Raw genomic sequence first — 71,932 nt, 5'->3', positions numbered from 1 at the left:
TAATGAAACCGACAAGACCAAGTCCAGATCGTTTCTTAAGAGAGAAACACATTTAAAGAAGATGACTATCAAACAGACAGAGGAGGTAGGTCCTGTAGTTGAAGAAAAAAAAGAAGAAGAGGAGAAGGACTGAGAGGAAGAGGACGACGTAATGCAAAAAAGACCCTCTAATGGATATCAGAGTCATATCGCACCCATCAGGTGGTTGGTGGGTGTTTGGGTGGATGCAGCGTAGTGTGAAATGCCCAATCTTTGGCACGCCACACGCCGGAACATGTGGCACTAATGTGAGGTGACCTCTCTGACCCCTTCACATTAGGATCTGTGACTCGCTGATAAATAATGCAGGCTGGCCCGGGTCAGCGCATCCGGGAACAAGATGGCCTCTCCCTGTGCTAAGTTCTCCCCCCTCTATCTCTCCCATCGGCCCCCTGGAAAAACACAGCGGTGGCGGGCAGAAAGGGCCCCAGAAGCCGCAATCAATTATTGATGCCTGATCAGATGGAGACCGAGACAATCTGTGGCCTCAAACCCGGGTTTGGATGGCACTGCTGGAACGCACCCCAAAGATGTATGTTCCATCAGATCAGCCTCGCTTAGAGCTCTTTTGTATGCAAACAGCATGGGAGGGTGGGGGGGGGGGGGGTTGGTTAGTGGGTGGGAGTTGGTCCAAAGGGTTGGTTGTGCCTGTGAGCAACAGGGCCGACTGCATAACACGGCGCCTTAGCCATACTTCTAGGGTTGTCTGCTATCGCAATGCTACTGTGATTCAAGATTAAGATTACATGAGTTTTTAAGTTATGGGAATTTATGGTTTTTGGGAATATTTTTTTTTTTTTGTGCGTGTGTGTAGATTGCTTGCATGTCTGTGTCTCTCTCTGTGTGTGTGTCTCTGAGTATGCAACAAAAGTTCACGTATTTGTGTGTGTGTGTGTGTGTGTGTGTGTGTCTGAATACACATGTGCATGTGTGTATGTGGGTGCACAGTATGTGTTGGTGTTTGTGTCAGTGTGCGCATATCAGTGTTCTGAATGTGCTAGAGAACATTTTTTTTGTTGCTTCTGGAGATGGAATCAAGGGCTGATAGAGCTGCTGATCAAACGTGTCTAGACCTAAAATGTATACTATGGTGTCCTGTTTCTCTCCTGAGAAACCTCTGCTACTCCAAACAGAGGTTATCTTGGGAACTCATCGCGATCGTCTTCCCCTCTACGCACCCCGAAGGCGAGCAGGGCTGGGAGGCAGCAGGGCTGGCATGTTCGCACAGGAAGCTATTGCTCGAGTCAGGTGGGAATCCACAGCGCTAAATACCTGCGGAGACGCAATAGAAACAAAATGAGGCGACTGGCTGAATATGAAAGTATGAGGTCGGCCTTTAAAAGAGTAGCTAAGGGACCGGCCAGTTGGGATTTAAGGCAGTACTAAATGGACCAAATATATTAGTGAGAGGCTGGAACAGACTCAATGTTAAGTATCTTCACTAGCTAAGGAACATTATGACCAGTACAGAATTTTAGGGGGTTATAACACCTTTTCACATTTGCATTTTTCCTGTGATTTATAAAAAATAAAAATCACTTCAACTTCAAAAAAAAATCTGTATGCCTTTAAATACAATATCCTTATTCTGCAAATATGTCCAAAGAATTGCCTTTTAATAACATCTGGTAGTGCTACCTAACACTGAGTATTCATTGAGTATGTTTGGGAGTGACTGGGTCCCCCACTGCGTCTCGGAGGGTTGTTTTGGATGTAGTAGCAGCTGCAGGTTTGTGCCTCGTTGAGCGCCTGACAAACTGTTATTGATGCCCCTGGGCCTGACAACAGAGTTGTGTGCTAAGGATGCGCTGCTTCCACTGATGCGGAGAGCACTGGGGAGCGAGGCAGACAGCTCGGCTTGCTGCCACGACGGGGGGAGTGACGCGGCATGGTCTCTTGAATGTTCCACAACAATCAACTTTTCTTAAAGAACACTGCGATAGAACAGAGACATCGTCCCCCCTCACACACACACACACACACACACTCACTCTGCCCCCCTGAAGCACTCCACAGACCCCACCACAGGTCTAGCCTGGATGCTTTCACCACAGTCTCATTAGTGAAGAGATGTGGTCAAGTTAGAGTTCACCAGCGGGGAAGGTGATTGGGCTTGAAGCCCAATAGTTTCAACTGATGTGAAGGTATGTCTCCAAGTATCTGTGATGTGATTTTGAAGACACAAAGACAAAAAAATGCATCTGCCATTCACTGTCTGAAAACTCCCATCATATCCAGTAAATTCATATAAAATGTATAAATACATCTGTACATTTTCAGGTCAGGCTGCACTTTTTGCTGTTCATGCTTGGGAACATGAGCAATCAAACAGGGTCCTTGTGTCCGTGCTGTCCATGTAGTGCTGGGATGTGGCCTTTACCCCTTCTGGTTCGATGGGGCTCACATGAGAGCCATCCATGTAGCATGCATACTGAAGGGCACTGGGCATCGCTCCTCAATCAAACAGGGTCCTTGTGTCCGTGCTGTCCATGTAGTGCTGGGATGTGAGAGCCATCCATGTAGTCATGCATACTGCCATCCATGTAGCATGCATACTGCCATCCATGTAGTCATGCATACTGCCATCCATGTAGCATGCATACTGCCATCCATGTAGCATGCATACTGCCATCCATGTAGCATGCATACTGCCATCCATGTAGCATGCATACTGAAGGGCACCGGGCATCGCTCCTCTTGCAGAGACGCTGAGTGCGTAGAGATGATAGTGGAGACGCTGAGTGCGTAGAGATGATAGTGGAGACGCTGAGATGATAGTGGAGACGCTGAGTGCGTAGAGATGATAGTGGAGACGCTGAGTGCGTAGAGATGATAGTGGAGACGCTGAGTGCGTAGAGATGATAGTGGAGACCTGCATGAGCTGAGGAGAAGGGACTGGTGATGGGAGGTCTATGCACTGGACGCTCCCCCAATGTAAAAGCAATTGAACAGAAACAGAGCCATCCATCCCCTAAAAAAGCCCAGCTGACTGGTGATTTTCTTTTTATCATAATGGCAATGGAAACACCACCATGTATACCTGTGGGATTTGTGAGAATATTTCAAGACTATGTGCCTTTGTCTCGTGTTACTGTTTTTAAGATCTCCCTCTGACTTAGATTTTTTTTTTTTTTTGGAGATCGTTCCTGTTTTTTTTGTATTTTCCTGCCCTTGCACCATTAAGCATGGCATACAACCATTCAATTGAAATGAATCAAGCACATAATTGCACTATCTGCAGTGAGTCATGTAGGCAGCAGGGTCTCTGTAGTGGTTGGGGGGGGGGGACTTGCTCATCCGATTGTGACTGCCAGCGCACAGGTCTATGGGGACATAGTCACAAATACAAACCATCAAAAAAAGAGGAATTCAAACTCATCTCTCTATTCAACATCATTGTTGTACAAGCAGTCGAGCCTATTTTCTCTCTTTCCTACACATTATTGCGTTGCATGTCCTTATTTTTCTTTGTAGTGCTATAGAATTTGTGCTGCTGTAGAATTGTGAACACTGCCTCATTTCTCTTGAGGTAGAAGGAGGCAAAGAAAATCCTCCAAAATGAAAGATGTCAATTAAAAAAAAAACGTTATGTTCCATTAATTCCATTTTCCTCTACTTCCTCCTCATCTCTTCCCAGTCTTTCCTTTTCCAACTCCGCCTCGTTTAGAAACAGAAAGTTAAGAACTAAACACAAGGACACATAGCAGATGGGGGAAAGGCAATAGGTTGTCCATACCCGTGGGAGCATTTGCCAGTGAAAATATTTGGGCAATCAGGAATGAATCGGAAAAACAGATAATAAAATGTTTTGGAATCTGTGCACCCTATGGAGTGCGAGCGTTCCCCCTCCCCAGCTGCGTTATCTGACCCCAGCATCGGCGGGCTTGGCTTTATCTGCGCCGGGCGGCCTGGGAGCCGCGTGCCTGTGGCCACGGCCGCAAATGCTTGGCTGCAGTGCCCTCTTGTGGTGAAGAGAGGAAGCTTTTCATGGGAGATAAGAGGTCAGTAGATTGAGTACCAAGACTAGTGTGTGTGTGTGTGTGTGTGTGTGTGTCAGAGAGAGAGAGAGAGAGAGAGAGAGAAAGAAAATGTGTGTGTGTGTGTGTGTGTGTGTTATCTAATGCCCAAATTATGCAGTATTGGGAATCTGCATAAATGGGAAACTGGAATAAATAAGTGTGATCCACTGCGGGGTGACTGGTTTGGCCTGCCTTAATCATCTGACCTGATGCCAACATGCCTGCATTGCCCGTGGTTTTCACAATCTACCAGACTGACAAAATAAACTGTGAGTGTTTGAGTGAGTGAGAGTGTGAGTAAGAGAAACCATGTGAGTGAAGAACTGAGATAAACAAATGTGTAAGTGAGCAGTGAACAAGTGAATCAGCTCCTGTGTGTGTGTGTGTGTGCGTGTGTGTGTGTGGTCAGGAGCACACGCTCTCAAAAGCTAATGAGCTTGTCAGCTGGGTGCCCGCTGATTGTATGTGACTGAGCGATTGAGCCAGTTTGCCTGAGTGATTGGGTGAGCAAGCAAGTGTGACCCACCGCCTGGGTGGACGCGTAGTGGGTATTCGTTGGGGTGATGGAGTGTGAGGCTCTGGTGCCGGAAGCAAGTCAGGACAGCAAGCGAGAGCAATCACTGACGCCCCCTCACACACACACACTCACACACACTCACACACACACACACACACACACACACACACACACACACACACACACACACACACACACACACACACACACACACACACACACACACACTTCTTTCGCCCTCCAGCAGACTGGACAGGATGGATACAGCAAGCCCGAGAGCTAATGTGGGATCAGCGCTTAAAAACCGCCCGTGAAAAAAAAAAAAAAAGGCCGGCGGTCTCTCTGGGTCCTGTTTGGATCCTCTGCCTTTGTCCGGCGGCGGCTTCTTCCTGCCTGCTGTCTCCCAGCTGGGGGAGTGAGAGCAGAGGCGATAGGATTATGCGATGACTTGTGTTCGCCCATGATGAACAAGCTCTCGTTAGTGGGCGCTTTAATGCCAGCCGCAGATAGTGCGGTCATTAGCCGTAGTAATGATCACTTTAGACTAAGGGTTGCCTCTGTAATGGCGTGTTTTGTTCTCAGTCTCTCTCTCCCTCTCTCTCTCTCTCGCTTCCTCTCTCACACTTAAACAGGGAGTCCATGAGTAGACAAGCTTATCCAGTTCTACACTCCAAAAAGTTGTTAACACTCCCCCTTCCACACTCTCTCTCTCTCTCTCTCTCTCTCTCTCTCTCTCACTAAGTGTTGGACACTGGTGTGCCAGCTAAATGGCCGTCTCATTGATGTCTACAGGACTTGGACAGTGCTCTGTCTGCTCTTAATTGAATCCATTGGAGTCCTTGGGTGCGGCACAATACCCATCAAAGGCCGGCATGGCCGGGCTCAGACACTGTCCACTCAAAAGCTCCAGTGTGGACAAATTACAGGGCCATTAACAGCCACTGAGTGGCTATGGCATACGAGCAACATGCCCTCCTTTATGCCACTGTGCAACTGAGGATGACTTTGTCGTGAAGCAGTCAGACTTTCCCAGTTCCACTGCATCTTTCACATACACATGGAACTCTGAGCGTGGGCACTCTTTGAACGTGTCAAGACCTCAAAATGCTTTATCTACACCTTTTTTTTCCCCTATAGATCTATTTCCCTTTCCGAGCCTTAAAGATCAAGCCACGGCCATTGTCAGCTGTAAAGGCAGCCTCCTCCTGCCATGACGTTCTCGGCGCGTTTAATGACGGATCGGGTGAATGGCAGCGCGCGTCCTCCCCTCGGCGCCCCCGTTTTTGGTGCCGTATTTGGATTCGGTGGGAAATTTGACGTGGCCTTCACCGCGCCTGTACCGATGCCCTTCCCTTTTCTACCTCGATTTCTCTACCAGTGGGGCGCTCCTTTTTCTCCGCACATTCTTTCATGTCTTCTCTGAAACCAACTTGTTTATTCTCTGCCTGATGGCTATCTCTGTCAGTTTTTTTTTTTTTTTTGCAGAAATATATATATTTATCATATGAAAGGAGGGATTCATAGCACATCTACCCAGGCCAAGTCCCTTTTTTCTGACAAAAAAATCTGAGGCTTGGGCAGATGCTTACAATAGCTTTAAGTTATTTTTTTTACACACAAACACACACACACACACATGTATACTGTTATTTTTTTGCCTTTTCTTCTCAATCTCTCTCTCTACACTCTCTTCTTCCCTTGCCAGTCATTGGTGTGATATTTGCAAAACACTCAGCTTTATGTGAGGAAGGCTAACTTAATCAATTTAAAACAGCTTTTGAAATTCCTTTCGCCATGCCATTGTACACATGTGAAAAAGAACGAAAAGAAAATCGAAATCATAAAAATTTTTTGAAGCCCCACCCCTCTCGTTCTTTCCACCCCCTCCCCCACTACTTTCATCACCCTCACAATGAGGAATTGATCGATTCAAGGCCATTTAACGTTTTGAAATAAATCTACAAAAAAAAAAAAAAAAAACTAGAAATCATCCCACTCTTGGAAGAAAAAAAAAAAACACAAACAGAGAGGGGAGAAAGAAAGCCGCGAGAGAAAGAATCGTGGCGGGCCCTACGGGCAGACGCGCACTAAAGACAGTAAAAAGAATGGAGAGGCAGCCAAGCTCCAAGTGAGCCAGTGGAGTGATTCAGTTGAAGCACCCTCTCTTGTCTCCTGAGAGCCGGGCTCATTGTGAGCCTCTCCTCCTTTCTCTCCTTCGGGGTGTCAGACACAGGGCTGACAGCCTCCAGGGCTCCACGCTCAGGCTGGCTAGCGCTGGAGGAGGAGACGCTAGCCGTTAGCCAAGTGTCGTAGCATCATCGTGGCTGTCCGCTCCTCACCAAGTGTCCTCTCAGCGGTGTTGTGTGTGTGTGTGTGTGTGTCTTGAGACGGGGTTAGAAATGGGGTTAGGTGGGTGGGAAGCAGAAGCAGTGGTAAAAGCACAGTCAGCTAAGAACCCATCTAATAGCTATCTTGTAAAAATACACACACACACACACACACACCACACACACACACATTTCACACACACTCACAGTCACACTCAGACACTCAGACCCATACTCCAACACACATTCCAGAGAACAAGAAAACCTCTAAACCTCTAAAAGCTCTTCCTTAACCCCCTTTCCTCTTACCTCAGGTACAAGCAAATCCTCCTAATCCAGTAAACTGTATTTAAGGAGTGACTATACAGTCGTGTAAGTGGGCATTAGAATCTAACATTGGAGTCCCCACCCCACCCCACCCTGCTCTCGCTCTCCTCCTCAACCTCCCGCTCCGGATGTGTGAGTTCTCCTGACATTGCCTCCAGGGTTGTCAGGGAGTATGTGTGTGTATGGGTGTGTGTGTGTGTGTGAGGGGTGGAGGTGGGTGAGGAGGAGGAGAGCAGAGGAGAGCAGAGGAGTTGAGAGGGATAAGTGATCACCCCTGATCTTTACCACTCCTAAACCCAGGCTGGAAAATGGAGGGAGGCAGAGGATTATGGCCCGCTGTAATTGTGGAGAGGCGGCGGAGTCGGGATGCAGCGATTCGGCGGGATTAAGACAAGGAGGGGGGCTAATCTGGGATTGGGCGCCGGGCGACTTAATAGGTTGGAGTTGTTGCTGAAGGCCTCTGGGACCCCTCGGACAAGCTGAAATGACAAACAGGAGGAGAAGATGACGCCGAAGGAGGAGAGCGAGATGAGAAAGGGGAAAAGGAAAAAAGAAAGGAAGTCATCTTCACTTGTGCGTCACGGGAGAGAGCAAGAGAGAGAGGGGGAGAGAGGCAGAAAGAGAAAAAAAGAGTGAAAGAGATAGAGAGAGAGAGAAAGAGAGAGAGAGAGAAAGTAAGTATACCAGGGCAGATTGGCTCAACACTGGATCATTTTTCACAGATTGGCCACATGAAATGAGAGGGGGAGAGGAGTCACAGTCCACTCATGAGTGGGTAACTGGACTCTGTTCGGTCTTATGCTGCCTTTGATTTGGACCTCAGTTTCTCACTCAAACAGCACAAACAAACAATGCAACTTCATCTTTATCACAAACAATACTGATGATTGCTATATTCTTCGATACTCTCAGAAGTGTGACACACAGGTCATTCACCTACAGCATGGTGTCTGTGTCTGGTGTACTGAAGGTTCCTGTGTGCATCTGTTACACAGAGTTTAGTTCCTCAGTGTGTGTGTGTGTGTGTGTGTGTGCGTGTGCGTGTGTGTGTGTGTGCGTGTGCCGGCCCCTGGATGGGGCAGGTTGCCGTGGCAGCATTGTCTCCCGCAGGGGAGGTGACCTCATGTCTAAGTGGTGTATCAGCTGCCCTGCATTGTGCTGCAGGGAAGATTTAGCCTCTGAGCTGCATCTCGCAGCCTCTGCATCCCCCCTTTTACACACACACACACTTTACCGAGTGCCACCGCGCCTTTTCTTTCACGCAGACATTAATCTTGCTCGCCCCTGCTGCATCAAGAAACGCTTGTATTGTCAGAGCACCGCTAATGTTTTGCCTTCCCTATTCACTGTGTATATATATACACATATATGTATTTTTGTGTCTCGGAGAATCAGTCGAAGGCATTGTTCCCGAATCATTGTAATATCTATTTAGAGTGGCAACAGCGCAGCCTGGCAGTGCTCAGCATTCAGCCAGCATAAACCAGCCTTAAGACTTAGAAAATCTGAAAGGGCTTATCCCTATATTCTTAAACTCTGTTCTTTTATGTGGGTCTTAGGCATTAAGGATAGGATTGTGAATAGCAATTGTTCGACGGCGGCACAGAGAGAGAGAGCGAGAGTGTATACGTGGGTGGGGGTGTTTTATGCCATGGTAAAATCCTCTTCTTTTTCATCCTGTCTTTTTTTCTCTTCTTCCCCTCTCTCTCTCTCTCTCTTTCCCTCTTCTGTCTCTCTCTCTCTTTCTCTTCTCTCTTCTTCGTCTCTTTGCGGCTGTAAATATTAACCGCGTTCTTAACTCTCAACGTGTATGGGACAGAGTAATGTGCTTTTAAGGATACATTATGAGGGAGATTTTCCACTGCATACAGTGGCGCTGCGAAATAAGAAAAGGCTATTTTATGGGGCCTGAAAACAAATTCGCCTCGGTGAAAGGAAAGAAGGAAAAAAATATGATTTGGAGGGGAAGGAAAATAAAAACTGTTACAACTTTGTGGTATCAAGTCGTCAGCAAACAATAAAGGAACGCTCCCAAGAGGGATGGGAGGATCGCCTCTCCCTCTTCTCTCTCTCTCTCTCGCTCAAAAGAAGAGAGAGAAAAAAATTGCCAGTGTCCCATTTTTCGTGCCTTATTGCTATGTCTCAAATCCGTGCTTGGTCTTTCTTCAGAGACTGTGTAGTTCTAATGCATTTCAAAGGGCTCCCTTTCAAAGCACAATGGAATACCACCATAGAAGTTGAGCGGCTCTGCTGAAGCAAGCGCTTGAGCCGGAGATGGACCCCGTCCCCTCCTCCCTTCCTCCCCCTCCCTCCCTCCCTCCCTCCCTCTCTCTCTCTCTGAAACTCTGCAGTATTACAGACAGAGCGTTATCATATGTATGTATGAAGAGCCACTGTATGTAGATAATGGTAATACATATTCATAGTTTCATGTTGTCTGTGCAGCTGACTACACACGCTTTGGGCTTCTTTTGACTTAACCATTTAATTGGCTTAGATGTAACATGTCTTACATTGAATACATACTGTATGTGCTTTGTTTCTGTGCCATCTATTAACTCTCAGTAGATACAGTCCATTAGGCACATTAGAATAAATATCAGCTGACTATGTCAGGTGGCGCCTTAGCTTCCCTATCATTGTTTAATACATGTGTATGACAAACAAAATGTTGTATTTATCGCATTCCATATCTGTTAATATCAGTATCTGCAAGAGGAAGAACAAAGCTATGCAGAAGTCTCATGTTTGTGGACTTCTGTAAATAAACTTCTTTAAACCATTAAAAGGGAAGGTCAACATAATAGCTCAATAGAAAAGGTTGATACTGATTAACCCAGCATTACACGATGAAAGACTATTATTAGGAAAGGTAAGAGACTGTATATTTGTAAATAGTGACTTCCCTGCACTTGGCCTGGGTCATTGCTACAAGAAATGTCTTTATTATTCAGTCATATTTTCCTGACACATTAGCTGTAAACCATGATCAAGACAAAGCTCAGGTAACCCCTCATGTCTAATTAACTAACTTTCATTCTGCAGTATCCTCTTTTCAGAAAGTGTAAGTGTGAAAGTCCAGTATTAGTAGAAACAGTCATACATTGTTGTGTTATTACTCTTCACTGTATGGCGTGCCCAAATGCCAAACTCATCCCTCAGAAACACTGTCACACACACCTCTGTGCCATCCTGCCTAAAGCCAGACCTGTGTGTCTCTCCACAAACATGCAGCCTCCATTACATAACAGAAGGTAGCCGCTACATTGAGTTACAACTTACAGCTCCAGCCAAAAATAACAAATAAACAAACCACGACAGAGGGCCTAAGGGGGCCATGTTGGACTCTGTTGATATACAGCCTTTGCTGGGATCGAATTGGGGGGGACCGGCATGGGCCGGTGAACACGAAACAAATTGCTCCCTAATTGTCAGGAGAATAAATTGTGACCGGGAGCGTTTTGTAATTCTGTCGGTTGCCATTCTCCAATCTCCACAGATGCGGGCCAGGGCTCTTTAATTGAGAGTGGGTCTAGCAGTGGGAGTGTGGGGGAGAAAAAGAGGGAGAGTGAGAAGGGGGGACAGGGAACGAGGGCTGGTGCAACTACTGTGAGGATATTTTAGAGAGAAGGAGGGTAAAATAAAACGGAAGGAGGTGTGAATCACAGACAGAGACAGAAGTGGGGGGAGAGACAGGCAGAGGAGAGGGTAAGACACGAGCAAGTCAGAGAGAGGGAGAGCTAAGGGGAGAGGGAGGGAGGGAGGGAGGGAGCAGGCCAACATCAGCCGATGAGAGAGCTGCTGTCCATCTTGAGTGGCTGCTGGCAGGAAATGACAGTGACTGCGCTGAGGACTCGGGCTCGCTGCACATCACAAGCACTTTAGTCACGTCTGAAGGGCAGCCACGGAGGAGGCCCGTCTGATGAGCCCCACACACACCAAACGCACACCAAAACACACACCAAAACACACATCAAACACACACCATTGATGGCCTCTCCTCAAACGCTGTGCCCAATCCTATTATCCACAGGCCCAAATTAAACACAAGTTTATTTTTCTGTGTATCTCTCTGTTGTTTCTGTGTATCTGTATTTGTTGCTAATCTGTGTGTGTGTTAACGCACTACCCTGGTGGTACATACAGTGAAAGGTTATTACCTACAAATCCTTACAGGTGATCCCATAGGGAGAAAGGAAAAAAAGCTTACTATACCCAGACACTGGCTGAGAACAATAACATCTGAATCTATACAACTCCTGCGTATAGACTATCAGCACAAAAACAAAAGGAATGATTGCCAGGTGGGGAGTGCAGCAGGGTTGAAGAATAGCCTCTGTGCTCGTCAAACAGAGGGCCAGTTCTGATGCATTCACTAGTGAGGTCAGCGGAGGACACGGAAGAACGCCGGCCTTTTGTTTTGCCCGGGCTCCTGGATATTCGCCACGGCGACTGCGTTTCATATGCAAAACTTTCCGCGATATCAGGCGGACGTTCTCATTTGTCCTTGCCACATTTGTCATTAATCTTTGGCCCTGGCTCTTTCATGAGAGACGAGGTGATTTGTATGAGGGTCTCAAGGGGGAAGAGACTCTAGCAGAGTATGGGGGAGCCTTGGTGATGGTGGTGGCGGGGGGGGGGGGGGGGGGGGGGAGGGGGGGCATACATGCTGAAATAATATAATGGCATTATGACCACCTCAGAGAAAAAAAAGCTTGTCATATAAATTATACATTAGCTATGGGTCTGAAAGGCCCACTGATTGACATGACAGTTTTCAGTCTGCTGTGCAAATGCTCACTGGGGTAAAATAAATAAATAAATAGAGGAATAAAATGATACACAATACAAAAGCCCCCCTCCTCTCCTCTCCTCTCCTCTCTTCTCCCCATCCCTTGAGACCTGTGGGCCCTAGGCTCATCATAAGACCTTTTATTAACGCTCAAGTGGTAAGTTTCATTAGTGCACTTCGCGCGCACACATACAGTACACACACGTACACGTACACGTACACACACACACACACACACACACACACACACACACACACACACACACACACACACAGATTTGCAAACAAACACATACAAATGAAGGCAATGACTCAGCACACACTAAGGACTAATGCCCTCCTACAGTGCGGGACACAAAAGGAATTATCGTGAGATTAGGCCTTATTACGCCTCCCTGCATTGTCCTGCATTAGAGCCTCACTTCCTTACCACTACTTCTGACCTCAGCCTATTGTCTAATGAAGTGGGTGAGCTTGTGTTTTGATGGCAGGAAGGTGTAGTCAGAAAAGGTGGTTGTGTGTGTGTGTGTGTGTGTGAGAGAGAGAGAGACAGAGAGAGAGAAGGAGAGAGTATCTACACTGTGACATGATGAGAGAATGCCGCATGACTGGCAATAATAAATACTAAATATATAATAGATATTGTTTTTGCATTTTACGGTTTATAGTTACTGCAAACCTCTGTTTAATTTAGGGTATGCTGTTTAATATTATTACTGTTGCATATTTTCACTTCATTTAAGTCATGATTTCTATCTTTATTTTCATTCTTATGACCATTATGGGTACTTTGGCAACATTGTACTTACAGTCATGTCAATAAAGGTTACTGGGGGAAAGAGTAATGCATCAGAAGAAAAACAAGTTTGTCGTGATGTCATGTCATTTGTCATTCCTCGGACGTGCTCATGAATCATTTAAGAGGTGGTGTAAACATTACTCATGAGGTGCGATGGACAGTATCTGTGGCATGCTGGAGTACTGCATCATAGAAAACTGGCATTTTATTAAAGCTACACAGTGTCTGACATTGGACACACATACTGTATATGGTGCAAGGCCAATAGTTTATGTGCATATGATTTGTTTTTGTCTCTTTTAAAATATTGTACTGGGAGATTACTGTCCAAAACCTTTAAATTGTCTCTCAATATAGAGTTTTTCCTGAGGGAGCTGTTTTTTTTGTTATCAAAGGGGGTCTGCCATATAAACTTGTGTAGACTGGGCAAAGACAGTGTGTTGTAACTAGTCCTTGGTTTGTTCTTATCACAAATCTTATCACTGTGTCTCTTCATAACCATGCTCCATGCCCTGTACCAAAAAACTACTTGTACATTTGCATATGTTAAAAAAAAGGTATTGTAGAATGACCCTGAACTAATGGACCCATTCCTCTATAGTACACGAGTGCCTGTTGGGCTGAAAAGGCTTTTTCACATGAACAACACTTTTGACTTTGTCCCCCAACTTCACCACAAGTGAACACCTTTTATGGTTTTATTGATGAACCTCTGCGATTCCCCTGATGTTACAGCACTGCGTATCCTGGAGGTGTTGTGCTGTGTTTGCCTCTCCATTCGCATAGTATAAGCAGGTTTGTTATGTAGTGTAGTCCATCAAGGTGCGCAGTATATTCTCCTGACATTGATACTAATGTGCGTTTCTTCTCGGCATCAATAGACCTCACAATATGCAGTGTGCACATAAAAGTGTACTTTTTGAGGAGGGATGAAAACAACTCCAACAGCCCCTGGGTGTGAGAACAAGGTGAATACGGTACAACAAGTCCAGAGACACATCTTAGGTGAGGCAAGGTGCCGAGGAAAAAGCCAGAAGGCGGGAGACTTTGTTGGCATAGATGAATTAGAGGACTGGAAATAGCCTTTCTTCTGATATATCCAGTTAGTGCTTATTTCTCCCCTCCTCTCTTCTCCTTCTCTCCAATTTTTGTCCACTTTTTTCTTTCACCCCCCCCCCCCATTCTCAGCTTTCAAAAAAGAGAAAGAACTGCAAGAAGCACAAAAAAAATAAAGGAAAGCATGGAGTAGAGGACAGAGAGGGACAGAGAGAGAGAGAGAGAGGGAGAGAGAGAGAGAGAGAGAGAAAGAGAGAGAGAGAGAGAGAGAGGGAGATACTGTACCATGTTCAAAGCAAGCCTAAGATTTCAGAACTCCATCCAGCGAGCCATTTAGATTATCCAGACGAGTGACGCAAGCGAAAAATAATATACTTGACCCTTTTGTCTGTGTACTTTGAGAAGTTTGTTAGAAAGGCCTGGCCAGTAATAATTCACTGTACCTCATGTATATTAAGTAGAAATTCCCTGGCTTTTATGATGAATGGCCTGGGCAATGGCAGGACACCTCTTTTGCATTTCAATGCGAGTGAGTGTCAGATTCTTATTTCATTACCAGTCGACACATTAGCTGATGGATTCTAATTTGCTTTTTTTTTCACTTTCACGTTCACTCTCTCCTTTTCTCCCTCCCTCTCTTGCCCTCCTTCTCTTTTTCTCTAACTCCCTCCCTCTCTCTCTCTTGCAGACTACCATCCACAGAGACTCGGTCTGGACAGACAGACAGGCAGGGAGAAAAGTAGTGAACAGTAGTGAAATAAATAAATAAATAAATAAAGCCAAATCAAATCAATGTCAAGCACTTTCTGTTGCAATTTTTAGGCCATCAGATGAAGGGAGGGGGAGAAACGACTTCTATGCATGTACATTTACATAGTTCTGCATTTAGAGGCAGTTGATGAAATAATGTGAAATGTGGATTGCGAGGCTTCTCATTGCTGAGTGGACAGAAAGTCAGGGCTTTAATTCATCCCCCGATAAAGATCAGTCACTCACACGAACCAGGACATTCCTGAGGGAGCCAGCAGCCCAGAACACACAGTAGCCCAGAACCAGCCACACTACTCTCTCTCTCCTTTCTTTCTTTCTCTCTTTCTCTCGCACGCTGTCTCTGCATTCTTTCTTTCTTTTTCTATTTTTTAGTTTTGTCCTTTTTTTTTTCTTTCTATCAGCATTTTATGTTATTGCTTTTGGTCTTAAATTCTGCTTTATTCCTCTGTTATACTTTAAGTATGCCCGTCTTGTGCTTCCTATATTTCTTTCACACACTCTTTCTTCCAGGTGATACCCCTTTTCACTGTCCTGTTTCTCAATCCTTTTCTTCTTTGTCCCCCTATTTCATGCTCTCTCTCTCTCTCCTTCTTTTTCTGCTCTCTCTCTCTCTGCCAGCTGCTCTCATTCTCCCACTCCATATCTTCCCCCCCTTTGACTTACACATTTTTTTCACTCTTTCAGTCTTTTCTTCTGTATATTCTGTTCTTCCTCTCACCCTCCTTTCAACGTCCTCTCTCACGCTCGCTCGCTCTCTCTCTCTCTCTCTCGTTCTCATCTTCTGCACCTCAGTCTGTGTAATAGCATGGCGCACTAATCTACACACTAAGCACTGGAATTCTATACGCTCGGCTAACTTTGAGAGGGTGAGGGGGACCAAATAAAAGGTGCCTGCGCAATTAACAAATGACTTCTGCCATTCGTGGCCCCCTGTTTAATCTGTTTGTAGCAAATCCAACTAATAACACGTTAATGGAGAAAAAAGATTACGCAGGATGAAATGAGCCACTCCACGGAGGTAGTAATTATAGCCTTTGTAGTGCTCAATAGGCACAGTCTGAATCAAAAACGAGGCCAATGTGATACCTGAGTGAAGAGGAGAGAGAGAGAGACAGGCAGGGCGAGAGAAAGAGAGAGAGTGTTTGAGAGGGAGACTCGCAATTTTCTCAGTAGAGAAGCGGCCGTATTGAATCATTTCAGAAGGACATACCATTTTTGTCTGGTGCTTTGACTGAGCCTCAATAACGTAGCAAGGGACATTCATCGGTTAAAATAGCACAAACACAATCAACGCTATAAGTGTTAATCCCTGTTCAATCCTGCCATTTTAATCAGCCAGCACCTCACTACATTAAAGGCACAATTCAGGATAGGGGGGGGATCAGGTGCACTTGTCGTATTTAGAAGTCTTGCTAACCAACAGCAATGCCATTTGCAATCTACCATGGTCTTTACAATGCTACCATCAAATACTGCTTTTTTAAGCCCAGTGAGAATCAGCTTGGCATTGCCTGCCACTTAGCCATAGCGTAGCTCTAACCACCTAATACATTGTGTTTTTACATAAATATATCATTAAAGTATTTACATTGATTACTTAATAGTGATGCCATTATGTTCACTAGCCTTTTGAACGGCTATTAAAAGGAGAAAATCAATATAGTGAATTCTTTTGAGAGAGCAGTCAAGGGTTAAAGCTACTTTGCGCTCTCTGTCGATGTCAGACGTCTGGCTGCCGTAAGTTGATTTTATGCATATAGGCCAGAGAGAGAGAGAGAGAGCGCAATTTAAAAAAAAAAAAAAACGTCCCCACTGAAAAACAATGGCAAAGTGGGGTTCCCTCACCCACCACCTGTGTGTTTGAATTGGCTGGCATGGGCCACCTCGCTATCCGTCATCCCCTAAGACACTAATTTATAGCCGGACGGATGAGCGGGCGAGATACGAAAGGGCCGCATGCTCGAGTGCATCGTGGAAGCTCATAATTCAATATTAATGGCTACTTAAGCTGCGGTGAAAAAGCCAGCCTCGGCTCTTAACCGCTAAGTGAACTAATAGTCAGTGAAGGATGACTGAGCACAATGACAGATGGAGCTGGGCTTGGACCGTGGCAGCGAGTGTAAGGCGATTTGGATGTATGGGGAATAGGTAAGAGGGTAGAGGTAGAGAGAGAGAGAGAGAGAAAGAGAGAGAATGGGTGAGAGTGATAAAGAGAGAGGGTGTTGTTAGAAAAACGACACTCTCTGCTGCTGGCTCCCATGTCATCCACCTAATTAGGGGCTTAATTGGACATGCTCTGCCATTTTGCTGTGTTGGTCAGGAATAGAGATTTATGGCGGAGATAATCGACAGTGAAAGGCACAGGAGGCTGTGGAGAGTAGGGGCCACTGGCAAGCCTATCCGCTGCAGGGATTTCAGCCACTCACAGGTCACTTGTCTCGGGAGGGCTAAGGCTTAGACAGCACGGTGTGTGTCCATTACAGTTACTAAATTTGTTTAATTCGTCAGTGTGTTTGGACTCGAAGGAATTAAAATAAGTTATTGTTAGTTTATATTGATCTCAGCTATTAAGTACAGTAAAAGGTACAGCTGTTGATGAGCCCAATACTATGTATGTCAGAGATATGCCAACATGGTTTGATTTTGCCATCATGTAAGCACATAAAGTCACAAAGTCTAAAAACGTACTGTATGTGTTAAGATGTGAGAAGACCAACCCTACAACATATCCCAGCCTGAAGACAAATTAGCATACAAAACACTGAAAGACAAGGCCATCATCATTTCATCCTCTCACATCAGTGATACGCCCCCCCCCCCCCCTCTCTTCCACTCTCTCACCCAGCCAAATGTCATCCCTGGCTCTATTATCAAAGCGCTAACCGTAGGCTAGCATAAAAGTAATTGGAAAAACCAACGCCGGCCAAAGTCTCAATTAACACACAGCCACTGCACCACTCCGCTCTGTGCAATCCGCAATAACGTCCTCACACATACAGGAGGTGGTGTAGGGGTAGACTGTGTTCACAGTTCACCCCTTGACAGAGAGACACTCTCAGCCTGGCACATATCCCTCCCACACCCCCACAAAGAAAGAATCCTGTCCCTTCTCTGCAATCTCCATTTCTGTTCTGTCTCCACTCTCACTCCGACGGCAGCCCTCGACGCACCGTGCAGTCACAGCGTCCGCCTTGCAGAGCGCAAGGTGTAATTGACTGCTGACGACTGGGCGACAGGATTCTTAATTATTACCCTGGGGTACGGTGAGCGACAGACGAGAGTTCACCGCGGCCTGAGTTCACACACACACACACACACACACACACACACACACACACGTGCGCCCACACACACTGCAGTAGCTGCTGTGTCTCAGGCTGCTACTCTGTGTTTAAGTGTGTTCTGTTCACCTCAGTTCAGAGTCAAATTCAGAACAGGCTATTTAAAAGAATGGTGAAGATATAGCTTAGTAGCAGTGGGAGGTCTTTCATGCTGTGGGATACAGACTAGAGGTCTGTACTCCCGCAGGAGTCCCGCTGGACCCACGGGGCGCGACGCAAAAGAGTCCGGCATGGGGCATGTTTTGAAAGCTCTATGCGAAGCAGGCTGGATGAGAGAGTTGCGGGTGCGGGAGAAACCGATGATTCACTGCCGCAAATGAAATATATGCGTAAAATAACATATAGAAATGATTAAAGTAGTGTATAGAATTATAGTTGAGCTGGATATTGTGTTAGGCAGCATTAAAAAACAGGGTTTAAGCCGTCGTTTGGGGTTCAATTCTTTCCTGCTGCTTCGTTGTTGAAACTCGAAATCGAAACCATGATAGAGGAAGAAGACACCACTAGGCTACTTCAGATGTTAGTGCAGTTCTAAAGTACAGAGTCCAGCTAGCATAGCTGGGTTACAGTATCCTACATTCAGAATCCAGAAACTTTAAATCAGACATCTGGCAGTCTTTTTCAGTTGTGTGTCAAGTGCTCCTTATGTGAGACAGAAGGCAAAACTGAATATCCCTCCTGCATATCCTGCGGGCTTTTGCTAGTGGGAGCGGGACCTCATGTTACAGATGCGGGTGGGAGCGGGACTAAAAATGTCACATTATTGCGGGAGCGGGACAGAATGTTGTGGGAGTGGGAGAAGAATCTGTCCCACGCAGACCTCTAATACAGACCCTTCACTGTCATAAGAGAGCTACGATGCCGTTCATTTAAGCTTTATTTTATTGTCATTGTTTATTCTATTTACATATGTTATTTACCTATGTTATTACTACTTTATAAGTAACTTTCCTATTCCACAACTAGCATTTTGTCATTGAAGTACTGTATTGGTTACACCAGTAGCTTTTTGTTGATCTCTGAACCTATGGCTCCTAGTGTGACTGGGTCCGGTCCTGTACTACAGCCTCTGTAATAGTACTGGATACAGTACACTACCCCTCTGACAAGCACTAACAGTACTGTGTACATCAAACTGCACCAACAACTCGAGGAGCAGCTGCTCTTAATTGATGCAGTGCAACTACCAGCATACCAGCTGAACTGCTGATCCTCTAGCTAAGGACACTACACAGTTTGGTGTTGCTGGGTTTGGTGTTGGTCTGGCAGTGGCGGCCTGGTGAGATAGCTGGAGAGAAGCGGAGGGGCTAGAGAGGAGAGAGGGAGAGAGGGAGAGAGAGAGAGAGAGAGAGAGCCGGCGGTGCTTTGTGCTGGTGTCTATATTCATCCCTCTCCGGGGGAGGACACGGACGGGGGCGTGAAACAATCGGACAGAATGGCCCTAACGCGCTTAGAGCCTCCTTTTTCTTTAATCGAAGCACACACACATGCAGCACAAAGAGGGACAGAGCAAACGCGATTGCTCGCCGCTGACGCCCAGCCTTCTGTTCGCGGCGCCGGTCCGCGTCGGCCAGCCCCCATGCTGCAAATCGGCCGACACACAGGATTTAGACGGCCTCTTTCACTCTTGCCACTCTCGTACCCACGGCTGGGCTTTCTTCTTTATTTCTTCTTCTTCTTTTTTTTCTCTCTCTCTCTCTCTTTCTTTCTTTTTTCCCCCCCTCCATTTCTCTGCATACAGTCGGTTGCCCAGTAAGGCACAAAGGTTCATACACCATCACCACCACCCCCCTCCCCTTCAACTGTAGAAAAAAGGAGAACTGAGAATATGGTGTTCCTTTTTATAGTGGCAGTCATTTCATTTGATCCTTTGTTGTTGTTGTTTGTTGATGTTGTTTATTCTGCTTGGTATTCCTTTTTTCCTTCCTCACTTTGAATACATTCTTCATCCTACTTCAAGGTTTCCTCTATTCTGGCACAGCAAGGCTCAAAAGGTGTCTTTAGATTATTTGAATAAATAAAAAGTAAACTGTAAAAGCTACCCTACAGCTCTCCCATTGAATCTAAGTTTCTGTAAGACACCTCAGCTGCCCAATACTGTGTATGCCCCATAGCTATCTATAGTCCAGACACCATCCATCTGTTGTCATCGTTTCATTCAGATACAATATTAGACAGACGCAAAAAAATAATGGGCCAGAAATTGGATTCAGTGACCTAGATGACTTCTAACTCCTACAGTAAAGACATCTGTGGATACGTTGTGGGGCACTTGCATAATTGAGTGATTCCGACTACACCTCCGTAGGCAACAAGCCAACCCATCACCTCAATCCCGGTTTGTACTTAAGTGTATACATCTGCGGCGGCGGTGTGTCATTCATCTAATCTCATCATAATTTTTCCCCTAACTATCCTTCTTTCTGTCCTCTTCTTTTCCTACAGATAAAAGATCGACAGAACCAAAAGGGCTGGAATTCTCATGCAAAAAGCATCCCCCCCCCTTCCAAATCGCATTCTTCATACGCTCCCATCTCCGGGGATATGAAAACCGTGCGGGAGCGTTACCTGGAAGGGCAAGTTGGGGTTTTTAAAGATGGCCGCCTCTGGCCCTGGCGCCCCTCGTCCTTAGTCTAACATTCAAGGGAAGAGGAGTCCGCCTTTGTTATCATCCCCCCTCCTCCTCTCCGCTCTCTGGCAATTATCACCAACTCCGCTTTCCCTTGCCCTCCGGAGCCTGGAGAAGCGAGCTGCCCAGTGCGGAGAATAGCTACATTTATAATTTCTTTCTCTCCCTCGCTCTCTTCTCTCGCTCACTTCACTTTCCATAGATTAATTTTCCAGGAAGCCCTGTCAATGGCCATACAGGAAAGCTAAAAAGAGGAATGGTTAGAGAAAGAGAGAGAGAGAGAGAGAGAGAGAGAGGGAGGGGAGGAAGAGAATAAGATTGGGAGAGAGGAAGGGAGGGAATAAGAGAGAAAGAGAGAGAAAGAGAGAGAGAGAGAGGGAGTACAAAGAGAGGGGAGGGGAGAGATTGGGGCTATGGTGCACAAGCCTTTTTGGTTTCTTTTCTACCCCCTCTTTTTTTTCCTTGACAGATCATTTTCCGTGTGGCGGTATCAGGGGGTCTGGCCGATAATTGGCATGCAGATTGCTGCTGATGGCGTGGCGCGGCTGAAGAAAAGAGGCGGCTAGTTAGAATAATGAGGCAGGCCTACTGATGGATGGCCAAGAGAGGAGGTCATACAAAATGTTTCAGACACAAGTCTAACCCCCCTCGCCTCCATCACATAGTGATCATACACCCATACATGCTCACACACACACATGCTTATACACACACACACACACACACACACACACACGCTTATATACACACACACACACACACACACACACACATGCTTATACACACACACTCACTCACTCACACACACTCTCACACACACACACACACACACACACACACACACACTCCAGTGTTATAAAGCCCTGCTTCAGAGCTCCCTCCCTCTCACTCCAGAAAGCCACTATGTTCCATTATTTTTCTCATTCTTTCTTATCTTTTAAGAGGACATTGTTTCCCTTTTCACTGTTCTCTCATCCTTCTCTTTCCTTTCTTTTAATTTCCCCCCTCCCCTAAATCCTTTCTTCCTTTCTTTCGCTGCCTCTTGTACTCTTTTTTCCCCTTCACAATCTTCTCTCTCTCTGACTTTAATCTTTCACTCTTACTGACTCTCCCACTCATTTCATTTCAAACTACTCTATTTCTCTCCATTGGGTTGGGTTGAGTATACACACCAGTGCCAGAGGGGGTGTGAGTCCCCACGTACAGATAAAACGGGACCCGCAACTTGCACTCTGACTAAAAACGAGCTGAGGTTTTATACATGAACCACTTCGTCAAAAAAAAAAACAGCCGTTAATTGTCACAGCAAAATTAATTCCAGTCTAAGCATACACATTTACATAAACACACACACACACACACTCACACACTCACACACACACAGGTGTGTATGGTGTGTACATATTACATGAAATATATAAATTCACATTGAGGTAGAAGTGTCAATACACCCATCAAGACACGTATAAAACTAGCACACATACACAAAAGCACACAAGGATAAATACAGACATAGACACACAAGTGAAAAAATACACGTGACGCACGCGCACACACACACACACACACACACACACACGCACACACACGCACACACACACAGCGCCCTTGACAAACGACAGCCCTTTAATTACATAAACAGAAAGGAATTAATGCCTGTGTGTGCCTCTCTGTCCATCACTCAGCCCTAATCCTGCCCTGTCAGACGGTGTCAGAGGAGAAAAGGAACGAGCCGCACTGCGAATCAGCTCACCCACATTGTATGGGCCGGATTACAACTGGTAATTGTTAGCTGCTCAACACTGCGAGCCCTTTCAAGCAGAAACCTATATGGCACTTTCTGGAAACTTAGAACAGAAGGCACCCCCAAATGCAACGTCACTTTGAGAAAAAAACATTTTCAAAAAAATGTTGACATCATTAATCGGGGGGGGGAAATTACTGCGTACATCGGCAACACATAGAGTGACTAGTTATGAGCAGAATGGGCATTGTGCAACTGGCAAGCTAGACCCCATCAACAGGCTTTTAAATCCTCCTCTTTTCATTTCTCTAGCTTTAGCTCTCCTAATAGTCCTGTATGACCCGCTGGGCCCCTACAGAAATGAGAATCATCACCTGGGTCGCCAGGTGCCTGAGGGATTAACTTCAAATGCAACGTGATTAGATTTACATGTAAAGATACTCTCTACTCTTTGTGTCAATGGCAAACTGTTTAAGGGGATTTAAGCAGGTAGTTCATCATCACAAAGGCAGCCAAGTCCTCAACCCCACGCACCGCATGACCCTCACGTTCACCACACACACGTAACCTGCGCTGTGTAGGCAAGCTGAGGCCCTTAGGCATGGGAGGCGAGTGGTGAACTAGCAAGGAGGCTAACACCCATGGGTGCTAGCATCTGTAGCATACAATTTTAAGAACACTGAAACTATAGAACATTCGCGTAGAATTCTAGAAGGAGCCAGGAAAATAATTCACTCTCTGGGGAACGCCATTGTCTTACAGAATTCACTCCTCAACAGGTTAAAAGTGTCGAGGAGGGAGGTTTACTCACTATACAGCTTTGTACCCTCTGGCTACCATCACACACACACACACACACACACACACACACACACACACACACACACACACACACACACACAGAATTGTTCCCTGAGTGGTTGGGTAGATGCCCTGCACACTTGTCTGGCTCTAACGCCATGAGATTTACCCAGGGCTGCTCTTGCCCAGCCATCTTTATTCAAAGGGCCACCATTGTAGGGGTCCACGCTCAGTCCTACTCCTCTCCCCTCAAGGCTTCCTCCCACCCTCCCTCAGAGTCTATTAATAATCCCCAGCTGTCAGTCAAAGCCCTGGACCTGGCCACATACACGTCCTTCACGGGTCCACAAGGCTTCAGCCCTGGCTTCCCTCAGGTCTGTGTCACCTGTCCCAACTGTGGGTCATCGCTGTGTACAGTGTGTATCAATATATGTGCATGTGTGGTCTATAGGGCTAATGTGTCAGCAAGTGAGAATGTGTGTGCGTGTGTGTGTGTGTGTGTGTGTGTGTGAGAGAGAGAGAGAGATTGTATGAAAGAGAGAGCATGTGTCCGTATGCATGTACGTGTGTGTGTGTGTGTGTGTGTGTGTGTGTGTGTGTGTGTGTGTGTGTGTGCGTGTGAATGTGTGGACCAGTGACTCAATGTGCGTGCATGTGTGTGTGTGTGTGTGTGTGTGTGTGTGTGTGTGGTATGATGATGTGGCCCTTGAGGGAACACTGAGGCCTAGTAGTCAATCCTCTCACACAGACGATGGTAGATGTCAGTTGGCGGCCACCCGGTGACTGCTGCCTTTCCCCGCTGATTGCCCCTAATCCCTGCAGCTAGAGAGATAATTGGGCCTCGGCCCCGTCATCCCCATTGACATGCCAGCCCTGCCTTTGATCAACCTCAAGGCCCAGGTAACATCACGTCAACAGGGGAATTAAAGCCACAGAGTGAAAGCCTCAGAGCGCCAATGGATCTGGCACGTTCCCAGTCAGCCTAGGGAGGTAGCTTGCAGTTGAGGATGGCCCTCTGTGTGTGTGTGTGTGTGTGTGTGTGTGTGTGTGTGTGTGTGTGTGGGTGTGCGTGTGTGTGCGTGTGTGTCACGGTTGTTGTGACATAAACAAACCTTTGTGTTTTGAGGGTTTCCGGCATTCTGGAATCCATACACTGCGTCATTCAGAGTTAATCCGACAGAGGCCAACCTGGATGAACCACTGAAGATGTCAACATGACATATCTGGAGAAAATATTAAAGAAATGTTTTAACAAATGTGCCAGCCTAAAACAATCTACTAACAATGTTGTAATAAAGGCTGATTTAAAGGATGGTCTTTCAGACAGCTTTCGTCACTCTCAATCAGAACTGACTTAAAGGTACACTTTGCAAGTTTAGGTATTTTTGGCGACTGTAGTGCTCCCTTGAGTCACAATATATTTATATTTTACTCTGCTGTTGTAAATAGCAAACTTCTCGTGCTGTACACAATGAAAATTGCTTTTGTTGTGGAGGTGAAGGATTAACAACAGGCAAAAACTATCTCCAAAGAGCTATATCTACTGACAAGGTAATGTTTCAGGATTCTCGCGAGATTTGTCAGGCCGCCGTTCTTGAAGTTGCACGGCTGGTTTTCTCGGAAGCGACTTGCTACATCTATACTCTATAGCTATGCTAGGTGAACGATTCGCCTATTATAAGTTTGTTTACCATCAAATTGGCTTCGCAAAGGTGAAAATCTTGCATAGTGTACCTTTAAGTTGCAGCTCTGTTAATACTTGCCATTTGCAATGAGGTGCGGCAACCTGGTCCATGCAACAATCTCTTGCACCAGTCTAGATTAGAAGGATAATCTTCAGCACCAACAGAGGGCAAAAATAAAGATTGATTCATCTGAAAATATCAACTTTGATTTTAGGGCTACTTCCTGATGGTCAATCCTGAAAGAGTGGACGCTGGGGAAACCACCAACCAAGCTGTTCCTGTGGAACACTGACCCCTCAAATGATCCTGCCTTTGACTCACATTCACTCATTACTCACTCCAGCACGAGGATCAAAAGCCACTCATCTGAAGCTAATGAATAAGATAAGGCCTGTATTATGCTATACAAGCATCCTGACCTGATTCACACATCATGTGAATGCTGCCCCGGACTGAGGTCAGTGTGTCATGCGATCAGACTGCAGTCGAGAATCAAAGTCTTCCAGCTCCACAGCCCAAAGACATTTCTGAAAATCGCAAGAAAGTTAAACTGTTTCCCCCAAAAAAAGAAGAAAACTCTGCTTCCTCCCAAGTTGAGTGTGTGGGTGGGTGGGTGGGTGAATGGTGGTGGTGGTGGTGGTGGTGGCAGGGGGTGTGTGTGACTGTGTACTGGTGGGTGTGTTGCATCTGGGCCATCCCAGGGGTCCCCCTGCAAACTTAATCTCGTCCGCACCCCCAGCATCGCCAAACAGAAGGGAACAAATTCGCTGTCTCATCCTCATTCTTCCCAGCCGCACCAAGGAGCTGTACACAGCACCCAGCAGATCAAAGCCTTAATTGAAAAATAATTATGGGCACTTAATCATGGCGAGCGCGGGCTAATTGAAGTGAAAACAACGGAGGCGAGTGGAGGCCCCCTTCCGAATCGCGGCAGAAAGAGGATATTGTGCGAGCCAGAGTCTTTAATAAAGCGTTGTCTTCAATCCCCCATTGTCTCCCAGATTAAATTGGAGAGGGCTATTAGCGGAGTTAATTGGCTCTCTAATTTAGATCTGGCCACGCTGAATGCATAACGGATGCGCGGCTCCGTGGCCGCTGAAGTACGCACTCTGTCACGCTGTCCTGCCCAACGCTGATTGGTTAATTGCTCCGGGATTGTTCGAGTTTGCGCCCATCCTTCAAAACACGGAGGTGAAGCCCAACAGAGATAGGGCCTACAGACAGAGGGGGGGGTGAGAGAGGGAGTGCATGTTTCCTCCACACTCTACTTATCATCTGTGTGGGTGTTGTCCTATAACACTCTGTCAGGGAGGCAAGGCCAGCTGGACACAGTGTGATAATGAGAGCCTACTCTTACTCACTCTCAAACGGGAAGTTAAAACTAAGGCGGCTGAGTAAGGGATTGTGAATTTGTGTGGTCACTATCTGCAAAACATGCAATAACCTCTCACACAGCATGACCATCTCGGATGTACAGCAATGATACTTTCGGGTCATTTTCACTCTTTCAGCTAAACAAGTTAGCATTTGATAAGGGAGCAGATGTATGCAGATCATAGTTTGCAGTTTGTAAAAGTAGTCCAGCTTGTTTACAAAAATACAGACCAGCTCACATTTGACCTGCTCACCCAGATCCACTAGCACAGAGACACCTACACTGCAGTCAGTGTGAGCCTTGTCAAACTGTTAAAGCTATTAAGAAGACCTGTCTATCACAGGGAGACGAGCTGACCAAATCTTTGCGCATCCTGAGACTCTTTCAGGAACAATCCTAAGAGGTCAAACCTTCAATGTCATAGATTCCCCCTCTTCCCCATCCCCAAAGGGGTTTCATAAGCTGAATGAGCAGTGTGAGTATGTCATAGATGGATCAACTCTGCCATTCCTGTGTTGGGGCTGCCATAGCCATCTGCAAGCAGAGCAGCAAACACATTACCAAATGTTTTGTTTGTGTCTTTCTAATGGAAAATGTGAAAGGATTCATGTTAAATACAATACTATTGTATTTCCAGTGTTAGAAATTGTAGCCTACCCATGTGAGGTGGTGTTTTTCTCGCATGTTAATCTAATGAAATTAATTATTCAGATACATGGCATGACATGGACAAAATTACCAAGGCGACTGCTCAGATATATAGCCTATTCGACGTACGTGTATTTAAATCCATTTTTACAGCCAACTTCAAGGCTACCACTATCATATAGGCGTAGTTAGTCTGTAGCCTAGGCCTATTTGTTTGTTGTGTTTTAGGCTAAGCCGTGCATTTGTTTGGGAAGTTAAAATGTGTGCAGACATTCTGATTGTCCTCCCACTGACCTGTTCACATTTCGAGAGAGCCCCCATGGCCCGTGGAGAAATACAAACAGTCGGTTTTAGCTTTGGGCCTCGACGTTTTGAAAAGATGGCTCTTATCAAGCTTTCTGCAAATTTGCTCCCTGCTGCGATTCTCAACTGCTCCATCGTGTGCGCTGTGCCCTCTAGTGGAAAAATACGGAAGTGCAGGAGGAGCACCTGCTTGCAGTTTATTGAAGGACAAGAGCATGGCAGGTATCCATATGTGGGAGATGGTAAATGCCCCAATTTGTCCCCATTACCGCAAGGCTGCCTTTCATCTTGTCTGCAGCAGGCTCTTTTGTGCCCTTTCTCCTTAGGACACATGATGGAGGCTTCTAAAATGATTGCAAAAGAGCTCCAAAAATTACCAACAAAAGGTATCTCTGTTGCTAGGGGGCCAAGAAGTCTCATTAGCTTTTCTGGGAAAAGTCATTTGAGGCCATGGATGAAAAATGTGGCAAACAATGCTAATGCCCTCGCTCGGATGAACTAGGCGCGATTTCATGTTGCTGGGTACAAAACAGGGAGAGGCATTATTCATCGTTGATTCATTCCAGCTATGAACGCCCCCTGATAAGAGTGTCAAGGTAACCTATTTTATTGACAAAATGATAAGGGCCAGTAGCCCAGCCATTATAGGCCCACGGCCAGATCCTGTTAGGCTGAGGACAGCAATGGCTTCTCTATGAGGTCCTGTGCTCAGATTGTAAACACAACCACCTGCGATTCAGGGGAATTATATACATTTGCCTATACATTATATTCACACACTATGATGTGTGCACACACAAGGACAAGGGGACAGACAGACAGACACACACACACACACACACACACACACACACACACACAGACACCTGTTAACAGTCCTGCAGGAAGTTATATCATATTCCCCATGGTGCATCAAATTAAATATTTGACTTGTCTGAATGGGTACAAACAGGAAAGCATTGCATTTTTATGTGATATAAGTTTCATCAGCAAGGCTAGGCATATGAAATTGTTGCAGCTGGGCTAACTGATAGATTCACATTAAAGTGCATTACACACAGTCATACCGATGATGACTGTGGAAATGTCCCCAGACTTTTGTTTGCCCGACCTGTCTGGTCATAGGTTTCAGTTTCAGCTTGCCATCTCCACGATATCTTTCAGTGGCAAGTCAATTTCCTTGTGGTTGGACTAAAACCAATAGGAAAGGGATTTTTAGGTTAACAAAAATGAAAAACCCTTTTCAGACTTTCAAATGAATCAGAAACCTCAGACTCACATACACTTTGTATTTTCTTTGTATGTTTTTGATGGAGGGAGATTTGGGAGCTGGCAGTGGCAACAATTATGAACTCAGGCAAGCATGGGTACACCTCAGTGTATACCTAGCGCAAAGCAGAGCACAGCTCTCACACAAGTAGCTGGTTGGTTGATTATTAGTGATTGTCTGTGTTTAGTGCTTGAGTCCTATGAGAATGAGAAACCTTACGTTTTGTGCTGAGATGGCATGAGCAGTCCATGCAGTAACTTCCAGGGAATCCCAGACTGCCAAGCCTTGTACTGTACCTTTGTAAATTTGACATTTTCCTCCCACTAATTTGTGATTATGTTCTTGTTGTCCAATTTTGGATTGCTTTGTATCCTGTGTCATATTGTATTATGCTAGTTTGTCTTGGTTGTTAATCAGCTACCAAGGGAGAAGTCCCTAGCCAATTGCACAGAGAAATATAACATCTTCCCTCTGTGTAACTGAAATGACCCCTTTAATTTCTGTTCAGAAGCAGCACCTCATTCTGGTGTCCAATGTTGACAGCCCATGTTACAAAAGCTTCCAACTCCCAGAGTTAAAATTTCATGAAAGTTTTATTTCACAACCTTGAGCTTACCATCAGCAACTACTATATTTCCAAAGAAGAAAATGGTGAAATGAAAATTGTAAGGATCTTGTATCAAACAACAACAGGATCTTGTAGGCTATATTATTGAGAACCAACTGCAGTTGGTTGAAATCCTTAAGGTTCTGACAGTAACACATCTTCCATAAAATGTAGGCCCTACTGCAATAGTTAAATTAATAAGGGTGCACCTAGAATTATTTATCAAATGTATTGTAGTGAACTGAGCCTAGCTGGTTCATGACTGAACTCCCATAGTGCTGTGCAGTGTATGTGTGTGTGTGTAATGTTGATGTTGGTTTTAGTGAGAGTAATTGCGTTTACCTTGTCATGTATGTGTTAACTGGTATAGTCTTTCTTTATGTTGTACCTCATGTGTTTACCCCGTGTATTGTATGTGACTACCCTGTGTATCGTGCTTGTTTAATTGACCTCCCTTGTGTTGCCTGTGTAATGACGTTTTGGTGCGTAACCAATAAAACCACTACTACACTTGAATCTATAGTCATTCCTTACATCTCCATCGAACCTAACTGGTCCAAAAGCATATAGTCATGTTTATTTGCACATTACAGGTTACAATGTTACTCATTTCGCGGATAGTCAAGTTTTAAAAGACGGCTCGACAGCGTAGGCTCCTTATGATGATGCAGCCAGATCAAAACAATGCGAGTCACACCGATGCTACACAAATTGGCAGTCTCGGCGGACAAGGCGGACATAAGTGATCCGTTAATCGATACATATCGGCGAAATGTATAGCAGCCTAAGCTGGGAGAGGTTATTAGAATAATACATTCGTTGTATTAAATCTATATGTTTTGTTACAAAGAAAACGTAGGCCTACCCAGAGTTAGAGGTAGTGCCAAAGATCCTTGATTACTAGCTCCGCTTGAACCCTCTCTGGTAGTGCTCTGGCTGGGCCTACCTACTGCAATATGTAGACGCAACAATACATCCACAATTCTACATTTTCTACGTAGCCTACTTCGATATAATTGCGTCACAATGGCGATGGGCTATAAATAGAGCTGTCCAACTTGTTGTTTGTCACTTCTTGTTAAGCTACTTTGCTATACGGACATTTTATTGGAGAAACATGATGGAACACATCGACAACGACAGCAGTGCTGGTGACAAATCACCACTTCCCGCGGGCAAATCGCCCAGCCCCCGACTTTGTTGGGCCGAGACCCAGGAGCCCACCTCCCAGGTCCCCACTCCCCGCCCTGAACCCAGGTCTGGTGAGGTGACCCCCGTTCTCCTCTTTATCAATGAGGACAACCTGATGCCAGAGGAGGTTGCCCAACAGGAGGCAGAACAGGTGGAGGATAAGCCCCCTGCCAAAAGCGCTAATGAGGCAACATCCCAGGAAGTCCTGCTGGATGAAGACGACGACGACATCTTGGTGGATGATGTCCATCTCGCTGAGGATCAGACATCAGACCACGCTGTGGAGCAGCGAGCATCTCCCCAGCAGTCATCCTCTGAGGCCTCTCTGATGTCTCTGAAGCAGGCTGTTGAGACCGCTGCCCTTACTCAAGCCACCCAGGGTCTCCTGACCCCGGCAACTGATGTGGAGGACCCTGTCTGTGGCCTCACTGTGCAGACGGATGTTACAACAGATGATCAGTCCCTGTTGTTAACCATAAGCTTTAAAAACAGCATCCAGATGGTGCATGAGGAGACACTGTCCTCCAAGCCATTCTGGAGAAGGGTCTGGAGCAGGTTCAGATGTACAAAGCGGACGGCCCCCACCACCACCCAGGACTGCCCAGTTGCTCAGAAGGAGTCCACCACCTGCATTCCCCTCAGACAGATGCTAAGGAGATTTCTTAAAAGAAACAAATAAAACTCAGCTCTTGCTGAAAACACCTTTAATGGTCAGAGTCAGTGTCTTTAAGATAGTCAGATCTGAAAAGTATATAAAAATAAAAATAATATGAAAATGTGTTAATAATCAACTTATTGTGAGGTTGCATTTACAGTACATAGTGCTTGGGGTGCTTTGCACTATATGTAAATGCAAGTTGTTGTTTCTGATGTGCAGATGATTTTCTAGAGAAGTGTTCTCATTACACAGATGGGAATAAGTGTCACTCAGTCTTTTTCAGTTGTGTCATATCCTGGCAAACCATGTTAGTAAGTGATGACAGATAACTGATATGCCAACACAATTAAGAAATGAGAAATGTTACCTTGAAAGATACCGCTCCACACCAGCTAGTAAAAACACAACATGAGATGAAGGGATTTTAAATAAAGTAATTTATTGTAAAAGCACTTACAGTCTAGGGGTAATGGATGGATGTGTGTTGGCAGCATGTTGGTGAGTAGGAGTGTTGGTGAGTAGGGGTGAGTAGGAGTGTGTGTGTGTGTGTGTGTGTGTGTGTGTGTGTGTGTTTATGTACTGTATGTGTGTGTGTGTGTATGGCAAAAATGAGAAGAATGGAAGCTGGAGCAGGGAGATCCACAGGTGTTTTTATACCCACAGGTGTGCCAGGTGTGGATAATCAATCAATTAGCCTGCAGCCTCTGCATGACCACTTCATAGGTGGGGTGTCCAAACAACTGCCATGATATAATGATGGAGATATATGAGTGAGAGTATGAAACAACTTTTACCTCAGCAGACTGAAGAAGGCAATATGCCAAAACGTGTCTGTTCACAAGATTCCAATGAAAGAATTACTTTAGGCAAGGCATGAGTGTGTATTTGTGTGTAGCATGCAACAGACCTCAAATGCTTACGAATGCTATTTTGTTGGTGATGTTTCCTGCTGCTTAGATTCTTTGGTTGGGTTGTGTTTAACAGTTGTTGGATACTCAACACATGTTGTGCCATGCAGAAGGGCCTTTATGGATCCCAGGTGCAATATGCAGCACATGTTGTGGCTGCCGCCAGCCAGTTGTTGATGGTTGTATCCTGCGTACTGTTTTGAGAAATGTATTAAGCTAGGTTGTTGATTGGCTGCAGACAGTGTACTGTAGGTCTTTATGGATCCTGGGTACAGTCTGCTTTGTGTGTTACAGCTGTCTAGAGACATTCATCTAAAAAAGGAATCTTAGGAATGTGTTCTCTTGTGATATACAGTATATGGTTTAACATTTTGAAAAAATTCTTCTTCCCTGTGATCCTGACTTTAGCCAATGCTAAAAACCAAAACATTTTTAATATACAGCAAACATCTTAATTTGTTTGTAGAAGCAAGTCTTGAATCATCTGCTGATTAGGCACACTCTGACCTAACTCCTGAAAGTCTACATCACTGGCCCTGGTTTGCTCTTTTTGTCGACCTGCAGCGACAACTGAAATACGTGTACACAGTAAGTGTGTAAACACTTGTTTTTGTGACAGGCATCTCGCTTGCATTTTAGCACAGTAACCTACATTCTCTCACAGGATCTCTTGCATTTAGTCATAAGGTTAAACCATTGTAAAATGTCAGTTAATAAAAAACCTAAGACATATTTAGTTGTAAGGACATATATTCAAAATACGTTCATTAATACTGTGAGAAGTGACGTCATCATGATACATCATAAGCTGGCAAGTCATTTTGATGATCAAGAGAAAGTGAATAAGTGCAGCAGGGCAGACATCTCTGGCACTGTTTAATATATGGATGCCACTTTTTAATTTAAAACAAAAAAACAACTGCAATGCCATACATATCACCACCATCAACCTTCCTTAGAGGGTAATGTCACATAATGCCCAAATCAACATGGCATAAAGCCTTTGTCTCCTGTCCTGACCTAATCCCAGACCACTTTCCTATTGAAAAAAGAAACTCAGGTTTTATGCTTCTATTAGGCAAAGTTACAAAGGACATTACTTTAAAATTATTTTGTATCTTTCCACAATAACTAATGCAAACAAATTGGACACTTTAACTGGCATGACATGTTGATGCTTTCTCCTCCCCAGTTTGAACATTCTCTACCTTGTGTTACACCCCACCTTTACGTGGCCCTTTAGGGGTGAACAAAGACCCACCACTGACCCCAAATCCTACTAAATAACAGGAACACCTTTTAAAATGTACCCAACCAGTGGGATTTATTAAATGAAAATAAACCATAACAAAACACTACATAGACATGACACAAAGTCCAAATCAAAAGACAAGACAAAATCCTAGGCTGAGAGGCAGCGAGGCAGCAAGACAGCCAGCAGTCCCCCACACCAAAAGCCACTCCTCAGGAACTGGATCCTGGAGCCTTTAACTCCCAATCAATCAGGGCCAGGTGCTCCCAATGAAGGCAATTATCTGTGGCACACCTGAGCAGAGGTAGAGAGGGGAGAGAACAGGGACAAACAGCACTGGGAACACATGCAGCCGTAACACCCCCACCCTTAAAACAATGAATAAATAATTTGTTATACACAATTACAAACATTCATCTAATAGCTATTCAGATTAATACAAAAATCACTGACAAATGTACAATCTTAATATTTATTCATTGTAATACATTTTTTTCCACAATTTCAATTGCAAAATGGGTACTATTAAGGCTGTATGTTCACATACTGTAGGTGAACAGATTGGTCAATTAACAGAGTATGGCAGTTATGACAGATCAGAAAAACAAAAACAAAGGACTCACGCTTCCTTACTCAGGTTTAGCACAGCTTCCCTGACTCCCGAGTAAAGAAAAAGTAGTGAGTCTTCCGGACCACTTCTTAAACCTGCACTAACTAAGCCTGAGCTACAAAAGTGCAGAAAACATGTAACCACCACCAGTATGAAAGACATAGACAAACATACATTAGTCCCACCTTGGAACTTCACAAATTGCAAAAACAAATGTACTGAAGGCTATATGCTTATAACTAAGGTCAATGCTCAGACCAAAATCCCAGTCCATCAAAGAAAGCGTACCACCCAGCTTGTAGTGGACTAATGCCAATTAAACACTTGTCTGGCATTCAGCATTACTAAGGCATACTGTAATGGCCATATGAAGGAGACAAGCCTCCAGTAAACTTTTTGCAATAAAACTTATACAATCTGGGACTGCTGCTGACAAAAAAGGTGTTAACTAGGGCCAAGGTGGTTCAAACAAGATCTTACAAAAGATGGGCCAATTACGGTGCTGCCACTGGATTTAAATTGAGCAGCCAAATAAGTAGCCATACAAGTGGTTGCCACTCCCACTAGACAAAATGGCTACCTACCATGAGGTGAACAGGACAAAATCAAACAAAACAAACATTACTGCATTCCTGTAACACATACAGCAACAAAGGTGACCAACACAAAAGTGGAGTGCAACAGTCACAGCCAAAAGGGTCAACACAAGTAGACCAACTACAATTGCTGCCACAGCAACACACAAAGACCCAACCAAAGTGATCTGCCACTACCACAACAAAATGGACACAATGTGGCCTTCAACCACATCTACAAGTTACTAAGCGCTTTCAGACATACATGTAAGACCGGAGGTTCTGCCGATGTTAAACGGTGGGGCCGTATATCTGAACGACATAACCGGTCATATTATCTGCGGCACACCTGAGCAGAGGTAGAGAGGGGAGAGAACAGGGACAAACAGCACTGGGAACACATGCAGCCGTAACACTTGTCTTTTGCTTTAAGACTTAATTACTTCTTTCAATTGAAGACATAATCTCTTCTAACAATATCTGCAGCAACTACATAAAGCTCTGTTCCACTCAAGACATTTGGAAATCGTTCATGTGACAATGATGAATAGCAAGTCACTGGGTGTTAGCCCATGCTTTAATTGTCAGATTTTCATAAGCTTTCAAGATGAGATCAGACATAAAGCATGCGGACTGACCTATTATACGTCATGCATATTCCACTCAGATGAACTGGGAGAGCTGGCCCACAGAGTCAGTCATAGGCAAATAAGTTTCGATGCAGCATAATGTTATCAGTGTTTGGGTTTTTGATGTGCTGGTGGTGATACAGTTCTATTCACGCTTCGTCAATATGAGCCTTTCAACAGAACAGGAATCAAAGGCTTTGGGTAAACATTAAAACACTACTGAAGAGCAATAGTAGAAACCGTGCACCCGTAACCCTCTACTGCATGGTCCCTAACCGTTTACAGACAGGTCAAACTATTCCATCAGACTGGATCTCACATGCTGCAGAAAGCATTTAAGGAGCACTTAAGTGTCACAGTTGTGTTCTAGTCAATTTCTTATTAGCAAAACAATCTATGTATTCAATATCTCAAACTTCACAGAATTCACAATTCACAGAATGTTTAAGTGGTAGTTTGTGATGACCATTTTGAATACTGGTTGACATTTCCATGCCATGACAACTGAATTCTGGAAGAATTTATGTCCCAGAGTCTTGAGTTGGATTCTTTCTGATAATTTTCTACAATGCACCTGCGATAACAGAATTTTTGTACACAACACCCTGGTGTGCAGATTGAATAGGAAGCAGATACTTTATCCAACAGATAACAGACAGGATCCAGTAGAAATGAAAGTTGTAATATTCCTTGAGTTACATTTGTGTAAATACCTGTTATGGAAAACAAGACAAATACACATGGCAATTTTATAAGGGAAACATCATTATCCATGAAACATATTTTGAAATATTGCTTTTTTTATCCTCCCCTGCCGCTAAAAGATTACTTATCATTGATGAGATATTTTCCTCTTACCTCAAAATGTGTTATGTCTGATAAGGCACACACTAAATGACAATGCCATGTTTTCAGCTGTGTGGGCCAAACCAATGTCTACTCATCGACTAGCAGAGGTGGGAGTAAGCCACAAGCAAGTCTCAAGTCTTAACCTTCAAGTCTCAAGCAAGTCCAAGTCATTTTTTGTGACAGTCAAGCAAGTCAAGTCAAGTCATAGCTTGGGTCAAGCAAGTCAAGTCATAGCCAAATCATTGAAATTCATGATGATTTACCCATGTTTTCATTTTATTCATTCAAGCCACATAGCCTACATCTGAATGTATTTCAAGTAGACCTATTATAAAATAGCAAACTTTGACAAGCGCGACAGCGCAATGGGTTTTAGGAGAGTTTAGGACCGTCAATGCTATATCATATTATACATAAGCCTAACATGTGAAATAAGCTACTTTTCTATGCTGATTGCTGGCAGTTAGCTAGGCCTACTTACTGTTGTTAGCCTACTACTAGGCTGTAACATATGGAACAGGGACGTGTTTAAGAGGGAGGGAGAAAGAGAGGCGCAACTGCAGAAAAATGTACAAATGTTATACTCATAACATGAGCTTTTTTCTTGGACTTGAGATCTCTAAATGTCTAAATACCCTATGCTGCTATTCGTAATTTCATTATTCAACCTAAGAGACATGTTTCCGCCATATTTACAAAAAAGCTGTTGAGAAACATTGGCAGTGGAACAAATGTATATACTATATATATACACTTATACTTGTTATCTACATTTCTAAATACCCTATGCTGCTATTTGTAGTTTCATTATTCAACCTAAGAGACATGTTTCCGCCATATTTACAAAAAAGCTGTTGAGAAACATTGGTAGTGGAACAAATGGAGCCTCCTGTTTCATATTCCGACTGAGCGGAGGCCTTATCAAAGTTTCGGTAAACACCTCAGTAGCACTTATGAGTTTCACATGTTTGTGTGGAACCCCAGCCACTGTAACAGTCAGTTAGGGCCCTAGGTCCCACCCCGCTACTCGATGACATGGACATGAGCAAACAGTGGGATGCAGAGGTGTGGACCATATCAGAGGTCAGATGTGTCACACACATTAATGCAAACACACACACATAAGCAAGCAAGCAAGCAAGCAAGCAGGCAGTCAAGCTGTAGAGGTAGCTCTTTGCAGTGAAAAAATAAATAAAAAAATAGCATTGATATCTCCAGACTCGCTCAAACCAGAGTTTCGACCACAGACAGACACAGAGGAACGTGGGGAACGCAGGACAACAACACCATGGCGGTCACCATGTGCCAGGTTATGGGCTTTGTGCTTGGTTTGCTGGGGCTTGGTGGGATCATTGCCGCCACGGCAATGGACCCTTGGAGCACGGAGGACCTCTACAGCAACCCGGTCACGGCAATCTACACCTACTCAGGCCTGTGGAGGAGCTGTGTGAGGCAGAGCTCAGGGTTCACCGAGTGCCGCCCGTATTTCACCATTCTGGGTCTGCCAGGTAACGTGGGGCTAACATTGCCCACCACTACCTTGTTTGTTCTGTGAGAAGAGAGAGAGAGAGCAAGAAACAGAAAGAGAGACAGAGCGAGAGAGACAAAGTGAGAGTGAGACAATGAAAGTAAGACAGAGAGAATGTGGGAGTAAAAGCAAAAAAAAAAAACTGTGGAAGAGGTAAATTGATGAGAAAAGCCAGCAGGGGCAACTGCATGCATGTAGTGGTGATTGTATTTGCCATATGGTTCAAAAAAGATGTTAGGGATGCTTGCCGTTGAAAGATGAAACTTGCTACATAAAAAAAGAAAACATCCACATAACTTGCATAACTTCATATGAAATAGTGAAGAAATATTGAAACAGGTATTTTTATCCAAATATTTGGGACTTAGAGGAGATAACACTGAAATCCAGTCAGGCCACACCCTTGACTGGTGATTTCATTAGCGGAAATAGTTTCCCAAAAATATGAATGCCGGCCGAAACCGTGACAGAGACAAATTTAAATTTCGAGCAAACACAAGGTGTGCGTCCACTTTGCGATAAAGGACAGCGAGCATTTCATTTCAGGACTCTGACCAAGTGGGGTTGGATTTGACCTTGCCAAGACGGAAACTTAAAATGGCTGCCACAATGTTTCAGCTCATGGGATTCATGCTGTCAGGCTTAGGTCTATTTCTAATATCAGCGGCCACAGCTTTGGATATGTGGGCCATGCAAGATCGCAGTTTTCTGGTAGTTACAAGTACATACAGTTATTATGGATTATGGAGTCAGTGTGTTACAGCATCATATGGCACAGACACCTGCAGACCATATTTTACTATTCTTGGACTACCAGGTAAGATATCTCCATGATATTGATAAAGTAAACTACTTCAGGTTTTCTCAGATAAGGGTTATTGTTATCTTCCATCTGGTGATTAAAAGCAGTCATGGCTGCCTGCCAGTGAACGACGCAGCACATTTGGGAAGGAGAGAGAGAAAGAAACACAAAGAAAGAAATATGGGAGAAATGATTGCTCATCATTTTCTGTAGGAAAACTAAAAAAACACTTGTATAATCCTAATGGTCTCATACCTGGTTCATATTTACATAAATTTCAAAGTTAGCTGCATCGCAGGTCTCAATTTATCAAGTTTTGCTGGTCTGGCATTATATTGACACTAAACACTTTTTTTGGTCCTAATTCGGGTTTATTGGTTCTCAGGTCTGTTCCAGGCAGTGCGAGCATTAATGATTGTTGGGATCGTGCTGGCTGCAATAGGTGTTCTCATAGGCATTTTTGCGCTCAAGTGTATCCGGATGGGGAACATGGAGGACAATGTGAAAGCCACAATGACATTATCTTCGGGAGCCCTGTTCATTCTAGCAGGTAAGGCTTTCACAGTCCTATTTTTACTTACAGACATTTCACAGCACTTCTTTCGCATCAAATTAAAACGTTTCAAATCCTCAACATCTCTGTTCACGCCTGTAGGAATATGTGCCATCGCTGGAGTTTCCGTCTTTGCCAACCTGATTGTGGTCAACTTCAATTTCACCACCTACTCTTCAGTAAATACGTTTGGGGGGGCCGCGGGGGTGAATTTTGGAGGGCCTCTCACCCCAAGGTGAGAGCAGAAGCACTCTCTCTACTAATGGCTTATGTTTCCAAATGGTGGCTTATTTTCCACCTGTGGTGACCTGCATTAACGTACTCCCCTCTCTTTGTTCTAGATACACATTTGGGTCAGCCCTCTTCGTGGGCTGGGTGGGAGGTGCCGTGCTGTTGGTTGGCGGGATCATGATGTGCCTGGCCTGCAGGGCGATGATGCCAGACCGACAGGAACCGTACGTTCCTTTTTACAATACCTCTGTTTCGTTTAAATACTTCATTAATCACCACTATGTGGATACTGTTTTTAGAATTGATTTAGATTAAGTGTTAGTTAGTATAATTTGTATTTTAGTATATTTAGTATACTAAGTATGCTACTGAGACCTTGAATTTCCCCTGGGGATCAACAAAGTATCTACCTATCTATCTATCTATCTATCTATCTATCTATCTATCTACTTCGACCAGATACGCTATTCACATCTAAAGTTTAGTATCTAAACCATAAAAATAAAGGACAGGCATGCTGGCAGGTAGCTTCACAATAAACTACTTCCAATCATATCATATATTCCAAGAGCCTAATTTACATAACTGAACAGTAAATATGTACGGTAATACAGGCATTTCCTATTCTATTCTTTGTGTTCAAACAGGGTTGCCTACTGTAATCCTCATTCTTATCTTTCAGATACAAGGGTACATCCTACAGACCACCGCAAAGTGCGGTCTACAAGTCCGAAGGAAAACCAAGGACCAACTATGACGAGTCATTCCGGGCACACAGCATGGATGGAAGACAGACCAAATTCGACTACGTCTGACACAACACTGGGAAGAATTTGTGCTTTACTGCAAGATGCAAATGCTGACACCTGTGCATGTGCATACATCAATCCACATATCAATCATCATAGAGGTGACAGTCAATTGCATTCTGTTGATAGTATAAATAGAGAAAAAGTTAGATTAGTTACTCTGTTACTGTCTTTTTTGTGTAGTCTTGTTTATTTGTTTACCTTTTTATATTTGTTGTGTAAGAATATTTTGTATCAATATAAATGACTTAACAATCTAGTAGTTAGAGTTGCACCAATACTATTTTCTTTCTGGTTTCTTTCTTCTTGTTTTTTAAGTACTATTCAGGGTTGCAGTAGAATGAAAAGCTGTAAAATGTTCATTACTGTATATTTGTTTTTCCTCCTTGAAGCACTCAGTCTAGGAAACTAGCAACTGAATAGGCATGCAAAAAGTAAACAAGAACAACAGAACAGCTTGTAATGATAAAAGGCTTCTTAGCTTATGAACTCATGTCTTTTAAGCAATTTACTTGGAGATGTCGTGCTTTGAAAGCTTTCTTTTCACGTTTTTGTGGGGTGGTTCAACTGGACCACGAAAAAGCGTGGTACACAGCCTAGGACACAAGTTGGAATGACCATACACCATGAAAATTAAAGTGCTAGTTGCTTGTAAAAACATGCTTTAGAAGTGGCACATGTAGTATCATTTGTAGTTTGAAGTAGTCTGCAATATAATGTACTTGGTAAAATTGAATGGGGATGTGATAAACAAAACAATTAAAAGGATAAAAAATGTCTTTGTTCTGGTCTGTGCTAACCATTTTGATGTATGCCAACAAGAGTTGTACTCTTTTTTCTTAAAATAAACAGTTTGAGCCATTGTTTTCAGTAGTCTAGCCTAACAACTTATACTGTAATAGCAGCATAATAATAATATAATACGCAAGAGAGAAAGGACGATAAGGAGGGTAAGAATCTACAAAAACATGTTGATTTAGAAATCTCTGTTTGCCCAGAGATTTGTTTTATTACGTTGATGTAAAAGCAGCTTAATAAAAAGGAAGTACCATAACAAGTGCTTTATAAATATCATAATAACAAAGCTTATACAAATTGTTCATATAAAATTGAATCAGAGACAGAAAATGCATACAGACATGTATAGTAATAGTATAAAAATCCATGTGTTTAAATCACTTTACAAGGAACACATAGGCTAAATATATCTTTTTCACTTATTGCTAACCCAATTCAAGCATAACACTTATTTGTAAAAACTACACAGAATCGAGAATACATGTGAGATATGTAGTGCCCTCTTGTTCCCTTAAAAGTATGGGCATGTTTTCTATGCCTGTCTGTGTATGTGTGGTGGGGGTGCTACATGTTGCTGTGAAAGTGTGTACCTATAAACCTAAAGGCTTCAGGGGTTGGCCCACCCTCCTGGACGGCTGGTTGAGGAACTCCAGACGCTGGTGCCCGACGTGCCCCCAATATCAGAGCTCCTCCGCACCCCTACTGGCTCAGCTGACACCTCCTCTATGGAAGACAGCTCCAGGTCACTGTCTTCATCCGATAACTGAGGAACACACACACACACACACACAAATACGTATACACACACACACACACACACACACACACACACACACACACACACACACACAAATACGTATACACACACACACATAAACAAACACATACATGTGTATGTACATTACAAAGTCAAATGCAAATACATAAATACATGTAATACATAATGTCCACAATGTAGATGCTGCCAATGCCTAGATGAATTGACAAGTGCACATTTACTGACAGAAGTATCTGGTAAACAAGCATTTTACAGCAATAAGCAATGCACTACATTCCAATGCAGATAGTGAATTTAAGTTGCCTATTCTGGGTTACATGTGGTTTTACCTGGAGTTTTTTCACCACACTCTTTGATTGAGTCGTGGCTTTGGTGGCGGGTGGTATTACTCTAATCCCACCCACAGGTTTGCTCATTGGTGAGGTAAGCTGTCTCTCGAGGCTCCTTGTCAGGGTTTGGACAACTGACCCTACAAATAACAACAAACAAACAAATAAATAACATTTTCTTTATAGGGCTGTCAAAATAACTGATTAATTTCGATTAATTAATTTGAGAAAAAATAACTGATTAAAAAAAATAGCGCAGATTAATCGATTCCGTATGACCTTTGACCCTGAGCCGCTAGTCAGTAACCATTAGACTGTAAAATGGAGAGATAAGAAAATGTGCTGCCTAGATCATTGATTGGAACATTTACTTTAAAAAAATAGCCTGATGGTGTTAAAATAAAGTGTTGATTAAAACAGTGGTTCTTAAACTTTTTGTCTGGCGACCCCACAAAAAAGTATGGCGAGGTCTGGCGACCCCACTTTCCCCAAACCCATTCTAAGTCCTTACTCAAATACCCCCCTCAAACGTTAACAACTAAATCAATAAAAAAAAACTAGAAAGCAAAGTCATTTGTTTTATTTACTCCATATGAACAACATCACGAACAAACAATCACGATTAAACAAGTGTAGGCTGCCGCCATATTAGATCAGAGCGCTATGTGCGTAGCGTGCGCGCACACACAAGCATGCACACACACATACACATGCAGCATTAGGCCTACAACGTTACATTAATTATATTTATGACGATAACGATAACAGTATTTTTTTATTTCCCTTTTCTGGTTTACTATCTTTAACAATTTCAATGGGAAGGGTGGGCATGCTTCCGTGAACATAGCAAGTTAAATCTAGGAGAAATGCTGCATATGGCGACACAGAGATTTTCCTCCACGGTGCTGAGCCGACATCTGTATTTTGAGATATCGTTTCATTTTGACAGGTTTTAAGCTCTCATTCGCCAGAACATCGCCGCAAATCACACATTGTGGGTGGTCGAGGTTATCTTTAACTTGGCAAGTGAATGCATATTTCAGAAATTCTTTCTGATAAAGCCGACGCGCCGTTTGTTCTTTTTTATTCTCACCGGCCTGTAGACTTGTCCCATCTGAGGATCACGGAGGAGTAGACGCACTGGTAGATGGCACTTCCGAGCTTTTGTTACATTTTTTAAGCAGCCACCTGTCCATTTTGGCTAGTAGGCTCCCTATGTCTTTTGTTTTGTTTTACTTAAAATAGCGGGAACAAGTTGAGTTTGCATAGTGGGAGCAGATTGTTTCTATCAGCGGACCAGTAGCCCATAGGCTGACCAGATCTCGTTGAAAGACGAAAACATTTCTCTCTCTTCTCTTAACTGCGTGTAAATAAGAAAAAGGCAGAAAAGGCCAATATTATTTTCCTTTGTTTCACCTAATAATAATTTCAGACTGAATACAGAAAATAATTGGAGACCCCACGGAATTTTTTGGCGACCCCATTTGGGGTCGCGACCCCTAGTTTAAGAATCACTGGATTAAAATAAAGTCCTCTGCAATGTCTGCAGCAAGGAATTTGCATATCACCGGAGTTCGTCAACTCTAAAGTCACACATCAATGCAAAGAAATATTGTTGACATTGAGGGGAGTGTTAATTTATTTTCAGTGTGTCCCCTAGGTTATATCTGTGGCCTGAAATGCCTTGTATGTGAAAAAAAAAAACTCTTCCCGAAGCACTTTTGAATTTATTTCCTCAGGATATTAGGTCATATCATAGATTATTATGGCCATTATTTGAACAGTGAAAATAATAATAAAAGAGTTTTTGAACTTTAATGTCACTAATGCTGATTATTCAATGATTCATTTGAATTTAAATATTTAAAATACTTTCACAGCAAAAATTATATATTATATATTTTATATATGAGTATGTAATTAATTTGATTACATTTTTAATCGATTGACAGCCCTAATATATATATCTATACTATAGTAATAGCATACAATCCTTCTAGAAATGTTTGAGCTGGTCATAAGCCCACCTTGGGTGCTCAGGCCCTGCTGGGTGCTGGTCCCTGCAATTTCTTCTGAGAGGTCTGAGTCGGACCAGTCGTCTGTGGGAGCACTGGAGGGACCCTGTGGAAGGTTCTGCTGGGGGCCCGACTGCACCAGCCGGACCGAGGGAGTGGGCTTACTGGGGCTGGTGATGTAAGCACTGTCCCCTATCGACTCCTCCTCTGAACTGAAGGGTGGGGTACTAACAGCAAAAGATAAAGAAAGGACAGAGGAAGGGAGGAGCAGAGAGTTGTGGGGAGAGGAATACAGGAAGAGATTTGAAAACAGCTTTCACGGTAGGCCATCAACAAATATGTTATAAACTGTGCAACAGTTAGCAAGCTAGCTAACTTTGGCAGCTGTGTGGTGTTTTTGGTAATTGCTAGATACATCTATTGGCTGATAGCTTATTGTCTTGCTCATTAAAAAAAAAACTGTTCTCATCAGACAATATGAGGTGGTGGTGTATACCTGCTCTTCTTAACTTTTGTGTGTGGGGTCATAAGTAGTTTAGAGCGTGGGGTGGGTTGAGGAGCTGGACTCTTCCCTCGTTTTGGAACAGATTTCACAGTGGTCTGTTTAGGCTTGGCACTCTTCTCCTTTGAACGGCCAGCAGCCACCTTCACTTCTGAAAACAACAATTGACAAAGGTGGGTGTGACTATATTCATCTATGTATGTTAGAACATTTGATTGTGTTTGTGAATATAGGCTATAGGGATGCAACATCAAACTTTTTCAGTCTCCGTACAATACTAATACCCAAAGACCAAAACTGATATCAGAGCCTTTGTTTTTAGCTCCTACAATGATATTATTAGCTCTCCTCCTAGCAAATTGTAAGGGTTTAAAGACACACTGGTGTACAATGCATACACACATGCAACACAAACAAAGAACGACAACATGTCTCTCTGTGCTCTGTGAGGCAACATCAGACTCCACAATAAAACACAACAAATGACATATTGACATTAAACATGAGCTGAGAGGGAGGAATCTGGTCTCACTCTGGCTCTGAGTGGTGGCTCTGGTTATGGTCATGCTCTGGCTCTTCTGTCCAAGGCGCAGGCGGCGGTTCACCTCGGCCTGGACCTTCTCCCTCATGCTCTGCAGGTTAGGGTCCTGCCTGGCCTTCTGCTGCCTCTGCCCAGCCAACAATGAGGTCAGACTCTTCAGCGTCTGCTTGGAGATGCCCTTGGTTCCCTGTAGGGGAAACACAGACGTAGGTGACAAAAGGCATTGTAAAGGAGTCAGCAACCTTGAGTCTGCCAATACAGGGACTTCTAGTCACAAATAAGCTGGTAACACTATGGGAAGTCTCACTTTGTGCTAACTACAATATATTCAGCCAAATATTAAAGCTTTTGTCAATCAAATGAGTAACCATTCAAAATATTTACACCACAACAGCACTATGGGACCATTATAATCTCTGCATTTCAATTCATCTGAAACATTAAAGCATCAAATTTAAGGACTTTACAGGCCCAATTCCCTAGTTCAAGTTCAAGGACAAAAACACAGCATAGTTTGAGAAGGTCAAGGCCAAAATCAAGGTTAATTAATGTAACAAAACCAGTATTTATTTTTTTTAGGGCTGTCAATCGATTAAAAAAAATAATCGAATTAATTACATACTCTGTGATTAATTAATCTAAATTAATCACATATATGTTTAATTTATATATGTATATATATTGCTGTGAAGGTATTATTATAATATTTAAATTCAAATGAATCATATATATATATATATATATATGTATATATATATATTTTTCTTTTTTTTTAATATAATATATATAAAATATAAATAATCAGCATTAGTGGCATTAAAGTTCAAAAACTCTTTTATTATTATTTTCACTGTTCAAATAATGGACATAATAATCTATGATATGACCTAATATGCTGAGAAAATTAATTTTGCTGTGGAAAAAAAGTTTTCAGGCCACAGATATAACCTAGGGGAGGCCACAGATATAACCTAGGGGACACAATGAAAATAAATGAACATTCCCCTCAATGTCAACACTATTTCTTTGCATTGATGTGCAACTTTAGAGTTGACGAACTCCGGTGATATGCAAATTCCTTGCTGCAGACATTGCAGAGGACTTTATTTTAATCGACACTTTATTTTTATCAACACCATCAGGCCTCAACAGGCTGGCTTGCTGATTAAAAGTAAGTACAATTTACTCCACACATATGTGTCATTTCACAATCAGAGGTTGAGAAGTATCAGAATCAGAAGTATCTTGTTTCAAATCGAAAATGTAAAAATGAACTTAAAATGTGATATTTTTTAACAAACTTTGTGAGAGTAAATAGGAATGTGTGTGCATGTGTCTGCATGTGTGTGTGTGTGTGTGTGTGTGTGTGTGTGTGTGTAAGAGAGTTGTGTGCATTCATGTGTAAAGTTCACCTTTTTCAGCCCCATGCGTTCCAGTCTGGCCTCCATATTGTCCTGCAGGATGGGCCTGAACTCCCTCAGCATGTCAGGGTTCTTCTTCAGGGACTCTCGATGCTGCCTCCTGGCCTCCAACTGCTCCAGCTCTGGAGAGGGAATGCAAGCATGTCGGGACGGGATATGGACCCAGGTGACAAAGAAATTGCAATGAATTTGAATGGATCGGTCCTGTCATAAGGGTTGACTATGAAGTCTCTATGGGTACCATGGGTACAACAGGGCTGAAAGTGCAATTCAGGGATTAAAGTGAAAAAAAATCGTTTGACTGAACTTTTTTCAGGTCATAAGTCATGCGTTGTTCATATCTACCTATAGAGATAGCACCCCTATCGCGACCTATTGGTTTTTAATGTACAAAAAGATGCAAACAGCAAAGTAAAGCACCAAATAAACACCAAAACGAGGCTACAGGGTACTAAGTTACTATGTAATTAATGCCACCTACAGGTGAATGCATAGAACATAACAATCCTATGGTTTGTGTACCCTGTAGCCTCGTTTTAGCCATGTGAATAAGGCGAATTGAGAGTGTTCTTGATTAAGATTGAGTTTTCCTGTTGAACAAAACAATATTTCAATACCATCCCTGACCATTGCTGATTAGCCATTGCTGTTCTTTTCTACTGCAGCAATATTGTAGAAAGGCTTTAACACACTCTTATTTAATTACTTCAGGCCAAAAGTGTTTAAAGGGGAGATTTTTTTCTTGTTAATATGCAATTCAACACTAAGTAAAATCTATAAAATCAAGTTTGCAAGACTTCACATTTCCTCATCAAAGTAACGAATCAGAACAGTCTAGATATTGTTCATATTTCCATGTGTTGCCTCATCTGCATTTAATGAAAACATGGTAATTTTGAATTTTACAGACAACTCAAGTTTTCCAATGAGCAGCAATACTGTGTGTGCTCATGCAGGAGGTCTGCGCATCTGATAACGACAATCGTGTTGCGCTATGAAAGAACATGCGTAGCCTACTTTCTGAGCGCAAACACGGTCAACCATAGATAAACGTAGTCTACCTCTGTCGTGGTGGCTAGTTGCACCAGGTAGGGAAGATGTCCTGAAGTGCAAGAACGTTAACCTTATGGCGGTCTTCTGATTGTTGGCGTGCTAAAACATTTTCCTATTGCATCCATAAACAATTTTCTTGCAGCAAACCGCGCAAAAGCAAACCCCTGGCACTTTATTTTTTTACACCATGGCTTGTTAGTTCTCCTCCGTTTCCAACAGCCGCCCATCTCCATTTATTTTTTAACTTTTGACACCTGTGCCTTCCTTTATTGTTGTTTATGTAAAGCACATTGGTGTTTATGTAAAGCACATTGAATGACCTCTGTGTATGAAATGCGCTATATAAATAAACTTGACTAGCAACGCATCCATGACAGCTAGTGGCCTTGCCAAATAGACGCACACAAATCATGACGCTAATATGCAAGGTTCTGGTAGGCCTACTGGTTATGGTTTTGTGCTATACATTAATAATAGCAAAGTTTTAAGTTGACTATTTTAATTGCATGGTTATTTTTTGTCAACATACGCTCACAACCTACTGTCGTTAAAATGAGGCCTAAGCAAAATAGGCTACAAGGTGGTCTGTGCGTCACAAACACGACTGACCCCCTTACTCAACAGTTCGCAATATTATTATTTTATGTTAACATGCTCAGTCAAAACCTTCCGTCGCAAATTGTGAAAAACAGACGGGATAGGCATAGGCTACGGTTTATATTGCGTCGCTTTACACATACTGTTAGTTGCATTGATCAAAAACTGTAACAATAATAGTAGGCTACATCGGGTGGCAGCAGGCTATCTGTTCAAGTCATAGGTGACACCCAAAATGAATGACCTCCCCTGACAAGAGTTTGCGATAGTAAGAAATTGTCTACATTGATGCACGGAAAGAACACAGCCTCCAAATTCGCACATAGAGCTCACAATATCATATCCAAAAAAGTTAAACGGATTGGGCAACCTCATCAGCTGCCTCGATGGTGTCACTATAATCCAACTTTGACCGTCCTCCAGACGTGTTCTTTTTTTTTTTAAGCAACCGCCCCAGGCCAATGAGACAAGCGTGTAGCTACAATATAAACAAAGCGAAACTCATGGCTGACGTATCTTCTTGAGCGGTCTCTGATTGAGACACAGAAAGTTCTCAAGAACACTATTAGGTCTTTAAACATTTACCATCACACACATTCATTCATCGGACCTAATATTTGTAGTTTTAAAAAAAGGAAAAGAAAAGGTGATATACCCCCCTCCTATTTTTTTTTCTCACCGGATCTGCATCGATCTCAAATATGACATTTCTAAAATCAAATTGACGGAAATCCATCATACGACGGAGAACTTTAATCCTTGCTGCAATTTGGGTATTCCCAACCTCATCCGGTAGCTTCAATATAATGTTACGTGAGTGAGAAATATACCATCATCTTCCTCTTCTTCCTCCTCCTCTTCTTCTACTTCTTCCGATGACTCAAGAGCATCTTGTCTAACAGGTGGTGCTGGTGCTATTTGGGTAAAGATCATATTCAGGCAATGACTAAATGTATGGCCAATATATAGTTGGCTGAAAACAGAATGCTTATTAAAAAGTGTGAGAAAATAGTAGTTGGTGATCATTACCTGCTGCTGGCTTTGCAGACAGCTTCTTAATCTGCAACATATTGTACTTGATCAGACTGCATTGAATTGTCAAGCATGTTCAGTGTTGAAGAATCAGTTGAAGAAAACATACTGTACTATCGACATGCCCTGTAAGTGCATCTTTAAGTATCAGGACATCAACTAAGTATATCGGTGGATGAATGAATAACCTATGAGTAACACTAAAGGTGCTAGAACAGGGGTGGACAATATTTGTCTCCAGAGGGCTATACTGACTAAGGTAAGCCATGGGCCACACATTTGACAACTGACTGAAAGACAAAACGCATTGTGCTGTCCAATAATGCTACATGATTACAATAAGCCTATAATGTAGCCTATTGAAAGCCCATTCGAAGGCCTGAAAGTTTAAGCAAGCTTAATTTAATACATTACAATGAAAATGTTTACCTTTCTCAAACAATCAACTTAAAATACAGCACCCATTTTTACCTTATTTACCCAGCATCTTGTGATTTGTCTGATTAATGGAGCCTGTATCATATATTTCTATTCTATCAAATGCATGGCAAACAAATGCTGAAGAAATACACTGAATTGTGTTACTTAACTTCAAGGCTTTGTCTCTGTGCACAAAGACAAATTTGTGGCATAACTTAGCATGCTTCATACTGTAAGTTGTATTCTTGAGGACAGCAATGTTTTGGTGAATTATTAACGTATTATCATATTAGGCCTACTTTTGAACTGAAACTCATCACAAGACACTTAGATGTCTTCTTTATAACACCCACAAAATTCACAGTCCAATTTTCTCTTATTTGTCATATCCATTCAAATTTCACTGATTATTTTGCATTGCAAGTGTTGTGCTATCATTAAGCCTGTTATTTAAGGACAGTGAAGAAGAGTAATGTTTATTTAGCATTATTTCAATTGTAGACAGTGCCCTCTGTTGGATTGAAATGTATAACCCTAGACTACATTTAGACTTGCCACTTACATACAGAGCACAGTGGCACAATGTTTCTTCCCACCCGAAGGTGCAGCGAATTAAAGTAGTTTGTGGGACAGATATGGAACGCGGGCTGTATGTTGCCCATGTGTGTGCTGGGGGTACTGGTTGAATTTTGACTGCACAAGCTGAAGAGTCTGTGAGAGATCTTTTTGTGAGCCATATGAGAGCTTTTCTAAAAAGCTTTAAAGTGTAATGACGATTTATGAAGATCCATAAAATATGATGGATGCCATTAGTTCTTTTCCCCTGTTTTCACCTTGTCTTCCTGGGTGCGGATGAGGTGGTCCTTGCTGTGGAGTTGGGAGGAGAGAGAGTTGACCTGCTGCTGAAGCCGCTGCAGGCCTGAGCTCTGGTCCTCAGACGTGGTCAGACGCATGAGCCTCTCATTCTCTCTCTGCAGCTATGGGACAAACACACACATCCTGCTGTTAGCATAGCATAGCAGTACAGGTATTGTGAATTAGGCATGCACATTCAGGGCCAGATGTACTGACGTTTTTGCGCCCACTTCAGGCGTATTTGGGGGCGGTGGGGCGGTGGTAGTGTAGTGGTTAAGGAGCTGGGTTAACGTGCAGTAGCCTGAAAGTTGTCGGTTCAATTCCCGGCTTCCACCGGTGTGCCCTTGAGCAAGGCACTTAACCCCAAGTTGCTCTGGGGACAATGTGATCCCTTGTAATATAGCTGACATATGTAAGTCACTTTGGTCAAAAAGTGTCTGCTAAATGTAATGTAATGTATTTGATTCGCAATGTGCACGTAAAAACATGGAGAGGTATGTACAAACAGGCCACACTGAGGAATAAACGCAGACTGCCTGTCGCGGGAGCTGAAAATGGCTAATTACGCTTTTCTGTGTCATGCATATGTATTCATAGGAGGGGAAAGTGGGACGTTCATGACGTTCATTCTGGAGTTGAATAACTCTGTCGGAGAGACAATAGCGTGCAAATGGCCTCACCTCCTCCTTCTCTAGCTGATGCTTGTTCTGAAGCTCCTTCACTCTCTTCTTCCAGTCACTCTTCTAAATGAAAAGGTGGGAAACAAAGACTTGGTTTGAAATACAAGCACATGATAAATAGGAAAACACACACTTATTATGCATTCCAGTTATCTCGTAAAAAGACTAGTGATTCGAAATGATGTCACATCCATGTAAGAGCCCAAACTAGTTGTGTTCCAGTTGTCAACAAGTCATGAGAACAAAATGCTTCTGGTTGATAGCAATTGTCTGTTGTTAACAATTGTTACCAGATATAGCAATACTTTGTGTGTCTGAATTCACTCTGGCCACAGTGTGCATGCACTGTTGGCAAAATATGCTGTCAAACTCACACCCCATATCTATGGCTCTCATTTACTGTTAATGGGTGCGGCCATGTTGGATATTTGAACTCGGGGTACTTGGGGTTCCAATAAGCTGACGAGTTGGGATACAACTTCAGGGGGTGTTCCATTTGCAAATTCCTGTTAGTAGCTCGGGAAAACCACTCGACCACCAGACAAATGAAACGCAGCATTATGCACACTGAAACTGCTATGTGCACATGCAATGTCTGTCTGTAGTGTAGTGGTTAAAGACTGATTGGTGGAATATTTCACAAACAGTAGAAGGAAAAGGTTAGTTGATGTGCACATGCAATGTGCACATGCAATCCTAGCTAGCTAGGGCCTGACTCATAGATGAGAACAGGCATAAAACAGGTTTATGGTCTTGGACTATGATTTCAGGAGCGTTCCCTCCTCGGTGAGATCCCGAGCATCGCCAAACCGTCTCTCACCTGACGCACCAGCTTCTCCCTCAGCTCCTTCTCTCGAGCCTCCGTCTTCTCCAGCTCCTCCTCATCTCTGGACACACGTATTTCTGGCATACTGTGCACCTCCCTCCTCTGCAGCACCTCCAGTTTCTGCAAGGATGATTATTAACTTCACAGTTCACACAGTCCTTATACTCAATCATAATTACATGTTAAGAGATGTTGCGTAGACAAGGATATATTCTTGTAAAGATCCATAGTGAGAATTGCGGCATGCTGTGTTCTTGTCATCGCAAATCCATAATTTTTAACATATGCCTCCCCCTAGTGGTTAAAGACTGATTGGTGGAATATTTCACAAACAGTAGAAGGAAAAGGTTAGTTGATGTCAAAAGATCCCAGCACTTGCTCTATGACCTCTGCACAGAATGTTCTATGGTCCTCATAATTTGGTTTGGCGCTGTTTGGAATATGTCAAATGATGACATTATAGGTGCACAAAACGTAGGTACATCTCAGAAAAGGGTAAAAAAAATAATCTTTTCGCATGTGGAACTTGTCAGAATATTTCAGTGCAACAACTGTCATCTGATACAAATGTATTACCTACACACAAACTTGACACCAAACTAACATGAAAATAATCAGGTGAGGTGAGGGAGGCACTCACAGCCTCGATGGAGGAGCTCTTGCTGTTGATGTCTTTGAACTCCTGCAGGAACAACTGCTTGAGTTCGGCCATCTCCTGATAGACCTTCCTCCTCTCCTCCTCTTTCCAGCGGTCCAGCTCCTGCCGTTCGGACACCTCCCTCCTCCTCTGCTCCTCCAGCTCCTATGGGGCATGGCCATTACAGAGGATGAATATGAGAAAAAGGCTTGACAAACAACCCATCTGAAATCCTGCAACACTAATGAAAATGTTTGTAACATTGATTACACGTATAAGCCACATAATCTCTACAGGCTGTATAGTAGATTGTGTCCTCTGACATCAATTATTGCACACACTGAAAAGGCCACTGAGTATCCTTGTATTAACAGAAGCTGATGAGTTGATGTAGCCAAAAACCAACTGGGTCAAAGACAGGGGTGGGTAGAGTACTGAAAACCTGGCGCAACTGGCTGGGGCACCTGCACCGTACGCCGGCGACCCGGGTTCGATTCCCGCCCCGTGGTCCTTTCCAGATCCCACCCCTGCTCTCTCTCCCATTCACTTCCTGTCACTCTCCACTGTCCTATCATTAAAAGGTAAAAAAAAAAAAAAAGTAAATGTTCCCATCTGAGAAATCTACTCAAGTAAAAAAGTACTTTGTTAATAAATTACTCAAGTAACAAGTTACTTTTTTTATATGGCCCTTTAAAGGGATACAAAAATATCCTTTACGCCTGTTTGCTTGCATTAAGTGGCTACGGATTGAAAAGCAGTCACTTCCAATCAATTGCCAGCTGATTCTTCTGTTTGCATTGCTAGAAGTCTGGTTATAACTTCACCTTACAGACAACGTAACCTAAAAACAATGGCTATATTATGGATAGACCCAATATTTAGGCTACATATAGCCTAGGCATTTCCACTCAGACAGAGCGACAGAGTAGGCTATCTTCTTCCCCAGTCGACTGTGTCTGTCATGTTCTGTGATGACAACATTAAGGCTACATAAACGAATGCTAGGTTTATCTAACTTGTGTGCTCGATTTCCAGTGCATTTGATGTGCTTGTAAATGAAGTTGTAGGCCTACTTTCCTTGTCCAATGTGATTGTTGAATGAAGCTGGCCGGAAATGAATATAGGTGAAAGTTATATATATATATATCCGTGTCATATCATATCTCTCGTTTCGCTGTTACTATGGCAGTTTCACTAGAAGATGCAGCAGCTGGCAGGACATCATTGACTTAACTGAGCTCTTACCGTAGATATATAGAACATCTACTTCCGTGTAGTAGGGTACAACATGACAACGTACAACGTAACAATGCATTCTGAGGCCCTGTTTGTTTTCTCCCATGCCGTTGTGCACCGAGGGAGGGATGCGCTTTTCTCCCTCGAGATTTTTTTTCCTTCGATAATAAACTTGTTCTCGTAACGAAAGGCAATTGAAGATGTAGAGGAGTAAAGTGTAGATTACTGGCTCAAAAATGTTTTTCGTTCGTTAAAAAATACCTTTTTACTCATGTGCGTTACTTGTAACGCATTACTACCCACACCTGGTCAAAGACAACATGTGGCCTGCATGTCTTGGCCACTCTCTTCATCAGTCCAGCAGCACCCACTGTTTCAGACGTGACAGAGCAGCTGTTCCAGTCCCACCTGGTTCCTCCTCAGAGCGACAGCCTCCTTCTCGGCGTCCAGGGCAGCCTGGCTAAGCCTCAGCCTCTCCCTCAGCTCCTCGATCCCATCCTCCACCTGCTCCAACTGCTTCTTCTTCTGCTTCTCTGAGAACGCACAACACACAGCACATAATCTACAGCAACTGACACTTCTTACAACCCAACACAGCAGGCACTTCCCTTCTTCCCTCCTTTCTAGTTCTAGCTTCTTCTTCTTAACCACTATCTCCTTCAAGCTGAACTACACTTTGACTAGTACTTAAAGTTCTGCACTATCATCCTCTGGTATTTATTGTTGTAGTATTGACTGTCACCTAGGTCTCCTCTTAGTAACTTAAATGTTATTCCCCACTGTTATAAGTATTTAAAAGAATCTTCTAAATGAATAAATGTAATGAATATAATTCTGTGGAACAGAAGAATAGACAATAATCAGGTTCAAAACAACAACAATCCAATCGAACTTGAATTTCCCCTTGGGGATCAAGAAAGTATCTATCTATCTATCTATCAATCATACATCCAGGGAAACTAAGTAACAGAAACTCAATTTTCCATCTAGGACTTCCTGCACACAAATGAAGAAACATAGGATATTAAGTTAACACTGTAATTTACTCAAAGACCAATCTCACCTGTTTCTGTGGCCTCCGGATGCCTGCGCTGTTGATGAGCTTGAAGGTAGGAGTAGTTTATGAAGGACTTTTCACAGAACTGGCACTACAAGTGTGAAAAATCCAAGTTTGAAACTACTTTTATAAAAAGAAAATACTTTCAATTCTGTAATTAAGCAGGGGAAAAAACAATGACATAGTAGAAAATAAGCCTTAAAAAAGTTACAGGTTTATAAAAAAAAAACTGTTGAAACAGGATTATACTGCATATAAACCCAGTGGAGTGTCTGACCTTGTGGTAGTTATTGGAAGCGGCCTGCAGGAGGAGCTGTTGGGTGGTGATCATTTTCTTCCTGCGCTTGCTCTCCAGCCTCTCAGCCTGCAGCTCGGTGTCCAGCTTGGCCTTCTCCTCAGCCTCGCGCTCCGCGGCAGAGAGCACCCCCTGCAGTCTCTCCTCTAGGCTGCCGAGCTGGGCGCTCAGGTAGTCCTGGCAGTGCAGCAGGTACTCAGTGCTGAGCTGTGACATACGCAGGACCTTCACCAGGGCGGGGTCCACTGAGCCCCTGCAGTGGGGGCACCTCTCACCACTGACATCGCAAAAGGTCACCCCGGTGATGTGCTCCTGGAGGAGCCCAATGTCCATCTCCCTGGCGACACGGTCCACATCCAGAGCCCCGATCCGGCGCCAGTCGATGGGTTCAGTGCGCACCCGGAAGTGGAAGGGGTGAACAGGGCCGGGAACCCAGGTGGGGGAAGGAAGCAGGCCTGACAGAGGGGGTTCGCTGCTGGAGAGCTGTCCAGGCATGGCGATGCGTTTCAGGGGGAAAAGGGAAACTGGGTACCCTATGCCTGTGTAGAGATGCTTGAGAGAGTGATAGAGAGATTTCATTGTCTTGTAAAATATGGGGTTGCTGAAGAGTCTCAATTCTACCTCACAAGCAGTTACAAAAAGGCATGTTTACATCTATTATTTTAATAATGATTAAACAGACACACAAAATGTATTAAGATGGAGGATTTCAACTAGGAATTAATTCAGTTAGTAAGATCTCTGATGCAAAAACTCAAATGGTCTTTTAGTGCAGCCATCATGACTATGCTACAGTATTTATTTTACTCTATATAAAAAATGAACAGTGTACAGCTGACCTATTCTGGGTCCTCCGACCCAGACACTGAAATTATATGTCATTATAACAATATATAGGTCTATGTGGGAGTACTTCATTTACATTACATTTAGCTGACACTTTTATCCAAAGTGACTTACAAAAAAAAGGAAGAAACAAGTCAAGAGCAGTTAATTCACTGATAGCAAAGCTAACAATCACTCTTGATCAGCTCAGAACGAAGCAGATCAAAAGGTACATTTACCCTTGCCTACACAATTATAAACAAACAATATAATCAAAAAACACACATAAAGACATAATGTTGTTAATGCAATTTCAAAACTGAAGTTAATTTGACAATTTATAATAAGACAATTTGTCGAAAAAAAGATTCTTGGGGCAAACAGTACCTGGTAATGGTTCATCCTGCCTTCAACGCTGACATAAACTAGCTTGTCTCCTTGGAGCCCAGCTGTAAACATTAGCTTTGCAAGAATGCATTGTTGCCATAAAACAGCGTTCTACTTATTACTGTCAGTCTTCTGTTGCCTATCAACAATTCTTCAGCCATTCAACAATAGCCTCTGTCTATTGTGTACTCTAATGTCTACCACCAAGTTTTAAGATGCACTGTCAATGCCATATATACATATTAGGCTACTGATCAGAGGGAAGAGTTCAAACCACTGGACCCAGACTCCTTTTAAAGATATCTTTAAAGATGCAACCTTAGGTCTATGTGGTTTTGAAAAACATGTGCGTCTTATTGTTGAGGTTTTGACCTCAGATCTTTGATATTGTAAGCATAGCAGACTTTTTCTGTGCATGCAATAGGCTACTGTAAGCGAAATATGCAGACTATTTTAGGGATTCAAGACCGAGCACAACAGTATAAAATATTTTTCACAACTAACTTCTAGTATAACGCTATAAAAATATAAAAGGGGCACAAGTAGTCACTTTCATCTTGCATTTGAACGAAACCTTAGATTGAGTGTCAGCAAATTATGCAAGTCTGCACATACTGCATAAAACTATGTTTCATCCAGACACTTTGAACTCAAGCAGGGTTGATGTAATTTCTACTCAACCTTGCAATGATATTCTAAAAGTTACTTCAAATTTGCAGTTCAGTTAAAGTCGGAAACAAAGAGTTTAACGTTGGTTGAGGCATCGCATCAGTCTGGTATAGTAGCTTGTTGGCTAGAATAAACGCAACTTTCTAGCTAACGGTTGGAGTAGCGAAAACTTACCAAGCCATACATAAAGCAAACTTTAGGGAGGTTAGCACGCCAGCTAAGTTAATGTGATTTTTAATGACGAATAACGTTTGCTGTTAGCCTTCAAACAAACATTACTTTTGCTTCCTATGTTAACATTATCAGCACTGAAAGTTACCGTAACGTTAACGTATTTTTTTAACCTTCCCAGCGGCTGTTGCCACAGTATTTCTCCCAACTGAAGGCAAAAAGCAAAAAGCAAAACGTTACCGTTGATGATAACATATTTCAGTAGGCCTATCGATAAGTGTATTTATCAATTTTGCCACAAGCTAACGTTAGGGTAAATTGCATTCGACTGTGCGTTAACCTCTTTAACATGGTGCGTTTAACCAGCTTTAACATGAACTAAGACAGCAATTCCTAAGCTCCGAATGAGATGACAATTATGCTAATTTTGTTGTTATCTGCCTAACTTAGCTCAGACATTCTCTGCTTAGCTGGTTCACGTTCGTGTTCGACTGTGCTAGAACTAGCTAGCTAACACTCGCTGACGTAACTTACCTGCACTTTGTTTGATCGCTTTCAAATTGCTAATGTGAAAAAATAACCGACAATCCAATTCCCATCTCCAGCAAAGACATTCTATTCCATCAAACGAATGTCTTGATTTCTTGTTTTGTTGACAAAGGCGAGCTTCATGCAGAGACGCATCTGCAGCAACGAACAGCTGCAAAAACTAGGGGTGGAGCAAAGCCACGCATAAATGGTTACCAAGGAGATACCAGTCCCTGAGATGAGTGTGGAAGCAGAGGTCATGGTCAAAGAGCGCTCTAGCGCCTTATGGTAGCTTCTAGGCTAGGCCTATGACTACATTAGCTAAAAATAAGTTGAAAAAATAGTTGAAAAGCCTACGTTAGCCATAATAGTAATAGTAGGCCTAATAATACCAATAAAGAACAATATCAGATAAAAAATAATGAGTTTTCATATAAACAAAAATCATAAACAATCCATAAACAAGATAAACAATTGTAACATTTTAGGGAATGTTCCCCTAACGTTGCAATCTTAGGGAATTTTTAGGGAACGTTCTTTTTTACATCCCCCTAACCTTTAAAAAGCTTTAACAATGTTACACCATGGTACCAATTCAGAATCAGAATCAGTTTTATTGGCCAAGTATACTTACATACACAAGGAATTTGACTTCGGTAGGTGTTACATTTATACATTTCTATACATTTAACAAATAGACATGTAGTAGTAAACATTCAGTAGACAAATATTAATATAGACACACATACTGTACAATAGAGACAACAATATACATAGGCACACATCAACATAATATCAAGAAGTACACATGGAGTGGGATGTAAAGTGCAAAAAGTAATAGTGCAAAGTAGTGTGCAAGATACATTATTGGAACTAGAATTGCGGTTCCGAGGAACTGCAAGAGTGGGTTTGATCAGGGGCATGGAACTCGGCCTCATCCAAGGATTCCAACGGTACCTCATTTATGAAAATCGGACATACGGGTCAAAAGTTACATGCACACACCTTCATATACACAGACAGCTCAGCCCAGCCCATTAGACAGTGCCAGATGGCTTAGATCTCTGCCAGGTGCAAGCTTAAACTAGAATTGCGGTTCCGAGGAACTGCAAGAGTGGGTTTGATCAGGGGCATGGAACTCGGCCTCATCCAAGGATTCCAACGGTACCTCATTTATGAAAATCGGACATACGGGTCAAAAGTTACATGCACACACCTTCATATACACAGACAGCCCAGCCCAGCCCATTAGACATTGCCAGATGGCTTAGAACTCTGCCAGGTGCAAGCTTAAACAATTAGAGCTGTGATGTCACAATCGGAATTAGAATCCTTGAACATTCCGCCATTCATTTCAATGGGGCCCAAAAATGCAGAAAAACGGGAATACCGCGAAAACGACAAGGGCCAGCGACACGAAAGTAACAAGCAAGTTACACCGGTTCGGGCCTGAATTTTTGGAGTTCGAACTGCGTCGATAGCTCAAACGGTCTAGGAGCAGTAGTTCGTCCAAAAAGTGGCTGAACTGGAATAATAAATAAGAAAACTTAAGAAGAACAATAGTGGGCTTGCTGGATCAAACCCACTAACTAGAATTGCGGTTCCGAGGAACTGCAAGAGTGGGTTTGATCAGGGGCATGGAACTCGGCCTCATCCAAGGATTACAACGGTACCTCATTTATGAAAATCGGACACACGGGTCAAAAGTTACAAAAGCCATCTGGCAACAAGCAAGTTACACCGGTTCGGGCCTGAATTTTTGGAGTTCGAACTGCGTCGATAGCTCAAACGGTCTAGGAGCAGTAGTTCGTCCAAAAAGTGGGTGAAAAGGAATAATAAATAAAGTAAACTTAAGAAGAACAATTGTGGTCTTGCTGGATCAAACCCACTAATAATAATAAGAAAACTTAAGAAGAACAATAGTGGTCTTGCTGGATCAAACCCACTAATAATAAGAAAACTTAAGAAGAACAATAGTGGGCTTGCTGGATCAAACCCACTAATAAATAAATAAATAAATAAATAAAGAAGAACAATAGTGGGCTTGCTCCGCAAGGCTTCGCCATGCTGTGGTCTTGCTGGATCAAACCCACTAATAACTAGAATTGCGGTTCGCCATGCTGTGGTCTTGCTGGATCAAACCCACAAATGATAATGTAATGTACTGTGTAGGAGAAGTGGGTGAGTGGCCAAAGTGGTGGGGATGACCCCACTTATCCGCAGTTCAGTAGAGTGATGGCAGTGGGAAAGAAGCTGTTCTTGTGTCTGGTTGTTTTTGTGAGCAGGGATCTATAGCGCCTGCCAGAGGAGAGGAGGTTAAAGAGAGTGTGTGCAGGATGTATGGGATCTTTGGTGATGTTCTCTGCTCACTTCCTGACCCTACCAGTCTACAAGTCCTGGAGGGAGGGCAGGGGGGCACCAATGTTGTTTTCAGCTGTGTAGATTGTGTGTTGTAAACGCCTGTCGAACTCTTGCAGCTCTGTGACTATCTATAGGCAATTCATTCCACCTACAGGCAATTCATTCCACCAATGAGGAACCACTGAGGGAAAAAAGTCTTGATTGATTGTGACCACACAGTCTATGATTGTGACCTGTCAGTGGATAGTCTACACAGCAAATGCTCACCGTAGTGGGTGAGAACCGTTGTAATAATCAGGTAATAATCTAGTTAGTGTTGTCTACTGCAGTTTGGTCAAGTTTACTAGACTGGCCTGGTTCTAAAGTCACTGTAGTGTTTGTCTAAAGTTCTGTTGTGATTTAACAAAAAATAACACAAACGATTTTAAGTATTACTCATATGTCCTTCACTTACAAATACTTACAAGTACTTAACCTTCCACAGTTGTTGTCTTTCAATTACGAAACTATTCTGCCATTACAAATCTCTGTCGTTCGCACAAGTATTTTCTGCAAGTATACGAATACTTTTGAGACTGTTCTGGCACTTCCTGTTGAATAGCCAATGGCGATGCTCAGGTTTGGCTAGCCAATCAGGAATTTAAGTTCACTAACCAATCACAGAGCTTTAGATACGGATTTTTCCAAAACGTCAATGGGAGAAATGAATGGGAAACTTACTTCCGGAAACTAAGCTCTCTTGGAGGAGGGGCGGGACTGTGATGCTCTATTTGATACTCCCTTGATTGTATGTAATGGGCTAACCAGCTAGGCCTATAGCAAACTAAATTAGTTGAACTAACAGTCTTCAAAACCTCTCTGTTTACCTTGTTTCTAAGTAATAATCTCTATAGCAGTTAAGTTTATGCTTATTATTATTATTCCAACTAGTCTTTTTCCATTTAAGACCATACTGTAAACTTTTAATTTGAATGTAAATGTATCGGTAATGTTTATTGATGTCATTGTAAGTCACTACCAGAGGGCAAAATAAAATTTGTCCATATAGGAGCCAAACATTTCTAGCAATGGCCCTGCTCTTATGGGATATAGCCTATAAGCTGCTGTTGCCACCTAGCCTACTGCTGACTATGTGCGATGCCAATGCAGAAGCTCACCTGCTGGGAACTGACATCTCCACATCCTTTAATTTGCCATAAGTTAGTTCTGAGATCTAAGCAAAAACGGGCAGATGTATCTTTCACTATTATTCAAAGATGTTGACATGTTCCTTCCAACTGACAGAACAAGTGGTCATGCTGTCCTCTTTATTCTGAATGTTTAATCCGATGAGCAACCAATTTACAGTATGCACAAAACGGGCTGTCCTCTCCACAGCAAACATGAAGGCTCTCACAGGGCGGCATTCAGGATGAACTATTTAAAGAAAGACAAGAATAATTTATTTATTTAATCATTCATATTACCTTTGTCTAGTTTCACATCTGTATTTGGAAATGTTGGTCCTCATCACCTCATCAAAGGTAAACCCAGCTATCTTGCAGTCACAAGGTAAACCGGACAGGACCTTAGCATCGAATCGTCCTGGGAAAACAAAGATAAAGGCATAAATGACATTTTCCTTAACATTAACTTTTACTGTTATGTAGGCTAAAGTCATATCGTGGGGAGTTTATTATTTCGTTTTGGCAAGTAGCCATATAATAAGCGGGATAATGTATAGAGCGCCGGTCATTACTGTGAAAATAAGTCCCTTCAGGGCGGAACAAGCCGGTTCGCCCTGTCGGGACTTATTTTCCCAGTAATGACCGGCGTTCTATACATTATCCCTTACTTATTCCACTGCTTGGTTGAATTCCCATTGGAAAACCAAGCTTCGAGTCGGGGCTGTTTTACAACCTCGACCGTGCATTAACTTCTGTGAACAGACCACCGTGTCGTCCATTATCTCTTACTTAACATTAACTTTTACTTTTCAGTGCATCACTACTGTGTTCCTCACATGTGTATTGGGTATCTACCTTTCAAGATCTCTAGTTTTGTCAGAATGACTACAAATTCATCATAGTCGTCCTTGCCAATCTTGTATATAATCCACAGATCCTCTGTTGTCTTATAACTTAAATTCACACCTGTAAAAAAAGTAGGGCATGAAACTGGTGAAGCAAAGGAGTATCAGGTATAGAAAGGGGTTCTACAGTGTGAGATTTCAAGAAATACATGTTCAGAAACGTTAAAATGGTGAATGAATTAACTTGAAATGAAATAATGATTTGGCCTTTTCAAAAGCTATTTGAAGTGATTTAGCCAACACATGAAAATTAATTAATATCATTTTGACTGCATTTGATTGTAGCCTACATTTGCTGAGTGTGCCAGTTGGTCCTTCAAAAAGTGTTAGAAGGCTATAGAGCTTTCAGCCATTTAATTTTTTGGTTTGTTTTGTTGATTGTGCAGTTATTTACTAGTAGTTATCTACAGTTATCTGCTATTTCACTCCCAATGCCAGTGGGCTAACAGGCCTACAAAAATTCAATCACATTGCACGATCAAGGTTCCAGCAACGTCACTGCTTGGACCCCTGAGGAAAGCACCAGAAAAGACGACCATCCGAACAATGCATCCAAATTGGTGTGACAGCATGTGCAGTGGACTGAACTCAGCATGAGCAAATTGACAGTGATTCGTAGGATAATTGCTGTAAAAACTGCTTAAGAGTAATGTTGTTTGCGTTGATGATGGTTGCCTACCCAATGTAAATGGTTGGTTAATTGCATTAACTTTAATTAGGCTAGGCACATCTCATAGATATACTGTATATATATGCCTAGCCTAATTAAAGTTAATTGCATTAACTTTAATTAGGCATATATATACAGTATATCTATGAGATGAGCTATATTGAGCAGTCAGAATGGAGATTCATCACTTTTTTCACAGTTTGCTGGAGCCACTTCACAAGATAAATCAAGCATGGATTGCAGAACAGGTGATAAGTCACCATTTCCGGAAGGGAAAGTCACCTAGCCCACGTCTTTGTTGGGTCGAGGTCCAGGACTTGGAGCCCAGTCCCCAGGTCCCAAGTCAACTACCTGAGCCCAACCCCACTGAGAAGACCCCCATTCCCCTCCTATCTAACAAGGCAACCCTCAGTGCACACCTAGGTGGTGTTTCACTGCAGAACAACCCTGAGGAGGTCACCCCAGATTCTTGAGGTCCTGGTCAGGACCCGCGACCAGCGTGAGGCCCCTCTGCTAGCTGGTAATGTAGACACCACTGCCATAGCTAAACCCACCCAGGGTCTGCTGGCCCCAGCACCTGCTATTGAGGACCCTGACTGTGGTCTTACAGTTCAGGCAGACCTCACACCAGATGCTCAGAATCTGGTTTATGAAACTACCTTGAACTGCGCTGACCATGCATTTGCCATTGCTGACACATCTGGGATACCCCTGAGAACCCCACAGCCCCAGAACAGTGTCAGAATCACAAGGAGGACGTTCTGGAGGAGGTTCCGCAGGGCAAACCGGATGCTTCCCCTTCTGGCAGATGTTAAGCAGACTTTTTAAAATAAATAAATAAACTTGACTCTTGTTGAAAACAATAACCGGTATTAATCTCTTCATTTGATATTCTTCAAAATATATAGCCAATAGAAATGAAGAGGAAGACAAAAACATAATAGGTGTTAATAGTTAATATAATTAATAGCATATACTAATTAATAGAATCAATTGGTGAATTAATAGATAATTACTTTGCACAAACAACAATGTATGCACCATCTTGTAGTTGATAATGTAATTGACTTGACCATGGGATGGTTGCAACACTTTTTGCTTCAGCACCTGTAACTCACTGAATTTGAATTATTAATAAAAAAAAATGACTCATTGCTTCCCAGTTCCTACCACGATCCTCCAGAATCCGTCGAAAAGATCTGTGGTGATGACGTCCTGGCAGCCAGCTTTCAGTGAAGTGTTGTCTTAAAATAGTGAGAAAGCTCTTCATTTCTTGATACTCTTTGTTATTTAGATTGCCTGATCCATCTTTCTGAGAGGTATTTGTAAGGCACCCAGTAACGTTTATGGCAATACAGAACTCAACCACAGATATTATGGATTGCACATGGGAGAGCCAATGGGATTGACACTAAGGATTGATCGCGATGCTATTGCACACTGACTTGTATAGTATTATTATTCTGAACCTGCACAATTGGCTGCTTCAGTCAATACCAGTATAATTCTAAAGCAGCATACAAAGAGTAATACATGATTGCTACTGTAATTTTGTTACAATATGGGCCAATAACATGGCCCACATAATGAATAGTAAGGAATAACAGTTAAAGGATACATCACTGTAGAAAAATAGCTTTCGCCAGGTCGTTGGACTTAAAGCTGATATCAAATGGTTTGAAAAAGATATGGATGCAGTATATTAGATATGGATCACATCACAACATCACAATACCACATGTTTCTGAATAAAACTCAGATAATATATTCTACCTTTATCATGATCTGCAATGTCTTGCAGAAGATGAGGGATATCTGAAATGGTGATGTTCTGAATGGTCTCACTCTCCTTGCAAGTCTCTTCACTGAATTTGTCACAGTTGAGCTGTTCAGGCCACTCAGAGCCAAACTTAGTCATGAGTGGATGGCAGCCCTGTTTTGCTGCCATGCAGGTTCGCTTGCAAGGTGCACGGGCTCTCCCAGACTCACACTCAGGGGCATACACTGAGCAGATGAAAGGCTTCATTGCTTGTGAGCATTGAATTTTCACCAGGGGGTAGAACTGATGCACTTCCAGACCAGCATCTTCCTGAGTCCTGTGTCCTAGCAAATTTGGCATGAGGGTGTGGGTGTAAGGCAGGTCTTTGCATAGAGGGATGTTGATTTGTTCACAAGATCCAGTGGCTGTGTTAGGCGTCGCCATTCCCTCCCCCTAGAAAGGTAAATAAAATTGCAATATGCTAATGTCAACCCTAACCCCTGACCTGAACCCTGGCAATATTGACAGTGTACACAAAAAACAAAAAAACACCAAAAACAAAAAAACATTCTTGCTTCCAAATTGATTCGGTATACTCCAGTCTGCATTTGTTCCATGAAAATAATATTTCAAGAAATACTCTCTTGACTAGAAAGTGTTTGAAGACAAAAAAAGTGTCCAGAAGTACTGTATCTAGTAGGCCTAATACAAAAAGAACTACAGAACATTATACAAGTGTAGGCCTATTAAATCATCCTCAACAATAGACAAGTTTTGATATCAGTTACTGTTTGAAGATGATCAGAGTTGCAAATAAAGCAAACATTCACCAACATTTTCAAAGAGTTTTTTGTGTGCTTTGAGTTCACTGCTTAGGCTACATATGCAAACACACAAACAGCCTGAGGAGTTCTCTGTTAATAATAATGTGAATATAACCCATCCCTTCACATACACATTATAAAGCTAATTATCATCATAAGTAAACTCATGCCTCTTACTAGTTACTTACTCTCCTATACAAAATATATTCAGTGCAGTATACTTACTAAGACTGCAAAGAGAAATGCTAGGATTACACATAGTAGAGCCTTCATCATAGCTTGTACTGCTTCCAATTCAATATGATCACTTGTAGGCTATTCGCTCTCAACAAGCGTGAGTGGAAGATACAACTGGGACTTTGTCCTCTGCTTTGAGGCATTGCAAAATCCTGACCTGACCATGATCCATGACCTGACTTACATAATATCCATTATTGATCATATGGGATCAGACTCGAAAATACTCGAAAAAGTTGCAAGGTGGACTACTTGCCAAAGGGCACCTATTTCTGAAATGTAATGCATTGAAACTAAATTATTTGTCTTTCGTTGTTTTTGGAAAGTGGTAAGGCACTTATTAGAGTATTACCAAAAAAATAATCTAAGTCAAATGGGGAGTAAGTTCTGCGTAAGTTACATGAAATGGTAATACAGGGATGCTACAGTAAGATTGAGCAGATATGGATAAAAAACAGCTACACAAATGAAGTAGACCAAGCTCATCTGCTTCAAGACATTGTGGCAACAATGCATGGGCAAGTCAGTCACAGAATTGTTCCAGGTCAAGATCATGACACTAACAGAAAACTGCTTTGAGCCATAAGCCAAGCAAAACAAAGTAATGGGCCGTACTCCCATCTCTGGCTGCATTGTGAGACAAAGCTACAAATACCACCCAGGATCTGCTGGAAGTTGATGTTTAGTTGGAGGCTCCAGTATAGGCCCTTTCAAGAGAGTTCCATTATCAGCATCATAGTTGGCCCCACAAGGCTTCCGTTTTAACATTCCATATGTTATCTTAAAGGTCCAGTATGTAGGAAATAATGGAAAATAAACTGTAACCATTCCAAAAATGATCACCATATGTTGTCAGAAAGTAAGGAAACACGATGAATTGAAGTAATTGCTTATTTGGCAACATTACTCTAACCCGTAAAACCCATGAAAAAAAATGAGTTACGGGGCGGAATCTCTTGGAATTTTCGTTTATGTTTTGAACGATTAATTCTAGAATAGCGTATTAATAATGGGCTAGCGCGTCCTCCTATTTGGGTTGCCAAATTAGCAAAGGCCAACTGTCAACAGCTGTCAGTTGTAGTCATGAACGCCTACGAGAGGCAGGCAAATTTCCAAAATTAAAACAAGAAACAAATTAAGTGGACATCGGAGGAGCTTTCTGAGATGGTGACGTCTTCGTCAAACGAAGAATATCAAGTCTGACGCAGAGCTGGCCATATTTCTCCACAACAGGTAGCCTAGGCTAAACTTAATCTGCATCTGCTAACTTCAGCAAATTAAACAAATTCTTGTTTTAATTTGGGAAATTTGCCTGCCTCTCGTAGCCGTTCATGACTACAACTGACAGCTGTTGACAGTTGGCCTTTGCTAATTTGCCAACCCAAATAGGAGGACGCGCTAGCCCATTATTAATACGCTATTCTAGAATTAATCGTTCAAAACATAAACGAAAATTCCAAGAGATTCCGCCCCGTAACTCATTTTTTTTCATGGGTTTTACGGGGTTTTACAGGTTAGAGTAATGTTGTCAAATAAGCCATTACTTCAATTCATCGTGTTTCCTTACTCTCTGACAACATATGGTGATCATTTTTGGAATGGTTACAGTTTATTTTCCATTATTTCCTACATACTGGACCTTTAATGCAGAGTAAGTAGATTGGGGCCCCATAGGCTATTTCACAATATTCCACCGAGTCTCTGTTGGCTTTGGCTTAAATGTGAAAACAAAAGGTTATCAAACTGATAAAACAGAGAGGTATCTAGGTGAAGAGAGGGGATTGTGCTAGTTGTGGGTATAGTTGTGGGACAGACTGACAAGAAACACATTTTCCAAAATATTAAAATGCATGGGATGATGCATGACCTTGAAAGTAAATGACTGTGATCACATGTCCTCCAAGCAACAAGGTGTGGGTATTTATCCCTTGGCATACATGTTCAAAGTGCTATAGCTTTGGCATAATTTTTTAACATGCAGGCTTTCATAAAAGTCCATTGGACTGCCCGTCAAAAAGTGAAAAGGCATACACTTACACCAAAGTTACACCAAAGTTACATAGTGCAATATCAGGCAATCCAGGCATACAGTGACAATAACAGAAATACCATTTCCTCCATTTTAAGGCATTCATCATGCCAGATTTGAATGTGAAAATGCAAAGCATCAATTATCTCCCATCACACAAAGCTTTGGAACCTTCTTGGACATTTTCATTGCTTGCGCCAGACAGTCCTTTTAAAAGTGATTGAGAATGAAGCTGAGTGAAAACATATTTACAGTTGGTTGGTTTGGTTGATGTCACTCACTGGAACTCATCCAAAATTGTGTCAGTGATAGAACCTCCTATTCCAATGTATGGCTAATTACTATAGGCCATTTTTACAAGAAGCATCCAATTGCCCCTCCAGACTGTTGACTTTCCAGCTAAAACACAAATTGTTGCATTTTGTATGCCTAATTCATAATTCACACTTGAGATTCAATAGATCACATGTGGTGAGCAATTGCATTATTACATAATGTATTATAACTGGGTCTTTACAGATTTTCATCTCTCATTTTCTGCCATTTTCAGTGTCCTACACTAGATGGCAACAGCATGTGCTCAACAAAAACTTGGTGTGAAAGGGAAGGTTGTCATTTATCGAAACTGGCTGAGTTCTAACACTGACTGCAAACCAAATACTCTGTGAATGCTTGAAGGGTTACTTTCTTCAGCAGCTGGGCAAACACACAGCACAGTGTTTATGTAGGTCAGAGAGGTTCTCGACGGGCCAAGCTCCAGGAGGCAGAAGCGGTGGCCTTGGTGACCCAACAGTAGAATGATTCAAGAAAGAGGGAGAGGGGTGGTGATGTGGATAGGCCGTGAAGTCCCTTTTTACTGGTATAATATCAAATGGGGGGGGTAATGAAATATGAATATATTGAATATTTGTGATCGGATTCATAGAGAAAAGTAAGGAAAAAAGTGTTTGAATGCAGGGGGTGAATCCACAGGGGAAGGTTGAGCAATGTTGCATGAAATAAATGTGGCTATATGGGTTGCTAGATCATATTTCACTTTCCTGTCTTGCACACACACACACACACACACACGAATGCACGCATGCACATTCGCACACAGCCGCACACACATACAACCCCCTCCCCCCCCCCCCCATACACACACACACAAAAACACGCACGCACACACACACACACACACACACACACACACACACAAACATTCTTAGCAGGGGACTGATGACTGACTGCATTCCTCATCTGTGGGGGGCCTCTCAACAGTGCCCACCCCAAGCCCACCCCCGTCCCCCATCCAAAAAAAATCCTGTGGTGTTCTGAAACACACTCTTCTCTTATCCACACATTTATAATCATATTACAACCCCCTCCCCCCATCCAGATGCTGCTGCACTGGCAAAGACTATATTAAAACAAAAGACTAAACTAAACTCTATTGTTTTCATACTTTAACTAGATGTACCGCATAGCGGTACAAAATATGACCGCCGCTCAGTCCTGTACATCCGTTCCGCGAAAATAAATCACACTTCAATTTGTCTCCATATTTTACTCCATCCCCCACTCTTGAAACTTTTGTGTATGCTTGTTTGGCATGCCTGAGTGTGTGTGTGCGGCTGCACAGAAAGTAGCCTACTGGTGCTGAAAAGGTGAATAGATTGTAGAATAGCCAAAGAAGATGTAGCATTGTTATAAAGCCTTTAAAATCTCTAAACAATCACAAGTAGGGCAGTTCATCACAGTTCATCCATTGCAACTGGATTGATGAAAGGTCACTTACACCTGTAGGCTACATTGTATTTGGTAAAAACAAAAGGTATCTGCATAATGTTATTTATTTATTTATTTATTTATTTTTATGCATTTATAAACAAAAACATCTCTGTCAGTTCCATGCCGTTTTCAACAGCTATCAAAAACAAAGGTCATTTTTGGATGGATGGATTTTTTGTGAATGTTTCTTCTTCTACATAAGATTTTAGTCATCTTTAGTTCATGTAATACTTTATTGTCAATGCACAAATTAAGTAACAGTAGTCTGAAACGTTATTGTTAAAGCACAAATTAAGTAACAGTAGCCTAGTCTGAAACGAAATGCTGTTTTACATCTAACCAGTGGTGCAAATAACTGACATGTCCAAATGGGCCTTGATGAAATGCGTCGCTAGACTGTTCATACACATTTTAACGGGCCAAAGTTGAAGAGCTTTTGTCCGTTATTGTTCGTGCAAATATAGGCTGATTCATGTTCCCTTGCATTGTGTAACTGAGGTCCATAGCTAGTCTGGCTTTCATCAGACCAAGCTCAATCTTTTAAGAAATCAAAAAATAAATAGCGGGCAGATCAGGCTGGGTTCACCCAGCCTAGTCCATAGGCACCCGATATTGTTTAATTTTCCGATTGAGATATACACGCTCTGGCTATTCTAAATGCAAAAATGCATCAGGGAGTTATGGCAAAACGGTAACTAACAAACTAGATCCTAATAGAAAGCTGTTAGCTTCCCTAAGCTACAGGTAGGATTATAAGGTAGGCCTATTTACAACATAAATTGTCAATAGGCTATGCTGGCGACACAAATAAAATCCCTTTGGAAACCAATGGTTTACGCCTTACAGTATCAAGCGGACTTAAACTGTCATATCGTGGCGAAAAGTTGTAATAACACGTAGCAACACCATGAGTCAAGGAAAGCGCGAATGAAGTAGCCACTTCTAAATGGGACCCACTACACAGTAGCTTAAGTTGCTAAAGCAGCCATAATGAAATGAAGGTGTCATTGTTTGGATACTTCACACACACGTGCTTTTTAATTTCACAGACTACAACTACCAAGCTGTAATCAAAGCACATCGATTCCCCTCTCACACCCTGCACGCACTTAAAACAAAATAAACAGGCGTCTCAGTCTCACGCATGTATAGGCAAAACTGTATCAGACCGGTGTAACGTTGGTAAATCTTCCATTGCACAGAATGATTTTGTAGCACATGCAATAAATGACAGTCGAAGGATACAAACAGTGCTGCTATCAATTTGCTTGGTATAACCGCATTTATAGTTTTCTACAAATGCAATCAATCAAATGCCTCCATCACTCAACCAACGCTAACGGTAACATTACCTAGGTCCTTATTGATATTACAAGATTAACGTACCTGCAGTAAAAACCAAGCATGTCCGATAAACATCCTCAGATTTATTTCGGCTTCAAGAAGAAATGGGAATTACACTTCATGTGAACATCATCCTATCCTTATTAGATGTTCGCTGCGGTAAATTACAGTCCTTGTAGGAAGCGTCCATTGTTTTTTCCATCCCACTTTTAACTTCCAACAAAATTACGTCTCACTGCAACGATGCGCCATTTAGTGGACAAACGACTACTTATCGCCAATACTGAAAATGCAGCCATGATGATGATGATGAATATTTATTTTGGCTTTCTTTTAATCCTACTGAATTTGTAATTATGTATCGGCCGTTCTAATACCGATAGTATGTGGGTGCCTGTGTGTGTGCATGTGTATATGTGTGCACCGCCATTTACAGGCCAATGTAATGTGTACAGTCAGTAAATGTACATATAACCTAATTTTTTTAGACCCCCCCCATGGATGAAATTCTACGAAACTTGGCATACCCCCAGAGAATGCCAGGTCAATCATACACATAAAATTTGGTGCAGTTCTGAACATCTTAACTGAAGATAGGGGCGATTAAAGCAGAATAATATTGCATTTTCATTTTTTACCGGGGGGTGGGGGTGCAAATCACAAATGAGTGATTATGAGCCAGGTTGATGTGGGCCCTTGAGACCAACATACCATAAAAGATTCTTCATCCTCAATGCCACGGTTCAGGTAGTTATTTAGGAAAAACAGTTTTTTTTTTTGCGGTTCGGGGGGCCCAGCACGGGGGGGATGGTGGTGGTCCCCGGGGACGAAATGAATTTTTTCCGTAAAAGTCTAGTGGGGCTACATACCCACCAAATTTCATGTACCCCGGTGGTTCGGTGTCCCGGGTATCAATGACCAAAAATTCAGGGAGTAGATGACGGGAAAAATTCTTGAATTGTGTGCATGTGTGCGTGTACAAATTTATGTTTATGTGTGTGGGTGTGTGTGTGTGTGTGTGTATGTGCGTGCTTGTGTGTTTGCCTGCGTATGTGTGTTTGTGCATGTGCATGCATGCGTACATATGTCTACTGTGTGAGTATGTGTCATACGTATGATTACTGTAAATGTATCTGTGTGCGTGTGTATCTGTTTATGCACATGTGTGCACATGGAATGGGTTAACATGACCCCTGGAGGCAAACATACGGAAAAAATTGGTCATCCTAGGCCCTACAGTTCTCAAGATATTCACAGAGAACTGTGTCTGCCCTACCCTCCTTTCGGGGGGTCCAGTCCAGCGGGGGGGGGGGGGGGGCTACAGATCAAAACGAAGAATGACGGTTCCATGCTATCCATGTGGGGGTACATGCCCACCAAGTTTTGTGTACCCCGGTCTTTCAGTGTCCCGGGAATCCTTGTTGGTGTACGTCACTAAATGTACACATAAATGATTTTATTGTAAGGCCCCCCATGAACGAAAGTACACAAAACTTGGCATGCATTCGGAGGGTGTCATAATGATCCTACACTTTTAAATTCGTGCAGTTTTGACCTTGTCAGCCAGAGA

The 71,932-nt window shown here is 42.8% G+C and overlaps 3 protein-coding genes across 5 annotated transcripts; 1 reads left to right on the top strand and 2 right to left on the bottom strand.

Annotated features, from left to right (window-relative positions):
• The first annotated feature begins 36,863 nt into the window (after positions 1-36,863).
• On the top strand, positions 36,864-40,458 carry LOC121677817 (claudin-18-like). 2 transcript variants are annotated; one of them, XM_042056842.1, is made up of 5 exons: positions 36,864-37,230; positions 38,438-38,602; positions 38,708-38,840; positions 38,947-39,060; positions 39,519-40,458. In XM_042056842.1, the coding sequence occupies exons 1-5, from the start codon at positions 37,011-37,013 to the stop codon at positions 39,649-39,651; spliced, it is 765 nt and encodes a 254-aa protein (XP_041912776.1). In that variant the 5' UTR covers positions 36,864-37,010; the 3' UTR covers positions 39,652-40,458. The 2 variants fall into 2 exon arrangements, with proteins under 2 accessions (XP_041912776.1, XP_041912777.1); XM_042056843.1 differs by having other exon boundaries at positions 37,179-38,067.
• Positions 40,459-40,616: 158 nt separating this feature from the next.
• On the bottom strand, positions 40,617-57,507 carry dzip1l (DAZ interacting zinc finger protein 1-like). Of its 2 annotated transcripts, XM_042056838.1 has the most exons (17): positions 57,304-57,507; positions 55,930-56,004; positions 54,700-55,269; positions 54,429-54,513; positions 53,774-53,898; positions 52,133-52,294; positions 51,487-51,612; positions 50,667-50,729; positions 49,965-50,108; positions 48,709-48,739; positions 48,510-48,593; positions 46,021-46,151; positions 44,600-44,795; positions 44,062-44,218; positions 43,578-43,792; positions 41,551-41,690; positions 40,617-41,206 (listed from the first exon to the last, which is right to left on the bottom strand). In XM_042056838.1, the coding sequence occupies exons 2-17, from the start codon at positions 55,999-56,001 to the stop codon at positions 41,051-41,053; spliced, it is 2,457 nt and encodes an 818-aa protein (XP_041912772.1). In that variant the 5' UTR covers positions 56,002-56,004; positions 57,304-57,507; the 3' UTR covers positions 40,617-41,050. The 2 variants fall into 2 exon arrangements, with proteins under 2 accessions (XP_041912772.1, XP_041912773.1); XM_042056839.1 differs by lacking the exon at positions 55,930-56,004.
• A 3,444-nt stretch (positions 57,508-60,951) lies between these two features.
• On the bottom strand, positions 60,952-65,340 carry LOC121677816 (frizzled-2-like). Its single transcript, XM_042056840.1, has 7 exons — positions 65,208-65,340; positions 64,173-64,611; positions 64,018-64,061; positions 63,570-63,711; positions 61,680-61,790; positions 61,172-61,242; positions 60,952-61,074 (listed from the first exon to the last, which is right to left on the bottom strand). Exons 1-7 carry the CDS (start codon positions 65,256-65,258, stop codon positions 61,051-61,053), a joined length of 882 nt encoding a protein of 293 aa, XP_041912774.1. The 5' UTR covers positions 65,259-65,340; the 3' UTR covers positions 60,952-61,050.
• Positions 65,341-71,932: the final 6,592 nt, after the last annotated feature.

Source organism: Alosa sapidissima, chromosome 12 (genome assembly GCF_018492685.1).
Source record: "Alosa sapidissima isolate fAloSap1 chromosome 12, fAloSap1.pri, whole genome shotgun sequence".
In the NCBI taxonomy this organism is placed as follows: Eukaryota; Metazoa; Chordata; class Actinopteri; order Clupeiformes; family Clupeidae; genus Alosa; species Alosa sapidissima.
The sequence above is the reverse complement of the archived record's forward strand: the minus strand, read 5'-3'. Positions and strand labels throughout refer to the sequence as shown.

What these genes read in the sequence shown, in the direction of transcription:
- LOC121677817 (XM_042056842.1), top strand. Translation starts at nt 37,011, where the DNA reads ATGGCGGTCACCATGTGCCAGGTTATGGGCTTTGTGCTTGGTTTGCTG. An exon ending in CACCATTCTGGGTCTGCCAG is followed by an intron (nt 37,231 to 38,437) that starts GTAACGTGGGGC and finishes ATTGGTTCTCAG; the next exon opens with GTCTGTTCCAGGCAGTGCGA. An exon ending in AGCCCTGTTCATTCTAGCAG is followed by an intron (nt 38,603 to 38,707) that starts GTAAGGCTTTCA and finishes TCACGCCTGTAG; the next exon opens with GAATATGTGCCATCGCTGGA.
- dzip1l (XM_042056838.1), bottom strand. Translation starts at nt 56,001, where the DNA reads ATGTTTACAGCTGGGCTCCAAGGAGACAAGCTAGTTTATGTCAGCGTT. An exon ending in TCGCTCTGAGGAGGAACCAG is followed by an intron (nt 52,295 to 53,773) that starts GTGGGACTGGAA and finishes CATGCCCCATAG; the next exon opens with GAGCTGGAGGAGCAGAGGAG. An exon ending in GTGTGGTGAAAAAACTCCAG is followed by an intron (nt 41,207 to 41,550) that starts GTAAAACCACAT and finishes TGTGTTCCTCAG; the next exon opens with TTATCGGATGAAGACAGTGA.
- LOC121677816 (XM_042056840.1), bottom strand. Translation starts at nt 65,258, where the DNA reads ATGATGAAGGCTCTACTATGTGTAATCCTAGCATTTCTCTTTGCAGTC. An exon ending in CATTTCTCTTTGCAGTCTTA is followed by an intron (nt 64,612 to 65,207) that starts GTAAGTATACTG and finishes TTACCTTTCTAG; the next exon opens with GGGGAGGGAATGGCGACGCC. An exon ending in CATTGCAGATCATGATAAAG is followed by an intron (nt 64,062 to 64,172) that starts GTAGAATATATT and finishes ATTTGATATCAG; the next exon opens with CTTTAAGTCCAACGACCTGG.